The 72,089-nt window shown below is 40.3% G+C and overlaps 2 protein-coding genes across 2 annotated transcripts; one reads left to right on the forward strand and one right to left on the reverse strand.

Annotated features, from left to right (window-relative positions):
* Window positions 1–394: 394 nt before the first annotated feature.
* LOC119047310 (ferritin, heavy subunit-like) lies at window positions 395–17,723 on the reverse strand. The gene is made up of 5 exons (XM_053663024.1): window positions 17,631–17,723; window positions 16,805–16,948; window positions 15,718–15,843; window positions 14,246–14,390; window positions 395–426 (listed from the first exon to the last, which is right to left on the reverse strand). The coding sequence occupies exons 1-5, from the start codon at window positions 17,721–17,723 to the stop codon at window positions 395–397; spliced, it is 540 nt and encodes a 179-aa protein (XP_053518999.1).
* A 17,487-nt stretch (window positions 17,724–35,210) lies between these two features.
* On the forward strand, window positions 35,211–48,471 carry CPOX (coproporphyrinogen oxidase). Its single transcript, XM_037142717.2, has 7 exons — window positions 35,211–35,887; window positions 38,029–38,172; window positions 38,412–38,522; window positions 39,797–39,938; window positions 41,850–42,068; window positions 44,949–45,053; window positions 47,062–48,471. The coding sequence occupies exons 1-7, from the start codon at window positions 35,377–35,379 to the stop codon at window positions 47,147–47,149; spliced, it is 1,320 nt and encodes a 439-aa protein (XP_036998612.2). The 5' UTR covers window positions 35,211–35,376; the 3' UTR covers window positions 47,150–48,471.
* Window positions 48,472–72,089: the final 23,618 nt, after the last annotated feature.

Here is a 72,089-nt window from a genome sequence, read left to right on the forward strand (position 1 = left end):
ACCTTCTTGAACCATGACAGTGATATCTATAATGTGAAACCTTGCCTTCCTCCCATAGCCATAGCTGTTTTTCCTTAGGGGCAAGGGACCCTTGAGTTCTTAGACTAATTACCATATGGTACCATGTATAATGTGCACTTTTTTTGCCTCAATTTTTGAGGGAAAAATAAGGATGCACATTATACATGTGTATAATGATTACATGCCATGGGTATAATAATAGGTATAATAATCTTGCATAATGCATGCAAAAACAGGGGTGTGCATTATACATGGGAGCACATTATACATGGCAAAGTAGGGTAAGTCTCAGAGCACTTTGGAATTGGGATCCAAAGCCAGTGGTCAGTTTTTGCCAGCTACCTAAATTAAGAACATATCAAGTTGAGAGGTCTCAGTTGACCATGAGCTTACCAGACAGAGAACCTGCAAAGAGAAAAAGAAAGAAGCAGATACACAGAATCAGATGAAAGACTTACATAGCGCTAGAGAACAAAGGACCATGAGATTATCTGCCTTTGTCTCTAATTCAGATCACTGAGGATCATCATAACAGATTCTTTACCACTGAGAAGCAATTGGGGTGATGTGGTTAAGAGTGGGGGCTCTGGAGCCAGACTGCCTTATCCGTGGTACTTGACCTCTCAATTTCTTCACTGTGTTTGGGACTAGTAATGGCATACTGATCAAAGTGTTGCTCCTTGGATTATACAAGTATTCTGGATGAGTACAGGTAAATCAAGTGCATTAATGTGGAGTGCACATCCAAGGCACTGGTGGTAATCCGAAGTGCATTTTACTAAAAGGAAACAAACTAAAACCCAGGATATCCTTGGGCCCAAAGATAACTGTAGCAACTTGCAGAGAACTAAAGACTGGTCCTTCAAACACTGACATCTCTGTAAGGATAATGGGATGAACATTACTGTGCTGATGGTTACAAAGAGCTCTATGAAGGAAAGATGCAAATCTGGTAAAAAAAAAATGTAGTGTGCAAATACCAGCATTTGAAGGTTAGCAGAAATTTGCCTTTCCCTATCCTGAGTCAGATGTTAAGAAAATAATATTGCTCTGTAAAAGTAATTATTTTCTTAAAGTTATTGTTGAAGAGTAAACAGAAGAGTGTAATAAACTCTCAAGGACCCCATTACCAGTCTCAACAATAACCAATTTTTTTCATTTTTCCCCATTTCTCTCCTCTTTCTTTTTTATAAAAGAATTTATATATATTTTTAGAGAGAGGGGAAGAAAGTGAGAAAGAGGGGGAGAGAAACACTGATGTGTAAGAGAAACATCGATCAGTTGCCTCTTGCACACCCCCAACTGGGGACCTGGCCTGCAACCCAGGCGTGTGTCCTGACAAGGGTCAGACCAGGGACATTGTATAGGCCAGCCTCAGTCCACTGAGCCACACCAGCCAGGGTGCTTCTCCTCTTTTTAATTTTATAATTTCACTTATAAATGTTTTAGCCTGTATCTAGGAAAAATAATAATAATAATTTTATACATAGCCATAATATAATCATCACACCTAAAAATAATTGATAATAATTCCTTAATATAATCAAATGTTCTATCAATGTTCAAATTTCACTGGTTGTCTCGTTTGTCTTTAAAAATTTTATTAATTTGTTTTAATTGGATCAAATGAAGGGCACACTGCTCTTTCCTCCTACATTGTTCAATATTCTTTTCTCATATTTCCTGTAGGTGGCAGTGGCAAGATCTATTTAATTTTGTATTCCTAGCATCTAAGTTAAGTCCACAAAATGGAAGGTACTCAATAAATACTTGTTTAATAGAGCTAATTTAGTCTGACTGAAGAAGCGCAAAATCTTGCAATTTTCTTTTCCGATGTTTAAGAAGCTATTTCTCTGCAGTGTTTCAAGAAATTTGTTTTCTGCTAATACTCCAGTGGATGAAGATTAAACAGAGACATTGAGAAATTATTTGCAAAGGCATAATAGCTCATGTATCATTCATGATTAAGGCAAATGCATCGATAATGATGACAATAACATCTGTGAGCTCTAGCACACCTCCATGCTGTTACTCGGTGGTCACAGCTCTAATGCTAACAAGCAAGACATTGAAGGGTATTCAGTGTCTGTGTGTTGCCCTTTTAATAGTGATATTCCTCTTTTTCAGCCTCAGTTTTGCCCCCAGGGGACCAAGGCAGAGAATGAATTAAAGTTATTCTCTGATACTCTTTCCAAACAGTTTTTAAACATTTGCTTTTGAGTCATCTGGGGAGTGCTAATTAAAATTATACTAGGATGCACTATACACACACCAGAATAGCTAAAATTAAATTGTTTATTTACAGTCTGTGACCGTTCTGTGTTAGAGTGTTGCTCATACGTTGATAACTGTGGTTTACTTCTCCTCCTTCTTCTCTAGGGGCATCTATACAAGTGCTATGGCCGTTCTCCTCTCCCCTCGCCCCCCTTCTTTTGTATTTCACATTATTGTCTGAGTTGGGGATTTCAGGATCATTTATTTGCAAGAGTTTCCTGTAGGTGAGAAGGGGTTAGCATAGCAATCCCAGCTCCGTGATTTTGGTTGTTTTTTTTTAATGCAGTATCCCTTTTCTGTAGTCATGAAGTCAACTGACCTTCTCCAATTTAGAGTTTATGATCCTTTATGAAGAAGACTTACCTTTTTGCATTTATGTATCTAATGGTTCCAGAAGCACCTTCTGCCAACCCAGCCCTACTCCTGGAACCCTCTTTAGTAGACAAAGGATATGGCTTATGCGCTAAAGAGATATTGCCCCATTTAGGAAGTAAGCATTTCAGTGTGTGTGCTTTATGATATCTACTAATACTGGGTTCTCTTTCCTTCCCTCTCTTTTTTTGTGTATCTTGGATGATAACTGTGTTTTGCATCTGAAGTCAGCAGTTTTAGTTCAGGAAGCCACAACCATGCTGCAGAGTGTTCTAAGAGGAACAGGATGTACAGGAAGAGTCCTAAAAGTGCCTGGATATCAGCCATGAACAGTCAATAATCACTTGTAAAATTATGGGGTCCCCTTATCCGTGAGAACTGCTGTGGCCAGAGAGGGCACGTGCAGCCCTGACTGGTGTGACTCAGTTTTTGTGGTCCCACAAACCAAAAAGTCACTGGTTGGACTCCTCCCCCTTGGGGCACAGCCCTGGGTTTCAGTCAGTCCTTGGTGGGGGAGGAGGCGGGAGTAGGGGAGGTGACTCATCAATTGTTTGGGCTCACATCAGTGTCTGTCTCCCTCCCTTCCTCCCTCTTCTTCTCTCTCTTTAAAACAAATAACATCTTTTTTTAGAAAAAAGAGCGCAGATGCACATGGAAAGCTTCAAGATAGGTTTAGAAGACTGCGTTTGGGTGAGAAGTCACACAGAGGTGACGGATTGAGGAAAAAAGCACATGTAAAGGAGAGGAAGGAGCACTAGAAAGTGGAGAACTGGAGCAGGAGCTCAACTCTCTCTGGTGAAGGTGGCTTCCTCACAAGAGGTGGTGAAGGATCCCAGGAGTTTGGAATCGATAGGAGCCTTTCTGAAGCATGTAAAGATCTGAAACTTAGGTGAGATTTGGTATCAGAAGTGGCCTGTATTATAGCAATAGAAGAGGGAGCTCTTGAGGTGAGAAAATGGGAAACCAACCCCTTCCCTTCAAAAGATCCTTCTTCTGGAGAATTTGAGATCTTACTCCCTGGAATATGTGGTCGGTTTGCCTCAACTAAACTCAAAAATAATTTTAAAAATTCTCCTTCTAATTGAGACAAATCTAACTCATTGAAATATGATTAGCAGAGTAATTACATAGCTAAAACAGCCAAATAATGTCACTCTAGGAATACAAAAGAGCAACTAAAGAACTAAAAATAGATATAAAACCTCCCTGTAGACTAAGAACACTCAATAGAAAAAAATTGCTCCAAAGCATAAGAAAACTGCAACACAACATTCTAACATGAATGAAAGGGAATAAAAGAATGATGCAATTGCAGCCAGGAAGGAAACCGATAAAAATAATCAGTACAAAAACTCAGGGGAGACGTGGCCAAAAAAGGGAAGGCGAGCAAGAGTCAGCCAGAAGGGGGTGTGACATGGTGACTAGTGAAACTTAGGAAAGAAATAGAAGGAACAGACGATTATTTTGTAAGGAAAACTAAGTTATAAATAAACTCATTTTATAAATAAAGGCTAGGTTAAGAGGAGCAAAAAGGGAAATAAATAATATAGAAGGCAGAGCAAGACATAGAGCATACACCCAGGATAAGTGAAGAAAGTGAAGAGGAATGAACATAAATATATATATTTTTAATAGAGCATGAAAGATGAAAAAGATAGAAAAAATAATTCAAAATATGAATAATTAGAGTTTTTCCAATTGGAAGAAAACTAGAAGAATGGAGGAAAGCAAAATTTTAAGAAGTTCTAAAAAAGACTTTAATTTTATATTAAAAGGCATTCAAAAATATCAGAGAACTGTTCCAGGATGATCAGTACTAAGATATATCCTATTAATGCATATTTTACAACTACCAGAGGTATATAACTAACATTAATAGCAAACCTTGGGCATCTGGGCAAAGCCAGTGTCATTCTTAAGGAAGAGAAAGCCATATTGGCACAGCTACAGTTAATGCTAGCAATACCTGCCAGTTATATAAATTTGAGCCAAATATTTTATTTTATTTATTTTATTATTTTTTTTAATTTTATTTATTTATCTTTAGAGGGGAAGGAAGGAAAGAGGGAGAGAGAAACATCAATGTATGGTTGCCTTTCACGCACCCCCTGCTGGGAACTGGCCTGCAGGGAACTGGCCTGCAACCCAGGAATGTGCCCTGACTGGGAATCGAACTGCGATTGTCTGGTTCGCAAGCCCGCGCTCAATCTACTGAGCTATACTAGCCAGGTGAGCCAAATATTTTAAACTTAATCTGTCCCTCAAGTGTCAAAGCTACAGGTAAAAGTTCTGGAAATCCAAGGACTTGGAATACTGTCCACATCGGGCCTCAAGCATATCCTAGAGAACAAAATTCACTCAACCAAAAGATAAGGGAATCTTCAGCAAAAATTCTAGAACGCTAAATGTATTTAACAACAGAACTAGGACTAAAACAAGGCCTAACAAAAGGGTTACAAGATAAAATGTAAATATGAACATTATATTTATATAAACTTTCACTATGATGGCTCTTATTCTAAAAATTATAGTCTTAATTTTACTCTATTGATTGCCTTTATACTTAGACTTTTATACAATAACCTTAGAACCCTCTTTCTTCAGACAGCATCTATTGATTCTCACTATAAGCATCAAGTGAATTAGCTAGAAACTTCCTCTTTTTTCTGCTCAGTTTTAGTGAACAATAACATCAGTTGTCATGGGCTGAATTGTGTCCTTCCGAAATTCATGAGGTAGGTATCTGCATAGTTTTACAGAACAACTCCCCATGAGTCACACCTTTTTCTGAGGTGGTTATACTAATTCGCATTCTCACCAACAAATGTATGAGAGCTTTTATTGTTTCACCTCCTTGTGAGTACATTGTGCTGACGGTTATTTTCATTTCATTCTCCTGAATTTGTAGTGAACAGTTTCTCATTGTGGTTTCATTTGTGTTTTCCAATGACTAATGGTGTTAAGTGAGTTTCATGTGTGTTCCCATATTTAGCCCATGATTAAAACAGTTCTTGAGTACTAAATTGTCTGAGCCCTCAAAATCCTGTTGGGATTATAACAAAAATTGCTTTCGTCCTACACATTCATTTGAGGGGTGTCACAATTTTCATATTTAGCCTTTCTTTCCTTTTTTTGTTATTCAAAGATTTTATCTCTTTCAGGAGGCACTTTTATTTCATATAGTTTCCAAGCTAGTTGTTAGAATTATTCCGAGATATTTTATGTATTTGTATTATAATCAAGTTATATTATCTAAAATGTTTTTGTTTATGCAAAAGTTTCATTTGTACATATTTATCCTGTATGCAGCAACATATCAAACTTCCCTTTAAGTTCTAATAGTATTTCAGTTCTATTTATAATCATATCACATTCATAAGTCTTTTGAAAATAGATATGTCTTCTTTTTCTTTACTTTTTACTGCATTGTCTAGAATAGTTGTTCTTAAGCATGGTGATTTTTCCTCTCAAGAGACATTTGGCAAATGTGGAAACAGTTGTGATTGTCATTGCTGGAGGAGGTACTTCCTAGTAGAGGCAGGGATGCTGCTACACATCTTAGAGTGAGTGCATGGGACAACTCCCCATGGGTCATCTGGCTCAAAAATGTCAGTAGTGTTGAGCTTGAGAAAAATAACTTTCAGAAAAACACTAAGTGGTGTTGAAGATAAAGCAATCTTGTGTTATTCTCAGTTCGAATGTGAATATCTGACATTCACTAAAACATATAAAACTAAATACAAATTAGTTAATAGTTATGAAAATGGGAATTTATTCAAGAATGCTTTGTGAACTAGTAATTCTGCAGGGGTCAACATGACAATGATTTTCAAGAAGGTGTGGAGGTAAAGAAGTCCACTTGTGACTACTGGGGCATCCCCTCCCCCATCAGAAAACTAAAGTACTGTACAAGGTTAGTTAATATCAGGTAGGTGGCATTGGACCTGCATGTAGAAAACCTTATGTTTTACTACTAAAACAATGTATTGTTCAGTGAAAGTCATCTTTGGGTTAAAAGTTTCTGTGAGCTTAATATTTTTATGTTCAAATTGGGTTTTTTTGCCCTAACTCCTAATTTTTTGCCTATCAGCATTTTGAAGATTTTTTCCATTTTCTCCTTGCATCTAGGATTGTTGAAAAAGCTGTTAGTAATATGGCAGTTTTCATTCTTTGTAAGTAATATCTTTTATGGTAAGCTTTTTCCATCCTTGATGCTTTAAAATTTTGCTACCATGGAACTTTTTCAATTTCTCTTTTCTCCTGGAGCTCTAAATTAGATCTTTCTTTGGAACTCTGTGTCTTAAAATTTTAAATACCATTTTCTATTCATTTGGCTGAGAATTTCTTTAGCTTACTTCACCAGCACTTGATTAGCTGTGTCTATTGGAATATTCAATCCATTTGTTCACTTGAATTTTTAAAAGATATATCTAATTGGATTTTTCTATGACTCCTTACTCTCCTTTCAAAAAAAGATACTTAAACATTTTCTTTATTCTTGACACTTCACAGATGTCTCCATTCTGCCCCTCTTTGACTCCCTCCACCCAGCCCCACACCTCCTTCCCTCTGGCCATCACCACACTAATGTGTGTGTTTTTTGGCTAATCCCTTTACCTCTAAGAGATACTTCTAAGATTAAATGTTCTGAGTGCCTTTTCCAAGGTTTGAGTCAGAGAGAGACTTGTAGGCACAGCCACTGAGGCTCAGCCAGCTCAGCCACCTCCTTCCAGGATTGGAACCCAGGGACCCTTGAGCCCTGACCCCTCTCAGCAACCAGGCCAACAATGAGAACACTGAGGCTTCAAAGAGTTAAGTAACATTCCCAAGGACAGACAGGATGAACTAAAGATACCTTAATGCTATCACCCAGCTAGAAATCAGAAAATAGGCTCCTTGGCTAAGTTTGGGGGATCCATGATGGTGGAGGAGTAAGTGGAAGTGACGCTAACCTCCTCCCAGGACCAATCTGGAATTATGACTAAGTTGTAGAGAAATCATCTTGAATAATCAACTGAACACTAGCTGGAGAGATGCCTTACGACTGACTATAGACAGACAGAAGAAAACACTTCATCACAGTGTGACTGGTAAGGAGTACAGAGGAGACACTAGATGGCTGACTGGGCTCTCATGGGCAGCAACTGAAGTTCTGGAGGAATATTTCAGTGGCCAGGGGCTTACCCTGAAGAGTGTGTGGTCTAAACCCCAAACTGGGTTCACCAGCCTTCAGCACCAGAGCTGGAAAGGAACCCAGATAACATCCAGCTGTGAAAACCAGCAGGGTTTCTATCTACCAGAGAGAGATGGTTGGAGACACACGGAACCTCTTAAAGGGATAAAGCACACAATTTGGTTTGCAGCCATTTATCAGGGGTGCTAGCAAAGGGAGAGCAGAATAGACTACAGATGCTTGAGGAGAATATGGGTTGGTAGCTCTGGGGAGAAAACTGAGGAAATAGCCACCAGGATCCCTGTACTGAGTCATTCTCCATACTGTGGGAGTCATCTCTCTCAGGCAGAGTGCTTCTCTCTGTTTCACACCCTTAAACCGGCAAGCCTGACTCTCTTAAAGAGTGATTAGATTAACAGCTGATCAGTTTAATAGCTGAGTAGTTTAACATCTAAGAAAGAAAATATAAAGAAACAACCAAAACTGGAAGAAAAAGAAATAGACCACAAAAGAACAAGAAAATTTTGCAGAAGAGCTAGCTGAAATGGAAGTAAGCAATTTATCAGATAGAGTATTTAGAGTAATGATTATAAGGATACTCAACTGTTGGGAACCTTACACCTGGCTTCTAGCTAAAAACATTGCATTGATTACAGGAACCTGTGCGCTCCACAAAGCCAATCGGCTACAGGTACATGAGGTGTGCATGCGCTCCCCAAGCCAATCAGCTACAGGCACATGAGGTGTCCACGAGTACCAGTTGCACCCAAGTAATCAATAAGCGGGCCCTTCTTTGTCTCAAGCTAGCCAATAGCAAGCAACCTAATCTCCTTCCTCTCCCTCCCCCCATATATATACCCAGTTCGGAAAAATAAAGTTTGCAGCTTGATCAGAATCTTTTGTCTTGCTGCCATTCTTTGCGCCTCTTGTCCCCCCAACTCATTTGTTCTAGGTAGGTGGTCGAGCCCCAGTTGATTGCTCCGCGGGCCGGAGCACTCAACAGCAGGAAAAATAGAAACCATAAAAAAAGGATCAGTTCAGAAACAAAAATGCAATATCTGAGATAAATACTACACTGGAAGGAATAGGTTAGATGAAGCAGAGAATCAACCCAGTGTTTTGAAAGACAAGGTAGAAAAAACCAGTCGAGCATAGCAGCAAAAATAAACAGTAATTTCAAAAAATGAGGAGAGCTTAAGAAATACCTTGGACAACATGAAGTATAACAATATCCACATCATGGGAACACCAGAAGGAGAAGAAAGTGAACAAGGGAATGAGAATCTATTTTAAAAAGTAATGACTAAAAACTTTCCTAATTTGGTAGAAGGAAAAATTCACACAAGTCATGGAAGCTCAGAGAGTGCCAAAGATGTTGGTCCCAAAGAGGTCTACACCAAGACACATCATAATTAAAATGACAAGGCTTAAAGACAAGGAGAGAATCCTAACAGCCACAAGAGAAAAGCAGGTAGTTACCCACAAAGGACCATCAGTTAGACTGTCATCTGATTACTCATCAGAAACATTTCAGGTCAGAAGGGAGTGGCATGAAATATTCAAGGTGATGAAAAGCAAGAACTTACAACCAAGGCTACTTTACCCATCGAGGCTGTCATTTAAAATCAAAGGAGAACTAAGGAGCTTCCCAGACAAGAACAAGCTAAAGGAGTTTATTAACACCAAACCAGTACAGCAACAAATGTTAAAGGGCTTGCTTTAAGAAGAAAAAGAGAAAGGAAAAAAATAAAAGGAAAAGAGTTTAGTCCCATTAAAATGGGACTACATATATATCTATCAATAATCACCTTAAATATAAATGGGTTAAATGCCCTGACCAACAGACAGAGGGTAGTCGAATGGATAAGAAGAAAGACCCATATACATATGCTGCTTCCAAGAGACCCATCACAGATTAAAACATAAACACAGACAAAAAGGGTCAGAAAAAGATATTATATGCAAATGGAAAAAAACAAACAAAAACCCTGAAGTAACAGTGCTTATAGCTGACAACATAGACTTTAAAACAAAGGCGGTAATAAGAGACAAAGAAGGACATGACATAATGATAAAAGGGACAATCCAACAAGAGGATGTAACCCTAGTAAACATTGATACACCCAACATAGGAGCAACTACATATGTAGAGCAACTCTTGATGGACGTGAAAGAAGAGAACGACAGAAGAACACTCATAGTTGAGGATTTTAACACCCCATTGACTTCAATGGATAGGTCTTTCAGACAGAAAATCAACAAGGAGAAAGCTGCCTAAATGACCCACTAGATTAAATAGATTTAATTGGTATCTTCAGTGCATTTCACCCAAAGGAGCAGAATATACATACTTTTCAAGTGCACATGGAATGTTTCCTAGGATAACCATATGCTAGGGCACAAAACGAGTCTCAATAAATTTAAGAAGATTGAAATCATATCAAGCATCTTCTCTGACCACAATGCTATGGAACTAGAAATCACAAGAACAACACTGAAAAGCATGCAAAGACACAGAAGCTAAATAATATGTTATTAAACAATGAATAAAACAATGAATAAGTCAATGAGGTCAAGAAAGAAATCAAAAGATACCTTGAAACAAATGAAAATGAGGGCACGGCAATCTAAAATCTGTGGGATACTGGGAAAGTCCTAGGAGGTAAATTCATATAATTTTAGGCCTATCTCAAAAACAAGAAAAAGCTCAAACAAACAATCTAATTTCACACTTAAGGGAACTTGAAAAGGAACAACAAACAAAGCCCAAAGTGAATAGAAGGAAGGAAATTATTTCATTCATTTCTGCTCTGATTTTAATTGAGTTTAAAAAAATGATACAAAAGATCAATGATTACAAGAGTTGGTACTTTGAAAAGATAAACAAGATTGACAAACCTTTAGCCAGATTCAAAGAAAAAGAGAGGACCCAAATAAAATCAGAAATAACAGCTGACACCAAAGAAATACATAGAATTGTAAAAAAATATTATGAACACTTATATGCCAACAAACTGGACAACCTGAACAAAATGGTTTAATTCCTAGAAATATACAGTCTTCCAAAACTAAACCAGAAGAATCAGAAAATCTGAACAGACAGATTAAACAAAAAACAAAAGCCCTGGACTGGATGGCTTCACAGATGAATTTTATCAAACATTCTGAGAAAAAAGCACCTCTCCTTCTCAAACTATTTTATAAAATTCAAGAGAAGGGAAGGCTCCCAAGCTCATTTTATGAGGCAGCATTACTCTAATTCCAAAATCAGATAAAAACACTACAAAGAAAATTATAGGCTAACATCCTTGATGAACATAGATGCTAAAATCTTCAACAAAATATTAGCAAACTGAATACAGCATTGCATCAAAAAGTTCCTAGCCTCAGCAATCAGACAAGAAGAAATAAAAGGCATCCAAATTAGAAGGGGAGAAGTATAACTGTATTTGCAGTTGACATGAAAATGTACATATAGAACCCAAAGATTCCACCAAAAATACTAGAACTGATAAATGAATTCATCAAGTAGCAGGATACAAAATTAATATTCAGAAATCAGTTGCATTTTCACATGCCAACAACAAACTACAGAAAGGGAAATTAAGAGAACAATCCAATTCACAATTGCTACAAAAAGAGTAAAATACCTAGGAATAAATCTAACCGAAGATGTAAAAGATCTGTACTTAAAATTTAGACACTGAAGAAAAAAATTGAATATACAAATAAGTGTAAGCACACACCATGTTCATGAATAGAAGGAATTAATATAAAAAATGTCCATACTATCCAAAGTAATCTATAGATTCAATGCAAGTTCTATCAAGATTCCAATGACATATTTCACAGAACTAGAATAAATATTTCAAAAATTTATATGGAACCACAAAAGGCCCCACATAGCAACAGCAATCCTGAGAAAGAAGAATAAAGTAGAAGGAGTCATGCTACCTAATATCAAACTATACTACAAGGCCATAGTAATCAAAACAGCATGGTACTGGCATAAAAAACCAACACATAGATCAATGGAACAGAATATAGAGGCCAGAAATAAACCCACACATTTACAGTCAATTAATGTTCAACAGAGGAAGCAAGCACATACAATGGGCTAAAGATAGTTTATTCAATAAATAATGTTAGAAAAATTGAATAGATATGTGCAGAAAAATGAAACTAGATCACTTTCTTACACTGTACACACAAATAAATTAAAAATGTATCAAAGACTTGAATATTAGCCCAGAATAAACATTAAAATCCCAGAAGAAAATATAGGCAGCAAAATCTCAGACATTGCTTGTATAAATTTTATATCAGATATACCTTCCAGGCGAGGGAAGCAAAAGAAAAAATAAACATATGGGACTTTAAACAAAAAAGTTTTTTGAACAGCAAAGGAAATCATCAACAAAATAAAAGGACAACCCACAGTATGGGGGAACATATTTACCAATACATCTTATAAAGAGTTAATATCCAAAACTTATGAAGTGCTTTAAAAATTCAGTGTAAAACAACCCAATTAAAAAATGGGCAATGGGCCTGAATAAACACTTCTTCAAAGAAGACATACGGATGATCAATAGACATATGAAAACACATTCCATGTCCTTATTCATCAGAGAAACTCAAATTAAAACCACAATGAGATACCATCTCATACCTGTCAGAATGGCTCTCATCAATAAATCCACAAACAACAAGTGCTGGTGAGGATGTGGAGAAAGGGGAATCCTTTGTGCACTGTTGGTGGGAATGCAGGCTGGTACAGCCACTGCAGAAAGCAGCATGGAGATGCCTCAAAAAATTAAAAGTTCCGCCTTTTGACCCAGCAATCCCACTTCTGGGAATATACTTGAAGGAACCCAAAACACTAATTCAAAAGAGCATAAGCAACCCTATGTTCATTGTAGCATTTACAATCACCAAGATATGGAAGCAGCCCAAGTGTCCGTCAATAGATGAGTGCATAAAACAACTACGGGACATTTACACAATGGAATTCCACTTGGCTGTAAAAAAGAAAATTTTACCTTTTGCCATAGTATGGGTGGATCTGGAGAACATTATGCTAAGTGAAATAAGCTGGTCAGACAAGAACAAATACCACATTATTTCACTCATATATGGTATCTAATGAACAAACTGAACTAACAAGCAAAACAGAGACTCATAGATGGAGAGCAGATGGCAGCTAGTGGCAGGGAGGAGGTCAGAGGGTAGAGGAATTGAACAAAAAGGAAAAAGGACTTGTGGACAAGAAGAACAGTGTGGTGATTGCTGGGGATAGGGGGGTTTAAGGGACCTATACAGTAATGGAAACAATATAACAATAATATAACAATAATTTTAAAAGATTAAATGTTTTAAGATTCAGTCTCAATTTCAGTTATCTATGGTCTTAATGCAAATTCCATGTATTGGCTTTGCTCAAGTTTAAGAAGTGGCACTATTATATAAACTATAATACATAATCTGAACAGATACTGTTCTAGATACTTTACATATTCATTTACTTAATCCTTTTCTTAATGTTATGTACTAAGTACTATTAAGTGCAGTTTAAGGATGACTAAACTGAGTCAGTCAATGAGTGAGGTAGAAACTTTGTGAAGGCCATGGAGCTAGTGAGTTTTGCAGCCAGGACACAATCCTATAGAGCTCCTTTCTTCCCAAGTGGTATTAGCCACCCATGTTTGTGCGCTCCTTTCTTGCCCCTGAAAGCAATGACCCCAGGAGCTGCTAGTTCGCCCACAGTGGAGGGCAGGTACATCCACACACATGTTCGCTGTCTTAGGTGCCTGTCTACCCTGCTGTTCCCTATGCATCCCGTGGGCTATGAAAGGGCACCTGGGTTGCAGCTACTTATTCACTGTAAATCTTCGAGGTGAATCACCAGTTCTAGACCAAGATACCTTGTTTTCAAGTTTAGCTTTACACTAAATAGAAGAAAGTCCTACTATTTTGTAAACTTAATATATGTAGTACATAAGTCGAGGGGGCAGAAAGCATTAGTGAGACCCAAGGTTTCACTAGTTAATTTCCTCTGTATCTACCTGGACTGGTTGAAATTCCCAAATCCTGACCCTGCATATGAGTGTTGGGATCATGGGAAGGGGGCGGGGGGCTTTGTTTTTTTTAAAGTCTAATGTACCTACTGTCCTCAGGAAGCTTTCATCAAACCCCCATTGATGGAATTAACCCTTTTTGGTGTGTGCTCCAATAGCAATCTCTTTACACATAGTTATAATGCAAAAACAGATTTATTTGTATAAATAACAATGAAGAAAAGCAGTCTTCTGTCACAAGGAGAAGATTAAGATTTTTAAGTTGCTGATTTTGGGATCTACTAGAGTGGGAAGACTTGCTCCCTTGCCTTCAGATGTTAGTCTTTACCTGACGCTTCTTCAGCAGGCTTTTTAAACTGCTCTTCCTCCTGGGCCTGCTTTTCTTCTAAATTCTTGTGATACGCAATCTGATGTTCCAGGTAGCTTGTGTTCCTCTTCTGTTTCTCCAGGTACCTTCCCAGGAGGCGCACGAGCTACAGAAGTGAAATAGGGAAGGACTCTTAAGAACATTGTCTGCAGCAGGAAGCAATCTAAAATCTTGCTACCCTTTCCCTGGCTAGTGTGGCTCAGCGGGTTGGAGGCTGGAGCATTGTCCCATATGCCGAAAGGTCGTAGTATGCCTAAACTGCAGGTTCGGTCCCTGGTCAGGGTGGGTGCTAGAGGCAACCAACCAATGTTTCTCTCTCCATCCCTTCCCCTCTTTCTAAAATCAATAAGCATGTTCTCAGGTGAGGATAAAACAATTAAAATAAAATCTTGCTATGCAAATGATAGCTCATGGGCCCACAGTCCTGGGAGCTTGTCAGAAGAACAGAATCTCATCTTCCATTCCAGAACTTCTAAATCAGAACCTGCATTTTAAGAAGGGACTAGGCAGTTCATACACACCTAGACATTCAGAGAGCACTGATCTAAGACATTCATAACCTCCAGGTAAATACAAATATCCCTTTTCAATGAGTATGAGTGTTAGGGCAGTTCATCAAAAGCATAGATTAATTTAAACAGGCTACTACTGAAGTGGTTTTCCACCTTGTTTGTTTGTTTGTTTGTTTGTTTTAATCACATTGAGCTTTCAAGTAAGGTCCCCAACCCAGTTCCCAGAGATTAAGTTTTAAGTAACCTGGCATAAGGCTCAGGCATTTGAACCTCTTCACAGCTCCTAAAGAAGTCCAATATGCATCGTAACTTGTACATAGATGCTAGGGGATTAGTGAGAAAGACATTATCATTGCAAGGTAGAACGTTCACTGTTAATCAAGGAGACTTCAGAGAAGTCTATAAGATAGTAAGTCACCATGAACATTCACTTTCGCAGGGGCCATCTAGGATGGTGGTTCTCAAAATGTGGCCCTTGGCCAGCAGCAACATAACCTGGAAACTTGTTAGAAATGCAAGTTTTTGCATGCCACATGAAACTAGTTGAATCAGAAACTGGGGGTGAGGCCTGGTTTGTTTTAGTAAGCCCTCCAGGTGATTCTGGCACCATTAAAATTTAAGCACTTCTTGTCTAGGAGATTTAAAAGCCAGCAACAGGAGTTATTTTGTTAAGTCGTTTAATTATCCAGAGTGCATTTTTCCTGGGATGTCTCCCCCCATCTTGTGTGGAGTTGCATTCCTTTTAACCAGGGCATCTACGCCTCCCACCTCCAATCTACTCCCAGAAGTAAATTCATATGCTTCCTTGGGGGAAAACAAGCACATGTTGGATGGCACACTGCCTTGGACCCACTTCTCAGAAGCAAATCCTAATCCAGAAGTGAAAGATAATGTTGTGCTCAGAGCCACTTAACTACTTACATCCTTTTCACTCTTCTCATAAGATGCGATCTTCAGGTCTTGCAAAAGCTTACTTAACTCTTTCTCCATCTCCAGAGCAGACTCTAGAGCCTTTACGCCAGTTGCCCAGTTATCTATATCAGGCCTCTGTTGAAGTGAAACAGGGAAGTCACCTCAGGCACATCCTTATTACATCCTACACCCTGGGTAGGCTTTTGACTAGGTTTCTATGGCCCAATAGTTTCTAAACTTTGTGGCAAAATGGAATGATCAGCATCTTAAATACTGATGTCTGCATTTCCACTGCAGATATTAGGACTCAACTGACATGCAGTGTAACCTCAGCATCAAATTTTTTAAAAGCTCCCCATGTAACTTTAAGGTGCTTACATGGCATAGGTGCCACCAGCACAATTATCTGCACTACTCCACTAGCTTTGGAATTCCCTGAGGGAGCTTTACTTCAGTTACTACCGGACATTCACTAGTTCTCTCTATAAAGCTGGAGTTCAAAGAACCCCTCAGATAAGTAGGGCTATTTCTAGATGTAATACACCCAACTAAGGTTTAGATTAGTTCTTCTAAGTGTCCGTCCCAGCAAATAAAAGTTTGTTTCACTACAATGAAGAGATAGCCACTTTAAATACCTGAACGAGCACCCGAATTAGATCTAAAGAGCGGATGTAGGGTGCTAATTGTTTTAGGAAAAGGCCATTACGGTCGTGCTTCTCAGGCTATGCAGAGCATGAGAATCACCTGGGGAGCTTGTTAAACTACAGCTCCTTGGACCCCATGCTTACAGAATCTGATTCGGTTTGACGTGAATCTGCGTTTCTAATGAGTTTCTAGGTGATGCTGATGCTGCTGGGTCCAGGGACGACACTATGTGTAGCTCACTGAGAAAAGATAAATGAGCATTTAGTGGCTACAACTTACTCTAAATGATACGAAGAGGCTACAGAAAAGACAAGCGCTTGCCCTCAAAGTCGGTTAGTATAATCCCACGTATACTACGAGTGACCTCACAAGTTCTATAGCAACTAATGACTTAGTTCTCTGGACCTGGCAAAGGCCCCATAGAAATTGTTATGACAAATTACATAGTCACCTTAATCACCGGAAGGCAGATTTTACACCCGCGTTTTCTTAGATATTTTAGGAACTGCCTCCCATGTTCCCTCTTCACCTCAGCTTGGTCTTCAAAGAATGAGGCAAAGAGAGGTGCTCCTGTGTCTTCATTGTAATAGCAGGCCTGGAACAGGGGCGAGAATGTGGACAAACTGGAAGTGAGACACACTGACGTTTAAGACTAGAAATCTTATACAAACTCACTTTATTGTCTCTGTGCTTGTCCGAGATAGGCCTTTGTTCAGCCTGGGGTCCTTGGTTCATCCTTTGACTTCAAGAAGGCCCCAGCTGTCTTTCAAACCTAGGATACCTCAAAGAGAAGCCACCCTGATTTTAAAATGCTGAGGCCTAATCTGCGGCTCAGAGTCGTAAGCCCAAATACTAGCACTTATATCCAGTCGTTATGTAGGCACAGCAGAAGTCCAGCATAAACTGACCTTTTAAAGCCAATCTATTGTACCAATCCTAGCATATATATATATATATATATATATATATATATATATATACTCTAAAATGGGTGAAAAATTATTCATTCTACCATCAGTGTCTGATGCCCATATAGTTTTGGGAACCCACTGGAAGTAACTGTAATTCTTCCTATCTTCACCCCTAGTTTGTAATCACAGCTCAAAATCATTAGGTCACAAAGCAGCAAAATCCTAGCCACCAAGCTGCTGTTATATCTAGTGTTATAACACAAACATGGCCAAAATCACCACTACTAAGGATGTACAAGATATGTATATCATCCCCCAGACCAGAGCTGAAACCTCCCTCACAGTAGCCGAAGAACCCATACTAACCATGGATAAATAAGCATCACTCATGTGTAGCTGATAAGATGCCACACGATTAACAGCAAGCTGAGATGCTTCAGAGAGTTGGTGCTGGGACATCTCAGCCCTAGAGAAAACCAAGCCTAAACAGTGCTACCCAGCAACCTATAGAACTTCTTAAATACTAGTGGGTAGCCAGCCCACTTTCATACAGCTGAAAACTAGATGAAATTCCATACAGCTGAGGTTAACCACTACTGACCTACTAATGAGGACATTGTTGCTGCATGAATGAACCAATCTGACCAGAGAAAAACGTGGAAAAAGAAGTTAATTCTCCTAAATATCCCAGCCAGTGTGGAGTACTCTCTCATGTTTTCTCTGTGATTTGGCAAGGCCGATCCACTTTCTGAATAGAGAGGCAGTAACAGAGTAGATGCATTAGCTTTAATTCATTCCTTTCTTCAAAAACTTTTTTGGCACATCATGCTGGGTCCTGTGGGGAATCTAAGACTAAAATACATTCTTTGCCCAGAGGGACATATCTCCCACCCCATAAAGCTACAACACACATACTTAATCTTAACACAGGATATGATGGGCGTTCTGAAGTGTCAAAGCATAGTTAGCTGAGGGGATTATGGCAGATTTTATTGGTAAACTGGCATTTGAAATTGGCCTTGGGAGGAGGGGGAGAAGGTAGGTAAACAGAAATGGAAGAAGGGAGTTCCACCTGGAGAACAACGCACACAGGCTGCGGGGAAGACCTAGTAACGGTTTCTCCACGCTGCAGTGCGGCTGCTCCGTCTGGGAACCTTCGGGCTCCTCCCTCAGTCGGCCTCCCAAAAGTTCTTAGTGGACGGGCACCTTCTTTATTAGCCTCCTTTGAGAGTAGAGATTGTATTACTTATCTTGGTAGTCCCACAGCTAGGTGCGGACTCAACATTTATTATATAAAAATACAGGTTCCATGTATGGCAGTGTGATTGCCCACAGCCTGGTGGGTTCTTACACTGAGGCTAAGCCATGTCTGGCTGACCTGAAACAGAAGTGGCACGTGGCCAAGGGTGCATCCCTCAGAGGCGGTGAGGAGTGGGGGGGTTCCTGAGGCCCAGCTCTTCCTGAGAGAAGGAGCCACTCGTTCTAACTTTGGCCCAGTCACAAATTAAGGTCATCAAAAGGAAGAGATAATTACAAAAAGTCCTATTATTTGTCACTTTTGTGTCTTGGCCCAACCCTGCCATTGTCCCTAATTGAATGCATGTTTTTTAGTCCCTGAAGGTGCGTTAAGTAGGTGCTTCCCAAACTGTAATTTGTATGTAAATCCCCTGCAGCTCTTGTTAAGACATAGATTCTGAGTCACCGGCCTGAGAGTTTGCATTTCTAACAATTCTGCCAAATGGTGCTGGTCCAGGGACCAAATTTTGAGTAGTAAGGGTTTAAGTATGGTCCTAAAAAGTTATTTGAATAAAAGTTTGGTGAGACATGGGACACAAATGGTGCCACTGGGGACCCGCCTGCTGCCTCTCCACAGCCCGCTGCACCGCTTGGCACTCAGGGGCTGGCAGATCACCCTCCACACTTCTTAGCACCTCATATAATTACTTGCAGCTCATCCCGGTAATTCAGAATAATTTCCCTGTCCTCAAGTTAGCAGATCATTAACCTTGATTCCATCTTTTCATATTACCTAGCATGTCAGTTGTCTGGGGTTTGAGACGTGGACACCCTTTACTGACTGCACCTCCTAAAAATGGCCCGGTTCTCTTCCTGCTTTAGTTTTCGTGCCAGGGACCCCTTATGTAAACTTGCTTTGTTTCACAGGGGATTGTTAAATCCTCAGTTTTCAAGAGGACAAACAAAACTCCTCCACACATTTAGTTATACTCATGGATGGAGTCTTTCATATTGGAAAACATGAAAATATAGATAAACAAAATATAAAATTTGATGAATAGCAAATAAACCTGTGTAAAATATAAGATAGGTGAAATTTATTCTTTAGTTTTCTGAATACTTTTCCCTAAATTGTTTCCTACAGGCTGAAACTTTATTACATACAGTTCTGGTAAGTGTATGTAAAACTATAGCTTTTAAAATGAATACAGTTTTTGTGACTGAATCAAAGATTGTTACCGAACAAGAGGTCTGAGGGAGGGGCAATACAATATTCGGCCCACCTAGGGATGCCAAAAACTGCTACACAACAGGGGCCCCTCCCAAGAACAGAATACTAAAATCTACTGGGCTCTTCTGTCCGCCGCCAGTTGGAAAGATATCTCTTAAAGCCAGAGATTTGTGAAAAGGAAACAAAATGTTTATTTAATGCTATTTAGGCTTAATGCCACTACTAAAATATCAAAATCCTTTAGGGTATATACCTAGACCCACACAGCGTTCCCTTCTTTCACTGTCCCAACTCCGGGTACCGTAAATCAGGAAAAGAGCACACGTCTGTATTGCAGGCCGCTGGCACCGTCAGCTGTGTCACCTTGCAGGCAGGATCTCTCTCTAGTTAATCCAAAGTACTGTGGTACCCTCTCATGTCCACTGGCAAGAGTCCTTTGTACCCAGTTCCACTCTGGGTCTCTGTTGCTTTTCAGGCCATGCAGCCAAAGGGGGCACCCCAAAGCCGCGTGGGCCTCTTCTACCAAAGCTGCAGGAGTCCGCACTCCACCAAAAGCATGTGGCTTTCTTCTTTACCTGGCTGCAGGGACCTCCATTTTGGCAAAGCTGCATGGTTTTCCCTTTCACCTGGGCAGTTCTCACCTCATGTCCTGGAGCCAGTCTTTTCCCAAGCTCTCACACAGGCCTTCTCACTCAGGGGCGCAGCCCCTAGTTCCCATCTTGGATCCAAAACCACTCCCTTCTCCCAGGCTCCAAACTTGGCCACGGCTATTTAACATATCTATGAAACCAGTTACAGGTTAGAGATATGTTAAATAACCATTCCAGAGGTTAGCTGCAAAACTGTTGCTATGCAAAACAGCTCTCAATGGCCTGGCTCCATTCATTTCTTCCCCCTGGGGGGAGGTGTGAGGACATCTTATATGTCTCTCCAATATTCCTATACACTTTGAATTCTGGACACCATTCCAAATCTTTTTTTGGGTTCCCCCCCCCCGCCAGCTGCACCCTGTATCAAGATCACTATAAAAACTTAGTGTATCCTACAGAAATTATAAAGCATCTACTTTCAATAGGCTCAAGAAAATAGCAATAAGCAGGCATTGCGATTTGACACTATAATGGATATATATATAAATATACTTCATTGGAAATGAAATGCAGAAGGGATAGGAATATATTAGTATTTGAGACTGCATTGTTTCTCCGGAGACATAATCACAAGTGCCAAAAAACTTGTATCTGAAGTCACTACAACAGGCCCTGGCTGGTTAGTGCAGTTGCTCAGAGCACTGTCCCCACACGCCAAGGTTCAGTCCTTGCTCGGGGCCCAGACGGGAGTCAAGCAGTGAATGCACGGGTAAGTGGAGCAACGAACTGACATTTTCTCACTCTCTGTCTCTCAAATCAATAAATAAAATTTAAAAAAATAAAGTCACCATAATAGCCATTTCTATTATCTCAATTGGCAAATCTGTGGTCCTTAATTTAAATGCATATTTCAATGAAAAATAGAAAAAATACTTTTTAATATTCCCCTCACCCACCAAAAACAACCTGGCCACTTTCCAACAAAAGGACAAGTGTGATTTCTTAAAAGAGACTTTAGTGTCTTTATTACATGCAATTGTACTGTAATCATTTTTGTTAAAATGAGAGCATACTCATTGCATAAACTTTTCCACATGGGTTTTTTTAAATATATTTTTATATTTTTTTATATTTTAGAAAGATTTTATTTATTTATTTTTAGAGAGGGGGGAAGGGAAGGAGAAAGAGAGGGAGAGAAACATCTGTGTGTGATTGCCCCTCACGTGCCCCCAACTGGGGACCTGGCCCACCACCCAGGCACATGCCTGTGGGGGCGACTTTGCCCGCAAAGTCCCCCGGTCCACCACGGATGAAAGTAAACACTACCAAGACATGATCTGCTTGGGGAGGAGAGGTGGCCTACCCCTCAAAGGGGAAGGGCCTCTACATGGGCTTTAAAGACACTCACCATCAATCACCATCATCATCAGCTCACCACCACCACCACTAGCACTACGACTACCAAGAGCAACAAAAAAACCTTCTAGACAATGATCTCTAGTCTGGACAATGCATTTGTTGGTCGGCATCCCTGCACTGTGAGAGCTCCTGGCCTGCGGAGACATGATGCTGAGTATTGAGTATGAAAGCCCGGCTGTCTGTTTCTTAGAGAAATGTATGTTTGCTTTTGATTTCAGCTTAATATGACTCAGCGCTTGGAAATACAGCTGCTGATCTTACAGCCAACACAACCCGTCTTTCAGCTGGGAGAGGGTCATGCAGGGATTAGGCATGGGTGCTGGGAGAAGGGTTATGAGGTGGGTTTCTGTAATCTATAAAGTCCATTGGCAAGGGCTAAAGTGTTCACTGTCAATGGCAGAGATATGATTTTACACAAACCTAGTGGGGAAGAGAAGAATTTTAAAACATTCTTCAGGCCTTTGGTTCCTCCATCCCCTTTTACTCTAGAAAATATAGATTAATTAATGAATAAAAATTTTAAATTAATTTTCCTTTTCCTACACTTTTATTAGCTTTATTCTTTTTTAAAGAAGATTTTGTTTATTTATTTTTAAAGAGAAGTGAAGGGAGCGAGAAAGAAAGAGAAGAGAAACATCAATGTGTGGTTGCTTCTCACACACCACCTGCCAGGGACCTGGCCTGCAACCCAGGCATGTGCCCTGACTGGAATACGACTGGAGACACCTTGGTTTGCAGACTGGCACTCAATCCACTGAACACACCAGCCAGGGTTATTATCTTTATTCTTATAGCCTGGACCTGAATATAGGATTGGAAATTAATGAGTGGCATTGAGAGCAATAATAATAATAATAATAATAATAGGCCTTGGTTAAGAAAGCAGGCTTTACTAGAGAGAGTGTGAGTTTGAATCCTGTCTTTGTCACTTTATTCAGATATGAGGTACTTTTCTAGGCACTGGGAATGTAGCAGTAAACAAAACAGACAAAAATTCCTCCCTTCATGAGCAATACTTAGTAGCATTAGGGTATTAACTACTCTGTAACTCAACTTCCTCCTCAGTGGGGATACTGTGATAATTTAAGGATGGATAATGTGATCACCAGCATACCATTTTAGAAAAGCGAAGAAATATAGCTAAAAATACAGTTGGAAAATTAGAATATTAAATTTTTTATTAATTCAAAAGAAAAAAACAAAATTTTCAGTTCTAGCATTCCCACTTCATAAAATGGTATGAAGAACATAAAATGTTCTTTTAGGGAAAGCAATTTTTTAAATTTTATCACTAAAGGCAAACTATGGTATTGAATATGGGTATCTGATTTATATTCCACTTTTATTCTTCTCTTTATGAGTTAACTTCCATATTAATGAAAGTTGATCATAGTAATTTCAGAATGAAAAGAAAGGAAGGGGGGAGGGAAAAAATAAAATATAACAGAGCCCAGAAATTAGAGTGGATTCTAAAAAAAAATATGGAAAGACATCTAAAGAGAAATTTAACTTCTTTCAAATTCTTACAGATTTGACATGGTCTATTAGAGATCCATGCCAGAAAAGAAACTAATAGTTTTGAAATAATTGCTATGTATCAGGCACTGTGCTAAACTCTTGATATCTTATTTCCTCTCATTCATAAAAAAACACTTAAAAAAATCTTTCTTCTTACCTGTACTTTACAGGTAAGGGGCAGAGGTTCAGGGAGGTAAGTGAAGAATAGAAGTTGCTAAGCACAATAATGAACTGAGTCAGGTGGGTAGACATTAACTGGACCAGGTAAGTTTTGAGTTTGATTTTGATCACAGAAAGGAAAGTAAGAAAGTTTGGACCTGAACAGTGTTTCTCCCATGAGTCACTGGGAAGTTGCCATGTTGTTGTCTGCCTAAACTATTGATTTGCATAACTGGTATCTGGGGTTGGAAAGCCCCTGTGTGTTTAACTTGTAAAGTCCTTTAATCAATGAGTCTGGCAATGCCAAGGATAATGATGACTAATGGCTGAAGGGTTGAAGGTCTTCACCTCAGGGCAGCCTTGAAATTAAAAGCTAGCTTTGATTGTAGACAAATAACCAGCTTGCTGCATTGAACAGATTCCAGGCCACAGACTTTGAAGCTCCAACATTTGCATCCATTTCTATTGGATCTATGTTAAACCTTCTTCTTACCCCCACACATTCCAATTTCAGAATAAAAAGAAAGGAAGGGGGAGGGAAGAAATAAATGAGTGTTCTTCACTCATGGATCTAACTCCAAAGCATGAAGAAAATCCGTTCCCAACTCTATTCACTCCCATCGCTTGGAACTGTAACCTTCAATTTAATTACTATGCATCTCCCAATTGCTTTTATACTGTACTCAAATAACTATTAACTCTGGGACTCATTTTTGTCCCCCCCCAAAATGGAAGAATTGATTTAATCATACCTTTCAGACTTTGCCCCTCTAGGTATTCATAGACGGATTCACTTGGTATCAGAGGCAAGACAGACAGGGGAGGTATTGCCCGGTCAGAAACATCCATGAATGGAGGCAAGTCTGCTTTCTGTTCCCATGTTAATTGGACTTCTTCGCACGATTTTGTTTGAAGGGATTTGATAATAAAACAAATTGGCAAACCATTGGACTAGGTTCTTTGTATCTCATACAGTCTAAAATAGTGATCCCCTACGATTCTGCAACCTTAACAACTCTAACAGAGGCAAGAGCTCTTCCATCTATTTACATTTTGCCTGCATTCAGAGACTTAGAAACAGGTGGGTTCTTAGTGACTTAGAGACGTAGAGACTAGATCTGTGGGTGATATGTAACCCTCGGCTGCATGCACGCACAGGAACTGAATCTGGTAGAGGGACCTCAAGGGATAAATTCCTCTGTCATGAAATCATTCATAGGCACTTCTCAGGTACTAGGGAAAACAAAACAAAACAAAACAAACAAAAAAACTCATGTACCTATTTTCCCTGGCACTGTTGACCCTGCTAATTTGATATTGCAGAACAGTGTTAGTGAATTCTAGGCAGAGCCCAAGAGCAGCAGATAACCTTAGCTCACCCCCCCCTCAGGCCCTCCCCTGCTCCCTTGGCCGCCCCTCCCGTTCCGCCTGAGGACTTGAGAGGGCAGAAGTTTATTTCAATAGGTCTTAGGTCAGACACTCAAAGTTACCAAGGTTACTGGAATTCAACTCCAACATCTGCAGGATCACCGGATGAGACAGAGTGTGCCCCCTCCCCGCTTCCAGGGCTGTGGAGAGCAGCTGGGTGTTTGCTTGGTGACTGTGTAGCTCAACAGAGGCCTCCCTACTGCCTGACACCTAGGGAGGGTGCCTGCTGGGGACCTGTGTATAGATCAGGGTGGAGTGGGGCAGAGCGTTCTATTACAAACTTGACTCCACTTTGAGCTCCTGAAAAAAAAAGAATTTAGAAGGTTCAAATTGCTATTAGAGTCACTAATGTGAATAATTGTAATGCTTTCTGGAGACGCTCAGAGGATGGAGAAGGTGTGACAGTGTATCTACCCGAGCTCCTCTATCCGTCTGCTTCCAGCCTCACCGTTCATATTCCATGCCCTGCTTACAAAGTGATCTACCTCCGAGGTGAACCTGATCACGCCATCTTCTGCCTCAGTGCCTTCCATGGCAATGAACCATGGCATTGACTCCTGAATACAGTTCGAGGTCTAGGGCACAACATACGAAAGAGCAGCCTCATCCTGCTTTATTCACTCTGCACCTTTGGTTCCTGCTGACCCATTACCACCCCAGCCGAGGGTCAGGACTCAAAATCTTAGCCTGGCTGGGTAGAGGACCGTGATAGAACCTTCTTTTTTTCTTTTAAAAACAGTCTGTGTTTCTCAAGTCTCCCTGCAGCAACATCAACGAATGTCTCTATTAAAAATAATGCTTGTAATAACACAGTGAATATTTATAGGCACTACTGTGTTCTCAGTGAACTCATTTAATCATTACAATAACCCTAAGTGATAGGTACTATTTCTAACTTAATTGGTTGGATGAAGAAACCGAGGCACAGAAGGGTTCCATAGTTGCCCAAGTTCACAAGTCCCAAAGCCAGCCGTCAGACCCTGGCAGTCAGGTTCCAAGCTGCGTACAACCTCTCATTAAAAATGCAGATTCACGGGCCCCTCCACAGCCTAAGGGTACACATTTTAGACAGGACCCCAAGGTGAGTCTTCTACACAGGAGTTTGAAAACTACTATTGTAAAATGTGCTCAAATAGAAAATGGTGGAAGGTGAGTGCCCTCTACTGTATACACATGAGTGCCACATTTATTCATTGATGTTGAATCAGATCTTTTATTTATTTTTAATAGTTTATTTTTATTGTATTTTTTCTATCACCAATCACCCCCCTTACACCCTCTTACACCTCCCCCCGCTTCTACACGAGTCAGTTCTTTCACTTGCAAACAAGCCAGATTTCATGCTGTACAAATTGTAAGGGCTGTGTCATGTCCATGGCTTAACTGATGAATACTAACTTAAGTTTATTTTTGTCACAAAAGCATTATATGAACTGAGCCAGGTAACCATCATTCTTCACACCTCAGCAACCGCTGGAGATTCAGTTTGACTATCGGAAGGGTCCACCCCAACAAGTCTGGTATTAGGAATGCAGGCTCGTATCCTTCATGTACAATAACCGCTAAGTGGGAAACACCAAATCCACCCTGTGCGGGTGGCAGACTTTGGTCATCTTACCTGTGATGGCTGCCTTACGTTGTTAATTGTCTTTGGTAGCTGCTGCTTAATTTATCGCCTCAGAAAGGAATTAGACTTTTGGCCTTCTGTTCTCTTTAAATGAAAGTTGGAGGGGAGGAGAATCCTTTAACTATTTAGTATGACAGGTATAAATCCTCTGTGCGACTATGTTAGGCTATTATTTATTCCCAAACAGCGAAATATATATATATATATATATATATATATATATATATATATATATATATATATATATATTGTTTAGGTTGCAGTTAAGTGTCTATGACAAAAAGACCCCAGAACATAGTGGATAAAACAAGATTGAAAAGTATTTTCTCTGATATAAATGTCCAGAGACAATAAGTAGTCCACAGAGTAGAGCTCTTACATCCGCACTCAACACACGGAGTCCATTTCTGGGTTCAAAGTGGCTGCTCCACAGCCTGCTATCACATCTGTATCCCAGCCAGAGGAGAAAAGGCTAGGGAAGAGCATGTCCATTCCTTTTAAGGACAAACTCAAAAGTGGCATGCAACAGTGTTGTTCACATTCCACTGGCCAGAATTTGGTGGTGTGCTTCAAGAGAGGGTGGATATGTCTTTAGTGAGACAGCTATACACCCCACTGAAAACTGGAGTACCACGATTAAAGGGAAAATGGATTTTTAGTGGGCTGGCTATCTCTGCCATAATCCATTTTATATATTTGGACGTTAAATGTGATTCTCTAGGCAGCCAGTACTTCACAGAAAATAGACAAGAAAATAAGTATCAGATAATTTCAAGAATGCCAACTAATGAAATGATAGAACTTTTATAGAGATGCTGCTGATTCAGTTGAGAAAGTTGTTTTCTTTCCTTTAAGGACCTTCATGGTAGGAACTTCTGAATTATGGATCTAGACAATTGGTTCAAAATGAAGTATGGGCAGTCCTTGCACTGCATGGTTTCAATATTCACAAAGTTTAGTGTTACCATTGTCTAGTTAAATACCACCAGTTCCCCAACACCACAGTTCACATCTCGGCGACCACGTTATGTGACCGTGGGTACAGACTGCAGAAGGTACAAACTTTGTGCTAGCTCTTCAATCCACAAATCACCACAGAAGTAACAGGAGCATTTAATGGTCACTGACCCCTCGTGTTACTGTTTTCAAAGTCTGTCAGTGGCTGATGGCTGCACATCCGTTATTCAGTTCACGCACAGAGAGCGCTGTGCAGCTATGTTGCTTCCTTGTTTATCAGTGAGTAAGCCCATGTGATATTTTTAGAAAAGTGAATAACTGAAAGAATCAGGCAACAAAGATGAAAGTGCAGCCAGGAAAAGAGGGCTAACATTGGAAGTGAAATTCTAATAAAATATAAATGGAATTATAGAAGAAATAGCTGACCACAGAAATATCAGCACTGTCGTCTCCTGAGGCACTTAAATCTTCAGTCAGAGGAACTGTATTTGTCGGGGTTCTCCAGAGAAATAGAACCACCAGGGTGTGTGTGTAGAGAGAGGGAGGGAGGGAGAGGGAGAAAGAGAGAGAGAGGGACGGAAACAGGGAGAGAGGCACACACACACAGGGAGAGAGTTGTGTTAAGGAATTGATGCTCATATGTTTATGGATGTTCTCAAGTTCAAAATCTGCAAAGTGGTCAAGCAGGCTGATAAACCAGGGAACAGCTGATGTTACAGTTCAAGTTTTGACCAGAATTCTAGGCCCCATGGTCCAACCAAGTTGATACATAAAATTAAGCATCACAGGAACTCAGCGAAGGAGAAGTTATTGACGTAAATGAAGAAAGTGGTTATGACAAGCCAGATAAAGATGTCCCAAAGGAGGTGATGGTGGTAGAAACAACAAAATTCACATTAAAGGAACTTTGGGGATGTTTCACAACATTTAAACCCCAAAGGACAAAATATTGGAAGCTAAGACAGTTCACCAAGGCATAGACGAGATGCTGTCTCCATGTCATAAGCTGTACAATAGTAAGAGGAAGGCAAGCGCTGTTCAAACTATTTTGACAAGGAAAAAGAAATAAAACACCCTAATTCTGAAGGTTTCTAATCCTTTAAATTTCAGTATACTTAACTAGTATTAGATCTGATATTTTTTCATTTTGGACAGAAATTTTAAAGATCACAGAACAATCATAATTATTTAATATTGATTATTAAGGTTAATTTGTCAGCCCTGGCTGCTGGGGCTCGGTCATTGGAGCATCGTCCTGTAACCAAAAGATTGTGGGTTCAATTCTTAACCAGAGCACAGGCCTGGGTTGTGGGTTTATCCCTGGTCCAGACGTGTACGGTGCCCAGTTCCCACGTGGATGCCTGGTCTGGGCATGATGCCTCTCTTACATCAATGTTTCTCACCCTCCCTTCCCCTCACCCCTCTTCTCTCTCTAAAAAAAAAGCAAATGCAAATGTCCTCAGGTGAGTATAAAAATAAAATTAGAAAAAAAGATCAATTTGTCTGACTTCAGTTTGCACAGTCATTTTTACGGTCCCTAAGTATCATGCAAAGTGGGACAACTTGTGCATTTCATTTAAAGAGATTATCTGATGGCCCAAATGAAAACTCTGTTTGTAGGAGAATGGGAGAAGGGTGGTAACTTCTTTGTGTACCCTAAATTCCTAGTAAGGTGTTGGTGTTTAGAAAATGCTGGTCTCATTTTTTTTTGGTGGACAATGACTCTGGGTTAGATGAAGAACAGGGGAGTACTGTTAAGAGAACATTAGAAACAAGGTCTATACTTGGTCTATGCCTAAACCCCTAACCCTAAGCTTCAGTTTCCTGGTCCATCACATGAGAGTAATACTAGTGGTCCTATCTATGATAGGGTTGTTATGGACACAGCCCATAGGAAGTGCTAAATAAGTGTCCGTTTGACCAAGAGGAGTTAGTCCCCAAAAGTTCTCATAACCCATCAATTACAGTTGAGGCTAGGACGTTAAGGCTGCCTAGGTGCTGGCTAGGGTGAGGCTGAGGGTGGGGGCCAATATTTGGAGCAAGAAAGCCAGGTCCCTCAAAGGTAGGTACATATATACATTCAGACTAAACATATTTAATACTTTGCGCCAGTTCTCATTCCCATTCTCCTTGTCCTTTGTGCTCTCTAAGTGGAGGCTGAGTGGTTCAGGGTGGGAAGAGAAATAAAGAGACAAATCTTAAGTCTGGTAATGGCGTTTCCTAGTGGTGCATTGCATATTCTTTTTTTAAAATATATTTTATTGATTATGCCATTACAGTTGTTCCATTCCCCCCCTTTATTCCCCTCCACCCTGCACACCCCCTCCCCCACCATTCCCCCCTTTTGTTTATGACCACATATCTCAAGTTCTTTAGATTCTATATTTCCCATACTATTCTTGCCCTCCCTCCTATCTATTTTCTATCTACCATCTATGCTACTTATTTTCTATACCTTCTCCCCCCTTCTCCTTCTCCCACTCCCCTGTTGCTAACCCTCCATGTGATCTTCTTCATTTCTATGGTTCTGCTCCTGATCTAGCTGTCCTCTTAGTTTGATTTTGTTTTAGGTGTGGTTCTTAATAACTGTGAGTTTGCTGTCCTTTCACTGTTCATCTTTTTTATCTTCTTTTTCTTAGATAAGTCCCTTTAACATTTCATATAAGGGCTTGGTGATGATGAACTCCTTGAATTTGATCTTATCTGAGAAGCACTTTATCTGTCCTTCCATTCTAAATGAAAGCTTTGCTTGGATAGAGCAATCTTGGATGTAGGTCTTTGGTTTTCATGACTTGGAATACTTCTTTCCAGCCCCTTCTTGCCTCTAAGGTCTCTTTTGAGAAATCAGCTGACAGTCTGATGGGAAGTCCTTTGTAGGTGACTGTCCCCTTATCTCTTGCTGCTTCTAGGATTCTCTCCTTCATTTGAATCTTGGCTAATGTAATGATGATGTGCCTTGGTGTGTTCCTTCTTAGGTCCAACTTCTTTGGGACTCTCTGAGCTTCCTGGATTTCCTGGAAGCCTATTGCCTTTGCCAGATTGGGGAAGTTCTCCTTTATTATTTGTTCAAATAAGTTTTCCACTGGTGGCTGTTCCTCTTCCCCTCCTGGTACCCCTATAATTTGGATGTTGGAGTGTTTAAAGATGTCCTGGAGGTTCCTAAGCCTCTCTTCATTTTTTAAAATTTTTGTTTCTTCATATTTTTCTGTTTGGTCTTTTTTTTCTTTTTTCTGGTTCACTCCCTTGGTTTGAGTCCCAGTTTCCTTTTCATCACTATTGGTTTCCTGTGCATTTCCCTTCATTTCAATGAGTTTAGCCTTCATATGTTCCTCTAATTTGTGACTAAAATCAACCAGTTCTGTGAGCATCCTGATCACCAGTGTTTTGAACTGTGCGTCAACCAATCAGACGATAGGTTGGCAATTTCTTGGTTGCTTAGAGTTATCGGCGCTGGGGGTTTGAGTTCTTGAGCCATGTTTTGGTCTGTTCACGCATGTTACGTATGAGGAGGGGAGCCTTAGGTGTTCAATAGGGTGGGGCCACCCAGGTAGCTGGTTTGTGATGCTGTATGTGGGGGTGTGGTCAGAGAGGGAGCAATAGCAGTCCCCTCTGCTGCTTCCTGCTGCTGGGGCTGCGCGGTCCGTCTCACTGCTTGCTCCTTCGCTGGTTTATCTGCATGTGAATGTGTGACCACGGTCAGCCTGCCACCTTGTGCCTTCACTGGATCTGTCCGTGGCTACCTTATACCTGGGATCCGCCCTCAGCTGTCTGTGTGCCTGGGTCAGGGGATCTTTTTTGCCCGACCTGCTCCGCTGCTGGCTCTGCCCCTCTTACCGGTCTGGCTGAATGGGTTATTATTTTCAGACTTCCGTATAGTTCAATTTTCTGTAGTTTGGCTACGTTTTTTGTTGCTAAAACTTTATTGTTTTTAAACTTGGTTGTGCAAGAAGGTACAGTGTTTCCACCTACGCCTCCATCTTGGCGGAAGTCTCATCCATGTGTTCTTTATTGCATTGCACATTCTTGCCTTTTTAGTTTCTCTCTATTGTCTATACTCCTTACCACAAAAAATTAAATAAAATAAATAAAATAAAATAAAAACATGCTCAAGTCTTCACCTCAAACAAACAAACAAAAAAGATCAATCCTATAACTAACTGCCCACCCTGAGCCACTATTGTTCTATATATTATGTCAATTTCAATTTAGCAGCCACCTCTTTCAGTTTTCTGAAGCTCTTGTTCAGAGGTAACCAGTAACTTCCTAGTGTCCAGCATCCAGGAGTTGGCACTTGGGTTCTCTGATCAGAGAGTGCATGCAGCATTCTAGCCGCTGAGTACACTGTCCTCCTTGATCCCCTCTTCCCCCCATGCTTTTGTGACACAGCACCAAAAGTCCTAAGACTTCTTGTTTCCCTTGTCCCTAAATGTCTGTGGTGTCCGGTCTTCTGAATTTGAGCCCTTTATCATTTTGTTCTAAATTTTCTTTTACGTACTTTTCACCAGTCCAGCTGTGGGTATCTCACATATCTACCCTTCCACCCCTCATCCCTCTTGGGACCCACATTTCTATTTATAGAGTCCACCAGCATCTCAAATTTAAATGTGCTTTTCACTCAATCTCATGCATTCATTCAATCTCATCACTTTCAGAAACAAGTCCTGGTCCCAGATAAACAGTTATACATGGGGAAAAAGGTCACTCTAGATAGTTACAGAAAACAAAGGGAACTGATTTTTTACTCCTAAGTTTATAAAAATGTTGATATGGGTTTAAGTTAGAAAGTTTTAAATGTGTGTGTATATTCCCAAAGAGTATTCTAGTTTACCAGATGAGATGAATTCTCCATGACATGAGTGAAAGCAGCTTTTCATCTCTTCTGCAAATACCACTGGTTGCAAGCACCATGAAGGCATAATGGAGGCAGGTACCCAGGAGCAAAGTTGAATGTCTTTGTTATTGCTGTCTGGTGAGGATCACTCCCAACACTAGCCCAATGCTTATTGTTCCTTGATTGCATAACCGAAGGGACTCCTGCATGGATCCCAACACCTTATTCCCAACATTTTCTTAAATGACCGCCCCCCAAACCCCGCCAACCTTTTCAGGAGACCTATGACATCCTTAGGTCTCCTAGAACAGATGTTGAGAGCATAGTAGAGGGAGGGGGGCCAGGAGACTCTTGTATCCAGGCAAATGGACAACTGGAGACTTTCTGGCTGTTTGGTGGAGACAGTTTTTAATTCTCTGGATCAAATGGATTACTTCTTGTCCCCCCCCTATATTTCTAGTTCTTCTTTCTGAATTACATATTTTTGTGAATCTTAGATCCACAGGCTCAATACTCTGGAGTCATCTTCAAAACTTTCTCTCTATAGTGGCCACCTATGGAATTGCCTGCTCACCATATTTCCTTTCTTTTTTTTTTTTAAATAAATGACATTCCACACTCACCACCCACCTTCCCCAACACTGATTACAGTGGGATGTTCCTATGTTCTAACATGGTCTCATCCCTTCCCTACCCCTGGCGATTGTTGATTGGTTGTAGGGCGAGCATTTGAACCAAAATGGAATAATTAGAGTATTAGGAGGACTTAAGTTGCAAGTAGAAGAAAACCGGATGAACAGTACCTTAATTTACTTCTTTCCCCACATAACAAGAACTCCAAAGGTAGGCAGCCCAGGGCTGGCAGCTCAAGGATGTCTTCAGCACCCAGCCTCCTTCTATCTTATTTCTCTACAATTTTTTTCATTGGACTTTCATAATCTTGATTACAAAATGGTTGCTGGAACTCCAGGTACCATGTGCATATCACTGTAGGGAAGAATTTTTTTGGGGGGGGGGAGGGGGAGGCTAAAAGCAGAGAAGGTAAAAAATTTAAGGACTTGCAAAGGCTCTCTTTTATAAAATGTTTCTAGAATAATTGGGTGGTATATATACCTCTATGAAAAATTAATTTTAAAATTACTTCATTAGAATTCATCACCCTCGTTACAGTTTCTAAGAAATTGGCAGAAGTGTGCCAAGGCAAAGATATCTGTTTGGCTGGTCCTGGTGATAACATGAATCTCATCAAGAAGAAACCTCTCTGGTCCATTTTAAAGAACCCCTTTCATTATTGCTCTGATTTTATTACTACCCATAAAGTTAGTGAAAGATAAGCAGGCACAGGCCATTCTGAACATTTGCCTCGTCAGATAGGCTGGTATTGAGCCAACTGTGCGCTAGTCTCAAGGTTTCCATCCCTTCCCATCTTTAGCCTCTCTATGCACAGGGCCTCTCTCACTTCCTCCCCTGGCTTCCAGCACTCTCCCTCCCTTCACAGGCATAAGGAAGAGGCAAAACAACTCTCCTAGAGTGATAGTTCTTATCTTTCCTTCCCTCCCCCAATTCAGCCTCTTAGTGAGCTACACCATGGTGAAAAGCTTCCTCCAAGGTAGTTTATTCACCTCACAGTCCAGACCTTTGCTTTTCACTAAGAGTCAGCTGTGCCCACCCAGCTAACATCAAGTCCACTCACATGTGAGAGCTGTCAGGTGCAGTTGTGGACAGATAAACTATACTGCCTCGAACAACTGGTCTGCATATAGCTGTTGAAGTTCCACCACTGCATCTAGCCATTAAGAAAAACCTGTAGAAACCACTACCAGTGGCTTAAATATCTACTAGTAGAAATTAAAATCAGCCCTGACCAGTGTGGCTCAGTTGGTTGGGCATTGTCCACAAAGTGGAAGGTCACCAGTTGGATCCCCACCAAGGCACATGCCCTGTCTGGGTGCATAAGACCAAATGGATGTTTCTCTCCCTCTCTGTCTTCTTCCCTTCCCCTCTTTCTAAAAATAAATTAATAAATAAAATCTTAAAACGAAAAAGAAATAAAAAACATTAAGGGGCAAATTAGCTCAGGACAGTCACTTCTACACTTTTATGTTCAGACAACATGGAACTGTGATATGGTTACAGGAACAAAAAAATCTGTCCATCAGATCTACATTAGCTTTTCTCATTTTTTAAAGTGTGTGTATGTGTGTTTGGGAGTGGGGGTAAAAGGAGTGTAAATGTTTCTCCTGCCTAGTGTACAGGAATTGTTGGAAGTACTAAACTTGAGAAATAGTTGGCAGCATCCTACAACTGCAGGATGATGATAAATACATTTAAATTTCTTATTCCTCGACCACCCAAACACACCAGGTCATGAACTTTATGCTGGTCTAGTAAAAGTTACTTCACTTTTCCTGTCTCTAATCCTAAGAAAAGGAAGGCCTGAGAATATTTTAATGATAGAACTGTGATATCAAGTTGATCGCAGAATTTTCCTAGGAATTCTTAGGAACCTTTCACAGTCTTTTTCAGACTTCCTTTAGAAACTCGCCCACCCCCACCAATCCTACAAGTTCCACAAACTGTGCGGAACTAGAACCAGGTACCCAGAAACGAAGCGGCCTTCTATAGAGGAGTCGGGATTTGCAACCCAGTTGGAAAGTGTAGGTCGGGCGCTGGGGTCTCAGGCCGTATTTCTGGCCCAGTCACTCCCCGCTGGCCAGCCCTACTTTGTCTTCTGCCCAAGGCTGATCGAACGGCGTACCAGGGCTGTAATTTACAGGAAAGCCGCTTTTATCTCTGCTTACGCTCCCGCAGTAATCTGGCACCTTCCGCGCCCCAGCTCTCTTTCCCGTGGCGCACACCCCGGTGCGGAAGGCAGATTCTTTATCTCTCCCGAGCGCGCTCGGCCGGCGGCGATAGCGGCCGCACTACAGCTCCCAGGATCCCCTGCTCGCCGGGCACCGCCCACCGCCGCCGCCCGCCGCCCCGGAACCCAACCTGGTGGAAGGACTTGGCTGAAAGTTCGCTGTCCCCGCGCTGATTGTTGGCTTGGGATTCCTGGGGACCCTCAGGGCCGATCTCCGGGAAGCGGGCACGGCCCCGGGTGACAGCGCGGGAGCATGGCTTTGCACCTGGGCCGGCTGGGCGCGGGCCCCTCCTGGCGCTGGTCGAGTGGCGCCTGCGGGGAGCTGCGTGAATGGTCCCGACGCTGCGCGGCCGGACCAGTCTGCCGGCCCCCCGGCGCGTCCCGCGTGGAACAGAGCCGCGGGCTGAGAAGTGGCGTGACGGCCGGAGGCGGCTCCCGGCTGGGGACCGGGCTTGCGGTGGCCCTGGCGGGGCTAGGCGCCGCCGCCTTTGGTCACGTAGAGAGGGCGGAGATGGTGCCCAAGAGCTCGGGGACCCGCGGCCCCTCGCCCGGGAGGCCGGAGGAGGACGACGAGCTTGCCCGCCGTTGCAGCTTTTTCATGGCCTTGCCTGTGACCGATCTGCGCGAGCTGCGGAGGAGGCCGGGCGACATGAAGACCAAGATGGAGCTACTGATCCTGGAGACCCAGGCCCAGGTGTGCCAGGCGCTGGCACAGGTCGATGGGGGCGCCAGCTTTTCGGTGGACCGGTGGGAGAGGAAGGAAGGTGAAGACGGGCGAAAGAAGTCGGGCTTTAGGTTGAGGGCAGAAAATGACTCAGAAAAGTGGGTGGGAGTAGATTAAAAGGGACACCGTTAGATTGACACTGAAAGTGGCTTCAACCTTTTTCTTGCAAATCTAAGAACCAGATCTGCTGTCCCTCTAGAGTACTGGACATTTCAAAAACATTGCATTTGTATAATGGGTTTTTTTTTGGTAGAAGTTTTACGGTTATTTTAGCCTACAGCGTGGATGTTCACTTTTGTAACTGAGCGCAGATTTCCCCCATATTTTGTCTCTTTCTCTTGGTGCCTTTATACCTTCCCTTCCTTTGGAGATGGAAAGAGAAACTTGGCTGCTCTTTGCTAAGTGTCAGCAGAGTCCTCCAGCCAACGGTGTAATTGTGCTGCTTTCCCAAATTGCATAAGGTGTATTTCATCAGTTTGTTAGTAGTTCTACAAAATGCACCAGTCCGTTTCCTGCTAGGGTAATCTTTCCTTCCAGTGGCAAATACCTCATATTACAGCCCAGTTCTTATATATTCATGACCATTTTATTACCTGTACAGTGAAACCTTACATCTTGGTCCTAAACTTGAAGGATTTCTGGCTTTGCTCTCATCAGCTGGTCTTGGGCTTTGATACAGCCATGTTCATATTAAGTATAGTTTAACCTGGTTTTCCATCTTACAGTGTTTTCAAGTGAAGACCATTGAACCAGGACACGGAATCTCAAGTACTAGACTAGCATGTAATCTTAAGAAGTTAACTTTTTTTGTGCTTCTGTTTCTTCAGCTATGAAACAAGATTAGAAATAACATATGAAGGTATTATAAAGATTAAATGAGAGAAGTAAATGTCAAGTGTTTAAAATAGTGTCTGGTGCATATTGGATTGGCCAAAAAGCATGTTACATTTTTTCCATATGATGGCTTTAGGAACAATTTTGTTAGATTGTATTGTGACAGCTGTCACATCAACATGTATTTTAAAAAACTTATCAAATTTGGTGAATATTTGTGCAGCGATTTTAATATTGAAGATGGAAGAAAGTACACAACATTTTCAATGTATTATGCTTTATCATTTCAAGAAAAGTAAAAACACAACTAAAACACACAAAAAACTTTTGTGCAGTATATGGAGAAGGTGCTGTGACTGATTGAATGTGTCAAAAGTGGTTTGTGAAATTTCTTGGTCCTGTCGACATTCTGGCCAAATAATTCTTTGCTGTGGGGCTGTCTTATGCGTTGGAAGATGTTCCTGGCCTCTACCCACTAGAAGCCGATAGTGGAAGAGAGCTGATACACTCAAAATATTCAAATCAATAAAGTCATTGGTGAAAGTAAAAGATATGTCTTTTATTTTACGGAAAAAATTTAACAGACTTTTTGGCCAACCCAATAGAAAGCACTGAGGCAAATTGGGCTACTTGTCAGTTATGTGTTCTTGGGTAACATGTTGGCCTTTCTGTGTATCAGTTTCCTCATTTGAAATATACGGGAGTTGTATTGGATCATCTTATGTCTTATCCAGCTCGAAAAAGCCTTAGAAATAAAACAAGCCAAACATGAACCTTCATGAAACACTTGCTCATGTGGTACCTCTAGTGTCTTAAAAAACTAGGAGACCCGCTACTAGTAGTAAAGCTTATGTCACTGTGTCATAAAGCTTATGTCACCTAAATGTCACTGTGTCTCACCAATTTAAGGTTCCAAATCCTGTAAGTGATCGGATATTTACTGTTTTTCAGTTGCCTGTAAACAAAATTAAAAGGCAAATAGCACAGTGAGAAAAAAACAGTTGAAACAATATGGGACTCTTTAATTCTGTAATAATACAACAATTTTCAAGTAGTATTTGAAGAGAAGAGATTCTGGTGATTTTAGATGACAGCATAAAAATGTAGAAGAAATATTCAGTTTGGTGACTTGGGGAGATAACATTTGCCTGTGATCAGTAGCAGATGTTATAAAGCTAAGCTTGTTTAATTTTATTACACCCGGAAATCACAAATATACACAGAAATTACAGAAAATACAGAAGGAAAATAACTCCGAATCCTACCTCCCCAGGCAAGGGTGGTTTTCAGTTTTGCATTTCGTTTTCAGTTTTTCATTCTCTCCTCATTTCACATCTCTGTAAACAGGAGGTGGTGGCATCAGCTGTGTACTTCAAGATGGGCTTGTTTTTGAGAAGGCCGGGGTGAGCATTTCTGTCGTTCATGGAAATCTTTCTGAGGAAGCAGCAAAGCAAATGAAAAGCAGAGGAAAGACTCTGAAGAGTAAAGATGGTAAACCAGTCTCCACAGCCTTTAATAGTTGCTGCAAACCATTTCCCCCAACTTTTATTTGTAAAATAAATATTGCTTCAGTAAAAAGCCATTTGGGTGCATATGCTTGATAAGCATGTTCATACTTACTTTTCTAAAATTATATTTTAAGAGAAAAATTAAAAAAGCAGCTTTTGAAAATTGATCAGGAAACCAGGTGGCTTGGATTGATACAAAACCCTCTGTGTTTTACTTTACAGGTAAATTGCCATTTTCCGCTATGGGGGTGAGCTCCGTTATCCACCCCAAGAATCCTCATGCCCCTACTATCCATTTCAACTACAGATACTTCGAAGTTGAAGAAGCTGATGGTAAGTGTGCCTGGAGCTGTGCAAAGTATTACTGTACTAAATATGTATTTTAAAACAGGTTAGAACCCTGGCTGGTGTAGCTCAGTGGATTGAGCGCAGGCTGCAAACTGAATGGTTGCCAGTTCGATTCCCAGTCAGGGCACATGCCTGGGTTGCGGGCCAAGTACCCAGTGGGGGCCACATGAGAGGCAACCACACACTAATGTTTCTCTCTCTTTCTCCCTCCCTTCCCTTCTCTCTAAAAATAAATAAAGTCTTTAAAAAAAAAAGGTTAGAGGGCATAATACCTAATAACGTGAAAGAATAATTACAATTTTAACTAGGTTTTCAGGCTTATTCCTTGGCAGGGGTGATGGATTATGCACTGGCCATGAAAAGTGAAAATGATACTGGCTGGGCTCTGACCTCCTCCATATTTCCTCCAACACAGAAGGAATGAGTTAATGAACCTCAACGTCAAGTGCATGCACACAGGGTTCTTTGCAAATATAAACTCATTGCACTCGAAGGACAACCTCATGTGCAAGGTTAAGCTGAAATTGAGAACTTGCTTTTGAAACATCTTCCACATGCACAGCCTTGTGAGTCACCAGTGCATTATGAGATGGGGTGCAGGCGATCCTGCTTGGTTATGTACAGGTAGTTCCAGCCTAGGTCCCCCATCAGCTGGGCCAGCTCTTGCCACCTGTCAGAGCATCTGTGCAGTGCCATGCTGCACCTGTTGGTGTCTCTGCAGGTAAGGCATTTAGTCAATGTTTTTAGCTTTTCATTTTGAAGCCACTTAGTTTGGTTCAACCTTTTAATGTTTAAAAATTGATAGCTGATACTGACAACCCTAACTGAGCACATGAAGTAGTTATTCTCAGGTGATAAGTTGTCTCCCTCAGCAAGTGTTTTTACCCTTTCCAGGGGAAGAGGGAGAAGGTGGCAATGGCTCTTAGTATAGGGAAATAATCTCCTGGGCTGTTTTATTTTATTTTTTTAATTGTGACCTAGCAGAGGCATTTTAAGCTTGTCGTGTGATTTTAATATGCAGCCAGGTTTGAAAGCCACTGCCTGGTCCACTCTCTCACTGTTTAATTTTCTATTTCCTCTTTTTCCTGTCTAGGCCTTACTGGCCCTTCAGAGCCAAATTCAGAGGGTTTTGTTTTTATTATTACCCACTTCATGTTTAGTAAAATAAGCTGATAAATTAAGTTTGCTAGCACAGTGAACAGTGTGCCGCATCTCAGAGTCCAGAGTGCAGATCACATTTACATGTCTTGATTTGGTAGGTAACAAGCAGTGGTGGTTTGGTGGTGGATGTGACCTTACTCCGACATACCTGAACCTCGAGGATGCTGTCCATTTTCACAGAACTCTAAAGGAGGCTTGTGACCGGCACGGCCCAGATCTCTACCCTAAGTTTAAAAAATGGTAGGTAAAGGGACTGAACTTGTCATGATTCTTAAAGTATATTTCGTTTCTCACTAAATAACTTTTTCAGCCAACAAAGGTAAAACTGTTTCCTTTGCCCACCAGAATTGGGGTACCAGTTTTATGTGGTTTTCGTATGTTATTTACTTAGGAATATTTGAATGTCTGCAATAAAAATTGGGTAGTAGTATCTTGTTTGATATCAGATCATTTAGAATATAAGCTTTAAGTTGATTTATGACTGTGAATCAAGGCTTTTTAATACTATGATGGGGTATTCCCATCCTTGATGAGAATTGTTGTTTTGTTGCCCTGGGAATGTATGAGGGCATAGGAAGGGTTGGAGCACTGCTAGGGACAGATGCAAATGTACCAGAGACTTTGGACAAGGACAAAGGTAGAATTGGATACTTTGTGAAAGAAACTTGTATAAAGAAAAGAAAAACAAACGAGCTGTGAGGAGACCCGGGGTGTTTGGTGGATGTGAAATGGAGTCTAGGTATAAATGGTTTGGAATGAAATCGCTCAAACTGCTTAGAGCTAATTGGCATTCTTGAAAAAGGAAGAACAGAAAGGTTTTGTTTTTTTTTTCCTTTGCTTTTATAGCTATTAATGTCCTTTACATAAGAGCATGGAGTTCAACTTTAAAATCCCCAGAAAGATAAGGCATTTGAATATTCTTTTCATCTGATGAAAAGATGCCCAGATGTGAGATGAAGGGCATTTTTTTCTCCCACAAATCAGCATCCTTCCAGGAGGAGGGCTGGTTGGATAGACAGTCCCTGGTTTGGGTTTTCTCTTTTTTGTCATTTTAACTGGGTAATATTAATATCTAGGATGCAGGCTAGTTAAAAAGAACTTTTTAGTGTAAGTACGTAGCAAATTTTTTAATTTCATAATTTCATAGAGAAGTTTTAAAATGTGATTTGGTTAAAGCTGACTTCACACGCTTGCTGGGGATGTCCCTTAACTATGTTAACACAATGTGCGGGGGAGGGGAAAACCAACAAGTCACAGTTGAGGTGACTATAGCAATGCAGCAGTTCTGGGCATTTATATCTGTTGCCTATTTTTGTTTAAGCTATTACAGCTATTTTTAAGAGACTTGTACATGGCTTTTAGTTTTTTTCTTGTACAGGTTTTTCCACTTAAGAGACCTCTATTCTATAAAAATTATCAAAAGAACCATTTCCCCAATGTAAACTTGTCTACAAATTTAACGTTGAGGAAATGGCTTCTCAGGAAAGGTTCTCTAGGAGCCGCAGACAGGGAAAGACATGAGGACAAATGGATAGTTTCGCATGTGGGCTCATAGGGATAACCTTTAGTATGATGGAAGACTCTATGCCCTGAACGTTTCCTTCCAACACCGCTTCTCTCAGTCATGCATGCCATTAAGCCAGCAAATTTTATTGCTAAAAGAGACCGTAGAGAGTATCTACTGTACCTCCCTTTGGTGAATAAAGAACTTGATTCGGAGAACTCAGGGTTGGTGCCCAGTCAGGGGCCCGGTTCTGGCCTTGTCAGTACAGGAGCCCTGTCCTGTCTCCTTCAGAAGCAGCAGTGCTTCTGAGGGCATCAGCATCTCTTGTTTCAGAAATACGGCATTAATACTGGGCTGTTTTTTTCTCTTTCACTAAAGGTCTTAGAGCGAGTGCCATAGGTTTTAGATAGACATGTATTAAATTGCCTACTTGCTTTGCAGATAAAAGTAAAACCATCTTCACTACTGGCACTAACTGCAGAAATCTGTCTAAAGCCCTAGTTTCGTTTTCATGGTTGGACAAAGGGTAAGGACACGGTGCTAGCATTAGTCAAGGATAGTGCTCTGAGTCGAAACACTCACGTTGATTTTCATGCCTTCAGTTTTTTTTGCTTTGATCCCTGATTTGGCCTTGCTGTGTTTTCCAGGTGTGATGATTACTTTTTTATAGCCCATCGTGGGGAGCGGAGGGGCATCGGGGGTATCTTTTTCGATGACCTGGACTCTCCATCTAAGGAGGAGGTGTTTCGCTTTGTGCAGAGCTGTGCCCAGGCTGTCATTCCTTCTTACATTCCCCTTGTGAAAAAGCACTATGACGACTCATTCACCCCCCAGGAGAAGCTGTGGCAGCAGCTCCGGAGAGGACGGTGAGTGAGCGGAAGGAGAACAAACCATCTCATTGTGTAACTGTGGGGGAGGTGAGCAGCTGTGCTAATAGTGGGTGGTGTGTTATCTTGGGCAGACACTTTGCCAGCATTGTGTTCATACTCTTCTTAATTTCTTTTCATAACCAGATGAATAGTAAATGAATAGAAAAATGTTGTATAAAATAGTATTATAAAAAGAACAAAGTGTATTTCATTTGTCTGTATGAACGAGGAGACTCACAGTAGGCATGTAGTAAGTGCTTGCCTGAATTTAATCCAGCTGATTTCTTTTAGTTTTCTAGCAGTACCCTGTAGCCATATGCCCAAAAAATGGGTATCACTTAAGGTTTTTTCTACTTTTTAAATTGGAATCACACCTTTTTTCATTCATTACTAAGGTTTCATGGAAGTTGTTTTAATGCAAATAGTCATTTTAGAAATTACACTTAATATTTACTAATTATGGAGTCCTTACTATGTGCCAGCCAACATATGAGTGAGTTTGCATCTAATTTTTTCCACAAACCAATCATTTTCTAGATGAAAAACTTGTCATCTAGAAAGGCAAGTTCCTTGCCCAAGATTACACAGCTGGTAAATAAAAGATCCCAGGCACGGAGCCAGGTTATCATGACTTCAAAACTTGCAGTCTTTCCTATTCATGAATGAAGTGGTTGAAGTAGGTTTGTGTTTTTTCCCCTGATACTCAGCTGAGCTTCCCTGCTCTGTGCACTGGGCTTGGCGAGCTCACTCTGGTGATGGAGAAATTATCTTCACTGGGGTATGCTTGTGACTCAGCTCTAAATTATCAGCTCTCTGCCGGCTTGCATGTTTCTTGGTGCCGTCTTAATTGCATATATACTACTGGTCTGCAGCTATAAAATGGATTATCTCATTTAAGCTCATCTCATTTAAGCTCATTCTGTCTCAGGCACATGATACTTTGGGTTCTTAAGGAGGTAAGGCTAGTGGCTGGAAAAGGTCAACTTAAATAATGTCCCAAGTCTAAAGACAAATGTTAGTGTTCTTCCTCACGACTGCCTGTGCTTTCTGGGTCCCTATTTATAAACTTGCGAAAATGAGGGCTGATTAACTTTTCTTCTTAGAAACTTCTTAAATAGTGCATCTGTTTTGGAACCTGTTTGTTGTTGTTCCTGTGATTTCTCAACTGCACCTTTACTTCACCTTCCTTTTTTCACTTGACATTTCTCATGTGCCCCCCAGGGCGTGCTACAAAGGTGAGCAGAACATGCACCTGTGAAAACAAGCTCACAGTTTAGTGGCGAGGGTACACCTGAGAGGATAACTGAAAAAGAAAAAAACAAAGCTGTGGATGTTCTAGTTTTGAATAAGATTTTATGCAAAATGGCAGGTTTTATGAACACTAATGAAGTGAAGCCTTTAACACCTCTTGGACATAGGAATAACGTATTTTTGTGAGTTTTTTCATCATTGAATGACAAGACATTTTGAAGTTCCATTTGTAACTATCGTCACATGTTGTCTGTTTTTTGAATTAGAAGTGTGGGGTGTTAGATTAGCTTTCTGTGGTGTAGTGGTGATTGTTCACCCCTCCTTCTACCACCCTTATCTCTGGGCCTTAAGCTGCCAGTAAACTCTGGGGCTAAAGATTACCCCAGCTCTTCACTACACTTACCAGCACTGTCTGCGCCTGCTCACTAGGCATTTACAGCCCCATCTGCTCCTTCAGAGCTACTCTTCCCCACCTCCTCCCACTCCAAAAAGAGTTTCCCCTGCAGTGGTCAGACCGCGTCCCTCTGACTTCACAGTTTTTACTTGCAAACTCATTTAGTCTCTTGCCCTCAGTTACTATTATTCTCTCCCTAGACCATGAACTTCAGGTAAAGTGTTACAGTCTTTTTTTTTTCATAGGAGAGCAGAAACTAAAGCTCTTTAATTTACTGTTGTTTTGTTATTTTGGGAAAGGGAAGTGGGATAAAATTGCGGCATTAGTTAAATCGAAGGGAATGGTTAAAGTCCATAGTCCACAGGTACCTCAGAGAGGATTCCAATATGGAAAGAATCAGAAAGATCAGCTGTAAGTGAAATCTAGTAGGAGTCAGGCTAATGTACGGAACCACAGCCATTCTGTAAATACCATGTTTCAGAAAGGTAGTATCAGGCAGGGGCAGAAAAGGGCTGAGAGGCGGAAATTCTTTTCTATGGTCTTAGAGAGGAAGAAGTTAAGAAGATTCACTTAAATTATATTTTGCATACTGATAACTTTAATTTCTTTTAAAAATTTGAGCACTGCAACTCAGTCATTACTTTTTATTATGATTGCCACAATTCCACAGGCAGACTGAAATATATTACCATTTATTAATGCTATTTAACTACTTAAATAGAAGGAAATACCTAGAATATGTTGGTAAATGTTAATAGATTGCTGTTATCTGCATGGCCTTTTAATTACAAGATTTTTACCTGGCAGTAGGACATGTGAGTTACAGGCAGTAGAATGAAGTTCTTGACTGAAGTGCCCACACCGTGGGGGGCTGGAGGGGCTGCACTGACCTCATCTAGGGCGCCATTTCTTTTTCATGACCCTTGGGCCTTAAAGTTCTCAGCTTTGTGTTCATGCCTTTTATTCGTTGGAAAACAACCTTCTTATTTTATAACTGCCCTGTGTTGGGACCAAATCTGTATGCTACTGTTTGTTGAATAGAATACCCTTTTATTTCTGCCTGTCCAGATGGAGAAAACTCAACTGCCTGTAGACGGGTGTTCCCTGGACCAGTTCCATCTGACAGGGGGGCGGGCAGGAAGAAGCCCCTCCTTTAAGAATTCAGTGTGGATTACCTTTTAGAAAGATTTTATTCAGCTGACCCTAAATACTGTTTGCTATCTTTATGTCAGGTATGTCGAATTTAACCTGCTGTATGATCGGGGTACAAAGTTTGGCCTCTTCACCCCAGGATCCAGGATCGAAAGCATCTTGATGTCTTTACCTCTAACTGCCCGGTAAGAACAACTGATCATAATCATTATTCCTCCCACCCCCAATCCCATCCCACCAAACGGGCATGTTTACACTGCAGCTGTCTTACCTAAAGACTTCATTGGTTTTATAAGAAAATCATAGTCAGATAATTAAGGAAAATCAAATTGGGTGTTTTTCAGCAGTGGGGGGATGAGTGATACAGCTTTGTGTGCGAGAGCGGGGGGGGGGGGACCGAGGGAGTGAAAGGACAGGGGGTGATGGTGTGTGAGGGGCCAGGTCAGCCTTCCCCACTTGTTTTCTAGGAAGAGCTATTTGTTTGAACATGTCAGCTTTTTAAACTTAATTTCATTAGAAATTATTGTACTTGTGAGGAAATGTCGTACTCTCCAGTATGAACTGTTAAGCTTGTTTGGAAGTGTGAGAGATCATTTTGGGTGCTTCTCAGTCTTTCTTTGGTTTACATGCTGCCGTGAGCTTCCTGGAGGTTAATTATTTTTTATTTTTTAATTTATTTTATTTTAAATCCTATTTCTATCTTCACCTGAGGACATGCTTACTGATTTTAGAGAGGGGGGAGAGGGGAAGAGAGATAGAGAAACATTGATGTGAGAGAGAAACATCAATTGGTTGCCTCTTGTATGTGCCCCAACTGGGGACGAACCCACAACCTGAACGTGTGCCCTGAATGGGAATCAAAACCGTGGTTTTACTAGATGATGCTCCAGCCAACTGAGCCACACTGGCCAGGCAGGGCTCTGTGGGGAATTTTAAAGATATATGTTTACACTGGTGCTATTAGGTTAATAAAGGTCTACAATGAACTTTGTCGCCCTTAAGAAAATGAGAATCATGTGTGTCCAGAATGAAATAGAAAAGATCAGGAAAACAGCAAAATTACCATTGTTTGCTTTACAAGAGCTAGAATCTTCTTTTCTTCGCGAGTTTATATGTCCAAATAAGAATGAACTACTGGATGACATTGGTAGTCTGCATTGTGTCATTCTGCCATCCAGATCGAGCCTTGGGAGATCAGTGCCCTCTGTGGTTGTCACTGCCTTCACAACGGCATTGGCTCTGCCCTTGTTTAATCATTGTTTGGGGGATCTTATGTCCTTGGCTAAAAGCTCACATACATCCATGTGAGGCTGTTCTGCCAGGGTGGAGAGGAGGTGTGATTAAAAGTAGAGATGAGTTCTTAAGGCCACTGGTACTCAGCCTCCTGCCTCTGGCTCCTAATTATAGCACATTCCAAGCAGATACGGAGGGATTAGAAGTCACTCCCTTGCTCAATTGAACAGCATTAACACAACAGGTTCCCTTTAGCTTCTTGTAGTCTGTACCAAGGGGTCTGCAAATTTAAGCCTGCAGGATAAATCCAAGGCCACTTGTGATCTGCCTTTGTACCACCCTTGAGCTAGGAATGGATTTTACATTTTTAAAGGATTTATTAAAAACAAAAGAATATGCAAGAAAACCATGTGTAGCCCCCCAAAGCCTGAAGTATTTATTACGTGGCCCTTTACAGGAAGAGTGCCAGCCACTGTTCGCCAGAGTTCATACTACAGTTTAGCCATTTCGATCCTATTGATATGCTTTCTGATGTATTATTTACTTTAATTTTATACTCTTATTTTTTTCTGAGAGAGAATTTATTTAAAAAGGCAAACCAATATTTTAATAAATAGAAAGTAACACAAAATAAATGTGTAAGTGTGAAGCTAAAAAGAGTTTGCCCACGGGTCATCTCAGGTTCTACACTTTGTAAGACCATGGCTTAGAGTAAAGTGCATTTTGGGGGAAGTGGATATTAGTATTAGCCAAAGTATGCTCAGGAATTAGGAAACTGTTTGTTTAGCAATAAATAGTTTTTAGAAGTCTACTGTGTAAAAGGCATGTTAGGCACAGGGGCTATAAAACATTTTTTACTCATTTAGAAGGTTAGTTTTCATTTATCTTAAGTAAAAGGTATGTGTGTCATTTATTGTATTTTTCTTACTACATTTTCTGCTTCTGTTTTGGATGTCCTAGCTGGGAGTACATGCATTCACCCTCGGAGAACTCCAAAGAAGCTGAGATTCTGGAAGTTCTGCGCCATCCACGGGACTGGGTGCACTGATGCAGGCAGAGCAGCCTTTGTGGGGGGTGAGGGCTCAGAACACCCGCCCCACTCCGCTGGCCGGCACCCTTGCCACCGTGTGGCAGTTACCTGAGTCTTGAGCTCCAGCCTTCACTCTGGAGTCTGCCTCCTTGGCAGGTGGAGGGCTGTGTTTTAAGCCCCACAGGTTTCCACTGGATGTTGTCAGGGTAGAGAGATGGCAGCTTGTCAGAGTCCATAGGTGGATATAAGTCTCATTTGTGCTTTTAGAATCACTTTATGTGACTGGTTTACAAAGTATGACATGGGGTTCCTGTACTGAGTTAAGGGAATCCAACTAACTACTACAGTTTGTATCAGGGAACTTCTCACATTATTTTCATTTTATATGTATTTTTAAAGTTTTAGTTTCGGCCACAAAAATCTGCCTTGGGATAAATTTATTTTCCTTAACTCAATGAAATTGAGCTTATTAGTAATTTTAGAAAGCAACTTGAAATGAAGGTAAAAGTTTTACTTTGTTATTACTGAAGTTTCTTTAGTCATAATGTTTGTATTCATGTGTCTTGCTGTAAAAATTATAATATTGTACCGTACTCACTTTTCTACAATGATAGATATTCGGGAACATTTGAAATCTTCTTAGTCTCTGCACGGGTTACAATTCAGTGGTTACCTGTAGTTGTTAATTCTATGTCACTGTTATTTAAATAAGGAAGATCTAAGCTCTAACTGATTTTCTTAGAACTCTGATTTGTTAATCTTAGGATTTTCTGCACTTTTAAATGTGGAAGCTTATAACCATAGATTCTGCTGTTTAAAATATTCTATTCCAGACATTTCCATGTGGAAATTTAAACAATCCTGGAGATGTTACGCATATAGGAAATGTTTCTCTATTGGTGATAAACATTTTCCTTCTTTAATTAAAGCAAACATAATGTAAATGTTATAAGTGTGAGAAGCATGTAGGCATTTTATAAATACATTTTTCTAATACATGAGTAGTGGTTAAATTTCTCTAACCACTACTAATCAGTGCACTCTGCCTACCCACCTATTGAACTGAATGTTTGAAAATCACAACAAAATTCTTAATATGGCTTCTTTGTTTACACCATATTAGGAATGTTTGGTTTTGGTTGGTGCTTGTTTTTGTTTTTGGTTTTTTCGAATCCACAATATATTGAAATTTGTAAGGAATAGTGTCTTCCTACCTGGTGTGAAGCATCATCGCAGAACATGTTGAATGTGTGTAACTGCGTGTGACTCTTTAGGGCTGGAAAAATGATGACGTCTTCATCTGTCCTCCACCTGGTCTGCTGATTAAATTTATTATGGAATGTGTTTGTATTTTTCACTTTTTTTTAGGATAATCGACAAAGGGAAGACAAGTATTTCTTAGTTCTAAAACCCTAGTTCCTCATCCCTAAGTGTTTTACCACCCAAAATAAAACTTGTACACTCGGATTTTCATGGCAGCTGTTTTCACAATAGCCAAAAATTAGAAATAACACAAATGCCCATCAGCAGGTGAATGGATAAAGAAATTGTGATACATCCTTATGTTAAAATACTCAGTAGTGAAAGGAGCGACGTGGATGAGCATTACAAGAGCATAGTGCTGAGTGAAGCAGCCAGACACGGGAGCTGTCCCTGCGTAAGGGCACTGCATGCAAACCCAGAAAAGTCAAGACTCTAACAACGGACAGCAGGTCAGTGGGTATGAGGGGCTGGTGCTGGGAAATTGAGTGTGAAAGGGAACAGAGGAGTATTTTGAGGTGTTGGGAATGCCCCATATATTGATTGTGGCAGTGGTTATCAAACTGTATACATTTATCAAAACTCACTGAACATCACACTTAAAATCATGGAATTTTATTGAGCATATAATTTATACTTCAACAATGCTGACTGAATTCAAAACCTATCATACAGGCATATGAATGCGTGAATAAACGTTCAGAAAAACCTCAGTTTGTCTTTTACAATAAAAAGTCCTTTATCATAAATGTGCTAGCATATTTAGTTGTGTTTTGGGCTTTTGGGTCTGGGCATTAGACTAAGATAAAATTTTAAATATTTTCTGTACTTACCAGTTTTTCATGCCCTTCAATGTATTTCTGTCACAGATGAGACTAGGGGAGAAAAAACATAATTGCAAAACTATTAGAAAAAGGATCTTTTTTGAATATGCTGTTTTTCGATTGCATAATTTGGGAAAAAAGATCGTTCTGTTATTCAAAGTAAATTTCTCTAACTACTAATTAGCGCACTCTGCCTACCCACCTATTGAACTGAATGTTTGAAACAGAACTTCAGCATGCTACAGAGCGTGGTTTTAGAAGGCCAGATAATCTTCCTTTATGACTACTTTTCCTTCCACATGTATTTTCCTGTTACAGTTCATTGAGGCTGGAGTCATCTGCAGATTTTTGCTCATATACGTCAGTGCTCTGGCTAGGACCACTTGAAGGCCAGGCTCAGTGTGGGTTGGAGACCGTAGGGTCCACAGGCTCCTCCGAACTCACATTTCACCAACGTGGTTGCCTTCCGACCTGGCCCCGGAGGCTGTGTAGTGTCACTTCCACATTCCATTAGTTATGTGAGTCACTAAGCCACCTACAGATTCCAGGGGAAGGGAACAGATGTTAATTGGGAGGACTGTCCAGGAATTTGTGGTTGCCTTGGAAACCATCACATGGCCTTTCACACCCAAAACCACAAAACTGACTCTCCCTCATTGTCCTAATCCAATCCTGTTGAGACTGACTTTGACATGTTTCTGATTTCCTTCCTCTGTTCACTGCCCCACATTCCCTCCTATTGAATTTCTGCAATACTATCAGTGTAAGAAATGGCCAAGTCTGTAAGAATTCTTACGACTTTGTTTAAGCCAAACTGATGACAGTTGCCCAAAAGCAAAACCTTGATGGGTTAAAAAAATGGCAGTTTTGCTCTTTGTTTTATGCATCGCAATCAGAAGATGTAAGAGGGTTACATGAAGTCCACCGGTGATAGATAAGGAGGTGGGAGGAAGCAAAATGAGGTGATGGGGAAGAACCTCGGATTGGATAAAAAGTAGTGATAGACACAGTAGGTGGGTACAGAATAGTTAACAGTGAACACAATACCAATAACGAGGGATTTGTGGTCTCCCTCTGGTGTGTCTGTGCTTTGAGGGATCTGGATCCGGAAAAAGGAAAGATGAGGTTTCAAAGGTATGTTAATGATAAAAAGGCTCAGTTAAGGTAAAGAGTGCAGCCTAGGACGTGACTGCCTGCCATGACCTGCTCTTAGTGAGGAAGTTTTTAATTAATACTGGGTCTCTGAGTTTGTAAGGCCACCATCCAGGCCTCCCCTGAGCGTGTCAGTTTTAGTACATGGCCCTTTTTCATCCACACATTCCCCTCTTGGTCATCAGTCAATCCAAAGGGTGCATTTGATGGCCAGTCTTTTGATTGGTTAAAAAGTCCCACGGTGCCCAGGATGTCTCATTGTCAGTGTTTGTCTTGCTGAACAATGGACCACTAGGGATAGGGCAAGACCGTAACCTTGGTTGGAAGTCTAGGCTGAATTTTTCTTAAAAGTGAAAAGTAGGTAAATGGGAGGCAGTCAGGTCCTATGGGCCTTCATTAAGGAAAACCCGGATTATTTCTAACCTATGAGCTCTCATGACTCAAGTTCTGTTGCCTGTCTTTTCTGTGTTTTTTCATCTAGTATAATATTTACTTACAGCTTGAGGGCGCACCATACATACACCTTTCCAGTTTTTACAATATGACCATGAAATATGTTCCTTTTCACTATGGCTTATCTACTTCTTACTGAAGCACTCAAGTGCTGTTATTAATCTGATACCTGATAGTTGTGCAATTAGAAGCTGCAACCATAAATTTTAATCTGGGCGAAGGCAATAAGAACACAATGCTGTAAATTACAGTTATCATCAGGAGGGAGGTAAGAATTTCATAAGTGAATTTCCTGTGCCTCAGCAGCAGTTACAGAGGGCCTTGTTTTTATAGCCATTTCATGCCAGGGTCCAGCCTCAGCAGGTCTCAGGGTCCCCAAAGGATGGACAGCGCAGGCGACAAATGAAGAGTCAGACACCCGGTTGGATTCCGGAGAACAGCCAGCCTCTAAGAGTCTGACCAAACTCACTGAGTTTGATTTAAGCTTTATTTTTTATAGGGATTGTTACCTATCATTAAAGAAACAGGTGCATGGCATGATTAGTTAAGTAGAAAAAGTCAATACAGAGGTAACTAGGGAAAATACAGGAAATTCCACAGACTCAGTCATGTTACACAAAAGTCATTTTGACCAGGAGAGCTATCAGTCAGATAATTAGAAATAGTTGTATGTACAGTTTTAAATGTCTCATTGATGAATACATGTTAATTTAGAATTTGGCATGGGTCAAAAGGATACGCTAGACTGGATGGTGGTTATGGGAAATTCACTACAAGGCCTCTGTGGTGTCTAACAACTATCTTTCTGTCTAACGTTCTTTGTGTACTATGGACTCTGACTGTTTGGTAATGGTTTCTTCGTGCTTAGTTGGTAATAGCTAACCAGCTTCTCCTGTTTCTTTGTCTAATTCTAATGAATATATATTTCTGTCCAAGGTCAAGGAGGGGCTGTTACTCATCAACTTTTAGACATTCAGGGGCTGTTTCATTAGGGGGGACTTTTTTCTCTGGCCAAGAACTCATTTTGTCCAACTTCATTGGAATTATGTGGATCATTGGGCCTGAAACACAGGTGTCTAAAAATCCCGCCACCTATTAATCACCAAAACAAACATGCAAGGAGAGATAGACAGGAAATCCAGCCACAGTTGCCTCTGCTGTGTGGATGCATCTCATCCCGACTGTGTCAAAGGATGAGTGCTGGTTGGGTCCCGACAATTTCAGCTTCTATCAGAGTTAATATAGTTGTCTCTGTTGGGTTAGGGGGTAAGCATATTTCCATAATTGGGTTCTAGTGTTCATACATAAAATTCCTTACTTCATAGTTCTTTCCCACTAACTTTCTACAATTTCTCTTGTTCATAGTTTGTCTTTTTCTCATTTAGAAGTGTCCACCTTATTAGAAAAAACTACTTTTAACTTTTCTCAAAAATATATACATCACACCATAGCTGGTGTGGCTCTGTTGGAGTGTCGTACCATAAACCAAAAGGTCACAGGTTTAATTCCTGGTCAGGGCACACGCCTAGGTTGTGAGTTCCATCCCTGTGAGAGGCAAGTGATCAATGTTTCTCTCTCACATCGAAGTTTCTCTTCCTCTCTCCATCCCTGTCTCCATCCTTCCCTTACCCTCTCTCTAAAATCAATAATCATGTCCTTGGATGAGGATGTAAAAACAAAAGAAATATACATGCATTCCACCCTGGATGGTGTGACTCAGTGAATTGAGTGCTGGCCTGTGAACCAAGAGGTTGCCATTAAGATTCCCAGTCAGGTCACATGCCTGGGTTGCAGGCCAGGTCCCTAACTGGGGGCCGGCCAGAGGCAACTGATTAATATATCTCTTTTACATCAATGTTTCTTTCCCACTTTTTCTCCCTCTCATCCCCTCTCTCTAAAAATAAATAAATAAAAATCTTTAAAATATATATACATTTCTTGTCTTCCTTTTGTAATAAAATTTTTCTAAACTTCAAAAAGCAACCACAAAAAGAGTATTATTCTCAACAATCTAGATTCATAGGGCAGCTGGTGACTTTCATTAGGAGAAAGTCTGTGTTTGTCATAGATTTCAGGTTGAGGAGCACTGTAAGGAGAGCTTTTGGCCAAGGGAGATTAAAGGCTGAAAATTTACCTAGTTGAGTTTTAATTGTACATTTACATGTTCTACCTATCCAGAGAAATGGGGGTAATAGGCACAAAAAATTCTGTAGGATAGGCCAAATATTACATATAATTGCATTATTTGAATCACTGTAATTAAGAGGGGATTCCCCAATTGGGAATCATTTTTTCCTTTTTAAAAAATTATATTTTATTGTTCATGTTATTAGAGTTGTCCCAGTTTGTCCCCCTTTGCCCTCCCTCCACCCAGCACCCCCCACTACGTCAGACAATCTTTGCTCATGTAGATGGCTCATACATAGGTTCTTTGGCTACTCCATATGGCACTTTACATTCCCATGACTATTCTGTACCTTGCTATTAGTGCATCTTAAATCACCTCACCTCTTCACCCATTCCTCTACACCCCTCTCCCATCTGGCAACTATGAAAACATTCACCATATGTATGATTCTGTCTCTGTTCTTGTTTGCCTAGTTTGTTTTTTAGATTCAATTGTAGATAGATATATATCTTTTTGCCATTTTATTGTTTATAATTTTGATTTTTTTCTTAAATAAGCCCCTTTAATATTTCATATAATAATGGTTTGGTGATGATGAACTCCTTTAGTTTTTTCTTGTTTGGGAAGCTCTTTATCTGCCCTTCAATTCAAAATGAGCTTTGCTGGATAGAGCAAATTTGGCTGTAGGTCCCTGCTTTTCATGACTTTGAATATTTCATGCCAATTCCTTCTAGCCTGCAAAGTTTCTTTTGAGAAGTCAGCTGACAATCTTATGGGAACTCCTTTGTAGGTAACTCTGCTTTTCTCTTGCTGCTTTTAAGATTCTCTCTTTATCTTTAACCCTTGGCATTTTAGTTATGATGTGTCTTGGCATGGTCCTCTTTGGGCCCAACTTATTTGGGACTCACTGTGCTTCCTGGACTTGCATATCTATTTCCTTCACCAAATTAAGGAATTTCTTTAAACTATTTTTTCAAATAGTTTTCCAACTTCTTGCTCTTTCTCTTCTCTTTCTGGTACTCCTATGAGGCAAATGTTGGACCCCTTGACATTGTCCCAGAGGCTGCTTATACTACCCTCACTTTTTAAGATTCTTTTTTCTTCTTGTTCTTCTGATTGGTTGTTTTTTGGTTCCTTATGTCTCAAATCATTGATTTGATTGTAGGTTTCATCTGCTCTACTGTTTTCTCCTTGTAAATTATTCATTATTTCAGTTAGTGAATCCTTTGTTTCTGAATGGATCTTTCTTACACTGCTGAGGTTTTCACTAAGTTCCTTGAGCATCCTTATAACTAGTGATTTGAACTCTGCATCTGATAGTTTGCTTATCTCCATTTTGTTTAGCTCTTTTTCTGGAGTTTTGACCTGTTCTTTCACTTGGGCCATGCTTCTTTGTTTCCTAATTTTGGCAGCCTCCCTGTATTTGTTTCTATGTTTAGGTAGAGCTGCTATGGATTCCTTAACTTGGCAGCATGACCTAATGTAGTAGGTGTTCTGCAGGGTCCAGTGGCACAACATCCCCTATCACCCAAGTTATGTACTCAAGGTGTGCCCTTGTGTGGGCTGAGTACATCCTCCTTTTGTAGCTGAGCCTTGATTGTTGTGGGTAGGTCAACGGGAGGCATTTACCCAGGGAAGTCAGCTACAAGGACTGGCTGTGACCACTGACCACCAATCTCTACCCTTGTGGAGGATCGTCATCTGGGAGTCCAGTGGTGGTGTTTCACTGTGGTCTGTAGCTGCCCAATAAGTGTACAGGCTCTGGGATTTCCTGGATGGTGCAAGCCAAGCTCAGGCCCCCACCTGTGGTTTGCCCAGGGCCACATTTCCTAAGCTATAAAGCAATCTGAGATGGCTGCTACTTGTGCTGGGCTTGGAGATTCCCAGGTCAAGCCAAGCTGTGAATCTAGGCTGATTGCTGCTAGTGCCAGGCCTGGGGCAACTTAGCAAGAGGTGCAAGGGCTGGGAGCTCACTGAGGCTTACTGTCGCTTGTTTCATAGGATTTATAAAGTTGTGAAGCATGAGAGAAGACCAGGCATTAATATAGAAAACCAGCTTGGGTGGGCCTGTAAGTTGGTTAGGACAGAGTCACTAGGGATCTCCAGGGCAGGGCAAACAGTGTTAGCTAAGTTGATGGAGTCTCAGATATGACATCAACCTGCCATCTCTGTGGGTCTGTTGGGAGATGGTTCAAAAAAGGGCCAATCATCTCTGCCCATCTTTCTGTCTGGGAGAAAGCTGTTCCCCAGCTCTCATCTTAATGCCAGATACTTCAGTTTCTCTCTGCATACCACTGGTGCCTTTCAAGCTGCTACTCCAACTGGAGCTCAGAGAGAATGAGTCTGAGTTAAGTCTATATGTGGGTTCTTTAAGAGGAATTGCTTGACACTCCAGAAGTTTCTTCCAACAACCCCAGCCCCACTGGTGTTTCCAGCCAGAAATTATGAAGACTTATCTTGCTGGCATTGGAACCCTCAGTTGGGGGGCCTGGTGTGGGTCTGGAACTCCTTGCTCCCAAGATATCCTTCTCAGAGTTTTATCCACCACACATGGTTGTAGAACCAGCCCTTTCCATGCCTCTTCCCTTCCTACCAGTCTGGATGGATGTGGTTTCTTTTATTCCATAGTTGTCATACTTCCATTCAGGTTGATTTATGACAGTTTTGAGTAATGGTTGTTCCATAGTTTAGTTGTAATTTTGATGTGGCTGTGTGAGGAGGTGAGCTATGTTTGCCTACGGTGCCATATTGACCAGAGGTCTCAATTTATTTTTCTTCTAATAATTTACCTACCATTAAGGCTGTTGCTCTCCTGTAAGGGAATGCCTCAACCCAAACAAAATTATAACTAACACATATTTGTATTCTTGAGATGGTGGCACTTAGATAAAAATCCCATTACTATACCTTGATCTAAAGGAAGTGGGAAATGTCTCTGGGACCCCTGGAACAATTTTCCAGGGTCATATTCAAGAGATAGAACATGTGTTATACACCGTGTGAGCCACACTAGCAATAATATCATTTACTCCATGAAATCATCTTTTAGGACTTTAATGTTTCAGCTCATGTACCTGTTAAAATATAGTTAATTAAGCCTTTACAGGTAGGATTGGTTTTTGATTGGGTCCAAGCTGTATCTGTTTGCCTGGGACAAAGATTTCCCCTCTTGTTGCCATATTCTTTTTCCTCTGCAGCTGTACATCAGAACTATAAAAGTCTTCTATTGATTTAATAAGAAGCAAGGAGCATTCTTTGCTGAATGCATAAATTGGCTGTTTAATGCTGTCTATCTAACTACAACATCAACTAAATAATTTCCTTTCCTTTTAGATAGCTCTGAAATTTTGATAATTGCTGATTGTTTCTATTCCTGTACGACATCTAATAATTTTGCAATCTAATCTCCATCCTTTATGGGTTGCCCTTGTCACCAAAATCAAAATGCAGGTCCAGCTGCCTGCCACTACAAAATCCAGTACTTGAGAGATAGGTGCTGATATAAAGGAAAGTGGTTTATTTTCAGGTGCCAGCCTCCTGGAAGATAGGGGGCTCATGTCTCATGCCCATCTCCTGAGAAGATGGGGGGCTCACATCTCAAAGCCCATCTCCACCTCTCAGTGGAGGCAGAGGTTTTTATAAGGACAGAGAGAGGAACAGGACAAAGAAATCAAGGGATATGTTGAAAAATTCCCTATGTGAAGACTAGCACAGTCCATTCTGATAAGGCAAGTGATGCTCTGGTATCATCATCTTGATTAAGTCATCCTGGCTTCATATCATCCCAGCTTCAGGTCATCCTGAATGATTGGTTCCATGGTTGAAGGTCAGCAAATCTCCTGAATCTGGGATGCTTGAAGGTCAGAGTCTTCATCTTTTGAAGTTAGTTCCTAGGATTCTTATATAGACATCCTGTTTATCTACAAGCTATATATTAGTTGGAGTCAGCACTTACTGAAACAATGTCCAAAGAATTGTTTCAGGGTTACAATTGGGTTACAATTTCCCACAGTTACAATTTTCCTCTGTTACAAATCCCCACAGTCAATTTTTCTTCCATTTCTGTGGAAGTTAGATGGTTGTAGTCAAAACATTTCAGAAAACTAGGAAATTAAGGATCCAGTTTAATTCAAAGGTGAAAAATAAAATTTTACAGAGAATTCACTGAATTAGAGTCTAATTTCCATAATTATGTGTAATAGATTTTATCGAAACACAATTTTTGTCCTCAGTCACCCTCATTGTTATCAAAGGGCAACATTCAGACCACCAATTCATTACATGCATTAAGGCCAGTTTCAATTTGGCCTGATTACGTGCATGAACACAACAGGAATAACAACCGATTGTGGGGGCTATCTTACATCTACGTCGCTGGAATGTTACCAGGTATTTTCAGACTGAGCTTTAATTAGCTTCATAGGGTGGAAAAGCCAAGCCATACTGTTACTATCAGGATTTGCCTATGATACCTAGATTTGGGTAAATGCCTCCAGTTCTCAAGGTCCCCAAGGGACGCTTGAGCTTCTTCCTTGTCATCTGCCAGGAAAGCTACCTTTGCTCTTTACCTTCAAAGACTGCCACAAACCATATGAATCAGCAAGGTACTAGGCCATTTCTCCAACGGGCTTTTATCAGTTTCAGCCAGTCTATTCTTTAACACTTTTTGCTGACATCCAGAGTCTAGGCACGACTGTGAATCTTATTTAGCAATTCTGTTGCTTTTGCTGCCAGGAACCAGTAGGTATATTCATTGGAATAGGTCAGAATAGTCAGGTTTACATATTCTAACAGTTAAGTTAAATGTCTTTGTGAACCCATCAGGATACCAGAGAAAATAGGAGAAATTTTAAAGAAGATTGCTTAATTCCGTTCTAGTCCAAGAAACGTATACAATTGCTGGTTCCCCTCTGCCAGAGACCAGCTTTTCTCCAAAAGCAGCTGCTGAAATTCCTGGATCATCCTTGTCTGAATTCCTGTTTTCTTTTCCCCCCGAGGTCAGTAGGGAGTGGGAAGTGGAGGAGATATAGAAGAGATAAGAGGGGAAGGAGAAAGGGAGGGGGAGGGCACGTCTCGACAAGGAAGCTCAGAGAGCAAATCTAGTGGAGGAACTATAGAAGGGCAAGTAATGAGGAGTTTGCATTTATCAGCTTCAGAAGCCTCCTTTATTTCAGAGACAGTTTCTAAAATTTCTTTTTAACTTCTTTTAAAAAAAAATTTATCTGTACTCCTCCTAGAAGCTTTTAATTTCCTAATCAATATATGCTTCCCGTTTATTCAGTTTAGTTTTAGAGCTGGCACTTTCTCATTCTGTATGCAAAAATTTAAATTAGGTGCTAAAAGAAAACTGCATTTTGGCCATTCTAAGTTATAATCATTTCCAGTTGCATCTTCCCATTTCTGTAAAGTACTTGTAACTCAAGGCTTCCTACCAGGAGTGTTAATGAGGGCTGAGGTCTGGGAAGTTTCTGGCCATGGAGGTACAGTTTCTCATGTTAATTTTACTTTTATGTTGGGATCTATAGAGGTTGCACTTCCGAGTCTCAGAAAGCAATTTCAACTGAAAAGCCAAAATTAAAAACCAGCCACCCATTTTTTTCCTGCAGTCACGCCTTAGCCTGGGGTTTTTCAACCCTTACTTAGTTCTATTTTGAGGGTTTTAAAAAGACAACTCAAGTAGAATCATGGCAGGTTTGATTACCGGTCAGGGCACATGCCTGGGTAGCTTGCACATGCCTGGATTGATGTTTCTCTCCCTCTCTTTCTGCCTCCCTTCTCCTTTCTCAAATACATAAATAAATACATATAAAAATTTGGTCCTTCTCAAAGAACCACACACATAAAATTCCAATTTCATAATAAACCTAAATTACCACATTTAAGTTAGTGAAGCTTAAACAGTTACAAATGTCTTGACTGAATCCTGACTTTAGTATTGTTACCTGAAACCAAATCACAGGTCACACAATAGAGAACCTCACAGACCTGTTCCTGCATGTGGTTTAGCACCAGTTGCCCGTCAGCATATACGAGCAGAGCAAGGTAGTGAAACTGCATTCCATCTTCCAATCATCGTACTTGGTTTTGATTCTGGAAGTTAAACTCATTCACCAGTATTTTAAAGGACCCTTCATTTATTAATTCCCATTCATATTTCAACACACACTTGAACATAAACTTGTCATAATCTAGCACAGTTTCAGTGAGTTTAATGAGTTTCAATGAGTTGACACAAATACAGTCATTTGGCTACGTAGTCATTTAAAGTTGCAACATTGACTATGACTCTGTCACGGATTCATTTGCTTATGAAATGGTTGGGGAAAGATCAAGTTGAAGTTTACAATAAAGTTGTATCAGTTGAATGCATCTATTGCTTAACAGCAAGTGAATAATGCATTACTAAATAAAAGTCTTCATAGCAATCCACACTCAGGTCTGTCAAAGTGGTTCCCATTTTCTGATTTGGTGAGGCAGCCTGAAGCTTTTAGAATGTTCTGTGCCTGCTGCTGACATGCTTCTAGCCATAGAAATAATATGCAAACTTTCCACCCAACTTATTAATTTTCTATAGTTCAAGTTATAACTTAAAAATAATTCAGTAAATATTTTCAAAGAAATAATAATATTATTTAAACTTTTAAATAATATCTACATCAATATAAATAAACTTACTAACTTCTGCTGAAAGTTTTAATTCAAGTGCATTTGATCTTACATACTATTCAACATGAGTAATGTGAATATTTCTAGAAAACAACAAGGTCTTCCTTTTCATCTTCACCTCCCTCTCCCCAATCATTTTAGTGAGGTGAGGGAGATATTGTATCTCCCTTGTAACAGCAAAAGTCTTCTCACTGACACTCTGAGCAAAGACAGAGCCATCCCTGCTGTGCCGACCAGAATTCCAACATACGGAGTTTGTGAGCACCATAAGGCGATTGCGGTTTTGTGTCAGTAAATTGGGCTGGGTTGTTAAGTAGCAGTAGATGATTGGAACAAGTGAGAGACCTTTCACAAAAAAAAAAAAAAAAAAAAGAGGAGGGAAGTTTTGACAAGCATTATATGCCTGCTAGCTGTCTATGCCAGTATTGAGAGATGTGAGGCTAAGGGTCCAGGGAGAAGTTAGGTCTAGGAACATGTATTTACCAATTATTTGTGGAAAGGTGATCATTGAAAAAATAAGAGGTGAACCACCCGATGCGGTTCATACATTTTAATGAAAAGAAAGTCTTCCCTGGCTGCTTGGTTGGTTGCTTAGTTGCTTGGGGCGCTGTCCCCGTACACCCAAAAGGTTGCGTGTTTGACTCCTGGTCAGGACACGTACATAGGTTGCAGGTTCAGTCCCCAGTTGTGAGTGGGTATGAAGGCAACTGATTGATGTTTCTCACGTCGATATTTCTTTCTCTTCTTCCCTTTGTCACTCTCTAAAATCAATAAAGATATCCTTGGGTAAAAATTTAAAAACAAAACAAAACAAAAATGAAAGGAGAGTCAAAGACTAAACTTGGGGCAGAGAAATGAGCACGGGAAAAGGTGTCAGGGAAGGAGGCTAAGAAGCAGCTCATTGAATAAATGGAATAGAAAAGAATGAAATTAAAAGAGACAAGTTGGATGCGATTGTAATAAGGATTAAAGCATTGCAATAGCTTTGCTTCTACAGACAGGAGAAGATACATGCTATATATAATATATGCTATATATTAAATAACACATACTATATATAATATGGTGGATAGATTAGGCATTCATTTTGTATTTTAAAGATATTTATTTATTTACTTATTTTTAGAGAGAGGAGAAGGGAGGGAGAACGAGAGGGAGAGAAACATCAATTGTTTGCCTCTCCCACACCCCGAGTTGGCGACCTGGCCCACTACCCAGGCATGCGCCCTGACTGAGACCCAAATCAGCAAGCTTTTGATTTGCAGGCCGGCACTCAAGCCACTGAACCACACCAGCCAGGGCAAGTTCATATTTTAGAAATAACCTTAGTCTTTAAATTACCAAGGTCTTCTCTGGCACTAAAATTTAGGTAATAAAATTATTTCCACTAATAAATCAGGTAGGGTCTCTAGTTTCTCAAATTGTATTTAAATGTGAAATTCTTTAAATAGCCAGCAGGTGGAGCACATTTACTCAAGAAAATCTAATTCTGGGTTGTTGGGTTTTGTTTTCTATGGAGGGCGGGGTGGGTGTGGAGGAAGAGAAAGTGAATGGGAAGTAGGGAGCGGGAGAAGGAAGAGGGTGAGGGAGAAAAATCCAGGAAACGAGGGAGGCAGGAAGGAGAGAAGATGAGAGAGAACTGTTTGAGGTCTCTCCTTCATTGAATCATGGTATTGTTGGAGAGATTATCTAAAGGAATTATCATGTATTTAATCAAGCACTATTAACGTGAATATGATATTTAAATCTTGTCAAATGGCTTATGTTTCATATCTCTTTATTTCAGAGACACTCTGAAGCTGGTAATGTTTATAACCCCAATAATGTTGAATGTCTAAAGCAAGGGTCTTCATTTGAGTTCCTAGGCAGTTGCTGAATGGGGGGGGGGGCTCCACCTGCAGCCCTCCCCATCCCCTGGCCACCACGGATGAGAATAAGTCTACCAAGACATGATCTGCTTGGGGAGGAAAGGTGGCCAATCTCTCAAAGGAGAAGGGCCAAGAGCCTTTTCCTCAGTGTGCTTTTACTGGGTTTGTTTTGCACAGGAATACAGGTAAAGCTCATTAATCATTGTCCGACAATAAGGATCAAACAATAGATAACAAATAACTCTGAGGGCCTATTTTAGGTCAGGGTCTGATAGCTAAAGAGCTATAAAGCTTTGAGGAACAAACTCACTTCTTGCTTGGACCCTTATTTAATTGAGAGCATTCGAAACAAAGCAGGTTTCACAGGATTTTACATATTCTTTCTTAGGCCTGATTGCCCTAGGGAACCTACCCTTTCCAGACAGGGTGGTACCCACCATCAGCATTGTTTCAGGCTTAAATCAGGCAGCCAAGAGATTAGGAGACAGAATGAGGACTCCAGCTCTGTCATAGCAGAGGGGCAGGGATCCGTCACCCCCTTTTGCTGTAGCCCCCCAAGTCCTTCCCTGGGGCCTCCATGTGATCATGCCTGTCTTAGGTCATTTCTCCCTTGGGAAATCTTACCCATCGTTGGCTAACTGATCAAGCACTGGGGGCCAGTTATGGATGAAGTAAAAGCAAAAGCAGCGCTCCTGCCAGGGAGATAAACTTTGTCTCCTTAGTGGCTTCTGGTTTGAAGGTCACTCACTCAGCCTTAGCCATGGGGGGCAGTTACAGCTCCTGAAATCAGGCTGGATGGTTCCCAACAGCTGAACTGTGAATTAGTTGCCTGAAATCATTAGAAAGCATGTGAATTTTTCATAGAGCCCATAATGTTAATTTGACTGTCACATGGACGAATGATGATGAAAAATTGAGGACTGCTATGCAAATGGCAAAGATGCCCATACCCCGGGGGCAGCATGTGATGGCTCAGTGAGGAAAGGTAAGGAAATATTTTTATCCTTTCAAAGGTTCTATTTTTGTGCATAACTTAATTATTTGTCCACAATCAGTTAATACATTAAGGCCTATATTTAATTCACAAATTAGCAAGGGTCCTTGGGGGTAAAAATTAGCAGTATAATAGAAAAAACTTCAAAACTTGATTATCCAAATAAATATTGTATGTTCGTATACTTATAAGGACTAAAAATGAAAGCAGAGAAGTCAGAAAAGAGAATATCTTGATAAAGCAGAGAAAGGAAACATAATGAAGCTGGAATTTCTTACCTTTGGTTAAAGTTACAGAGGAAGAGATGAAAATAAGCTAATTTCTCATCAGTTTTAGGGGGAACTAATGGATTCTGCCTAAAGAAATGGAGGACAAGATGTTAAATAAATATGTGATAATACAGGCATTCACTAGAATAGAAATAGAAACCAGAATTATTCACAAAACTAACAAACATGGAGTGAAGAAAAGCAACCCCTTGAGTAGTATATATAGCATGATTCCATCCGTATTAAATTCAAAGGATGCAAGACTAGGGTATAAACTGTTTTTATTTCTTATTTTTTACATTTTTAGAAAAGTTTAATTTTTTATTTTTAGAAAGAGAGGAAGAGAAGCATGGATGTGGCAGAGAAACACCAATTGGTTGCCTTTCATATGTGTTCCAACTGGGGACCGAACCTGCAACCCAGTCATGTGCCCTGACGGGGAATCAAACCAGTGACCTCTCCACTTTGTGGGACAATGCCCAACCGAGCCACATGGGGCAGGATATACAGACTATTTTTAGGTAATGAAATTCTAATGAAAAACCAATGACAAACACAAATTCAGGTGAGTGGGGAAAAGGGTTGAGGTAGGGTTTACAGTTCTTAATGCTTTTTTCTGAAGCTGGATTCTGGGGTACAAGTGGCGTTTTCAACATATCAATATATCAATAAAATAGTACTTAATATCCTACTCATATTTTCTAAATGTTAATATGTTAAGTACTTAATTATAAACCTTTTAACCGTGGAGCAGAAAAACTCTTTGTCATCTACATGCACTTCTGGGCTTCCTTGTTGCCGTCCTAATGTGTGTGTCTTTAAAAATCAAGTATTTTTCCCTATTATTAAGTTAACGCCTATACTTTGTGGAAATTTTGGAGAACAAGCAAAACTATCAAAAAGAAGGTAACCATCACATTTTATACCCCACTCATAAATAACCATAACCACTCAATATTTTGGTGAATTTCTTTGAAGCTCCTTCATGCATATTTGAATACAGATGAATCATACCGTATATATAATTTTGTAGGCTGATTCCCCCCACCCTGAAGTTATATATTAAGCATTTCCTCTTTTGTTTAAAACTTTCAAATGCAGAGGACAGGCTGGGATTGAAAATAGGGTGTTTCTTGAAAGTGAGCTACAAACTGGTGGATCTATACACCATTGCCCACCCTCCTCCTCCAGGGGAATTTGGCTTCCAGATCAGCAGGAGATTCAAGGGCTCTTTCCTAGAAAACTGTTTCCAGAATGATTCTAGAGAAAAAACAAACAAAGTTACCACTGGAAGTTTTGGTGTTTGCAACAGGAAACGATTCGCTCTTTACTTTGCTCCCTTCTCATTCCACCCCCAGAGCTTTCAATCTAATGTTTAGTGCCTTTTTAAAGGAACAGATTATCAGATATTTATGGGAAAATCTCAAAATATAAGAGAAAAGCGGGAGGCGAGGGGGAGAGAGAAATAGCAAAGAGACACCAGGAATACCTTTAGTTAATATCCTTAGAGAAACAACAGATTAAACTTATTTAGAAATACAGAGGTAAACAGAAGATAGACTAACAGATTTTAAAATGGTTGTTTTTGGAGAGTAGAACTCGGGAGTGGATACAAATGGGACAGAGAATTGCTGGTTTTCTTTATAAGTCTTTACTACTGATTGATTTTTTAAAAATTGTAAACATTTAGCCCTGGCTGGTGTAGCTCAGTGGATTGAGCTCGGGCCTGTGAACCAAACAAACAACCACGGTTCGATTCCCAGTGAGGGCACATGCCTGAGTTTTGGGCCAATTCCCAGTGGGGGACACATGAGAGGCAACCACACTTTGATATTTCTCTCTCTCTCTCCTTCCCTTCCCCTCTAAAGATAAGTAAACCTTAAAAAAAAAGCAACCTGTAAACATTTATTAGATTAATAAAATATTAAAATGTAAAGGCCATGGATTTTTTTTTAAGATTTCAAAACATTGTTTTGATCATGCATATTTTCCCATCACATTGGTTTTTATTTAATCAGAAAGAACTTTCCATTCAGTTACATTATTTTTTTATCATGCATTGCCATTACTTTATCACCTTCTGAAAACCTCTTCCTGTTTTTAACTTTATTGTTAAGATTAATAAATGCAGAATCTAACTAGTTCTAACTTGAAGACGTCACATATGCTTAGAGAACTACTTAACAGATTCTAATAATTATTCAAAATTCATAGAACTTTATGTGTGGAACTCAAGTATCTTTTTTTTATCTATGCTAATAAGTAAAATTATTGTTCCCCAAATTCAAGCTATATAGTCACAGATTTCATACACATTTAGCTCATGGGGAAGGGATTTCAGAGGGTGGGTGCTGGACAAAGTCCCATGTGTGTCACCTCTCAAATTTCCTGTTTAGCAGTTTAGAAGTTACATTTATCACTGACTATCTAACAACTTGACCACTGTTCCTGGGGTTAAAAAGCAGCCCTCTAGCTCAACCACAGAGGCATCTCATGAGTTATAAAGGAACTTGAGCATATTTGTGCTGGTGAAGAACCTGTAAAAAAAAAAACAAAAACAGTTTTATAGCTCTATTTTATCTTTTCTTCAAATGGTATTTGCTATCAGTGGCTGAAAAACCTCATTGTGGCTTGGAAATCACTAGAATAGGGAAATGAAAGGAGAGTTACCCAATTAAAGTACAAAACCCCACACCCCCTCACTGTTTTCCCTCGATCCCCACCAAATTAGAGGAAGTTCGGTGGAAGGATGAGCCAGTCGGATGCCTGGAGGAACTGTCTGGCCTCCTCCACAAGCTACTCGCTGCCACTGCAATGTCAACATTGCTTTGTGGTCAGATGGCAAAGATACAGCACAGGTGAGCAAAGAGATGAGATTAAAGGACACCTTTGGTTCAGGTCCTTTGCCCATTTTTTAATTGGATTGTTTGTCTTCCTGGTGTGGAGTTGAAGGAACACGAGCAAAGGACCCATGGACAAAGACAATGCGGGGGTGGCGCAGGGGAAGACTGAGGTGGGGGCGAGTAGGTCAAGGAAGAGTAAAGGGAGAAATATGGGGTCACCTGTAATTGAACAACACTAAAAAAAATTTAAAACAAAACAAAAACTAAAGGATACTTTCTGTTTAGCAAAAATGAGTTACCAGATGAAGAATGCTTCTTCTTCAATGCTGAGAAATGGTTTGGTTTTCAACTGGCCAAGTTCTTATGTGGGGAAATAGGGTGAAATCCTTTCATTTTTGCTCTACTTTTGGGGTGTAACTTTCTGTGTTCACTGTTGTTTGTTCCTCAAATTTTTTAGTGCCTTGGGATAACCTTAAAGTCAGAAATGGATTAACTCCTCTTAAGGCTATAGCATGAAATTATACCTGAATTTTTACTATTTCAAAATAACTTAGAGGTATACACATTTTGAAAATTATATGTACAAAGATCACAGAGCATCATGTTTTCATTACTTATATGTTTTATCTTTGAACCCTTTAATTTTCTCCCATCAGAAAATATTTTAATTATATAATTCTCATACTACTACAAAATTCCTTTTTCCTCTTTTTCAGTGTCCAGTTTTCGTCTCACACCCTGCGGTTTGGTGTTTTGTCCTCTGGGTTAACTTTAACACTTCCTGTTCTGTCACTAAAACACATTCCTCTGCACAAACACTTGGACATCTATTGCATAGCTTTAAAAATGTCAAGTCATTTACTACCTAAATCCCCTTATCATTTTATTGGTAGCTTTGGATAATTCATGTGTTCTTTTCTCATATGTGGAAATCTAAATCTAGTCTTACATAATTGCTTCAAATGATGAGAAGCTATTTATTTATTTGTACTTCTAACATATCCTTAAACAGGAATTAAGGTGATTTATAATAACTCATACAATATAATGGGATGAATGCAGTTAAAGTGAAAAAAGTTAGAAAAGGGAAACTACTATTGAGAACTGAAAAGAAATCATGAGTGAGTTCAGTAGTCAAACACTTTTCAAATAAAGCCACAGTTTGGTCTGGCACTGTATTCCTGGTTTTTGTTTACCAGTTTCAAGTCCCCTCACTGTAGCCTGAAGGCTACATTTCCCTTGTATCAGCCAGGGTTCCCAGAGAAACTGAACAAATAGGTTATCTATCATTGATCTATCTATCTATCTATCTATCTATCATCATCATCATCATCATCTATCTATTTATATTGAGGAATTAGATCATACAGTTATTGAGGCTGGCAAGTCTAAAACCAGCAGCTCAAGACCTGAGGCCGAGAGGGGCTGGAGACCTAGGGAACAGCCCTGGCTGCAGTTCAAGTTCTAAGGAAGGGCCTGTACTGCAGAATTTCCTCTTGCTCAGGGGAGATCTGTCTTTTGTCCTTTAGCCCTTTAGCTGGTTGGAGGAGGCCTACCCACATTGTGCAGGGCAATCTGCTTTACTCAAAGTCTATTGATTTAAGCATTAATGTCCTTAAAAACCATCCTCACGGAAACATCCAAAATAATTTTTGCCCACGTGTCTGGGAACTGAGACACAGCCAGTTTCACACATAAAATTAACCATTATACCACTGAAGCCTGCTCTTTGCCTTCACCCTCCACTGACCTGATTTTTGTTTTTGTTTTTGTTTTGTTTTTTGAACATGCCCCTTTTCCAATTTTCCCTATTCCATGAAGCTTCTCTTGATCCTTTTTTCTCAGGCTGAAGAAACAGAATTCCAAAGAGGCCATTAGTCCACAAGTTTGTATTTCAGGATTGGGTGAAGTTCTCTACTTTGTGGGTGGTCAACAACTGCTTGCGAGTAGGCACATGGGTTATCTGGGGCTTCTTTCTAACCTCTCTTTCAAAGACCCTGCCCCCATCGCTTAGCCCTTTGTAAAAATTCTTTACATTGTTAAAGGCTGTCATGAACCATTACTTCTGCTAAAGGGTTCTACAGTAGCCAATAGCTTTAGTAGCCCAGCCCACATTTTCTGGGTGCTAATGATGCCAGTACATAGGGCTGTGGCTTTAACAATTTGCTTTAATCCCTAATGAGCATGACACAATAGGAGGGGACCTGGGAAAAGTCTCCCAGGACCTAGCAGTCCAGTGTGTCTCTGCTACTAGAAAGGATCATCTTCCATTTCTTCACCTCTTGTTCCTCCGAAGAATAGAGTCAGACTACAGTCAGGGGCTCAGGGAATCAGCCACTCTTTCTGGCAAGATTTCGAAGCTTGTGAAGAAAAATAACTCTCTAGCTCTCTTTCAACAAGGAACACAAAAACAAAAATGAGGTAAAAACATAACGCAAATAAGCGACAACATAAAAATATTATAGACAGAGACTCATATATGTCTCCTTATTTAACCAGGCATCAGAGAACACGTAAATGCATAACATCCAGTTCTGAAACCTTTTAGAAAATTTCCACGTGATCCAAGCCCAGATCTTGAACCAGTCACACCTGTGTGATTTAGGGGACACCATAGAGACTCTACTCTTAAGTTACCTCATTGTAAAATCAGAAAGGAGAATAGACATGCTTACTCAGAAAGAAGAATTTAGTCATTTGCACATTATGCTTGTTCCCTTTCTGGTGGAAAATATAAATGTGCATGTATGTTTATATTGTATATATAGGTATATCAGTAAATTGTTTTCCACTTTCTTTGGTCAACATCAAAAATAATAATAATTTTTAAGCTAAGAAATGTGAATATTGTAATGGAGGAATTTGGCTGGAAAATTATTGAGTGATAGGTATTTACATATACGTAAAAATATTAAGCCACATAATTGTATACGTATATATGTTGTATTTGCAAAGGAAATAAAATGTTACCATCTGTGTATTTTAATTCTTTTATTTACCATTGACTGCCTATCTATTGTTCAACTTTTTGATTCTCTTCCTTTTTTTCCTTTGTGGTTAAGTATACATCATCTACCACCTCAGCTTAGCTGAGAACCTCATACTTGTGACAGCATTTTAAAGTACCTACACCACATCAAAAGTGGGCAGATTTCTTTCCTGGCCTTGCTGAAGTCTGCTCACCCTGAAAGTCTGCCCCAGTGGCCCCAGCTGCTCCCACCCATGACCATCTCGGCCCACTTTGAACCCAGCCATGTTTGCTATCCGTAACTCTATCTCTTTGTAAGTTTAGATTACCATGAATATGCTCCATTTTCCTTCACACTAGCTAATGGTAATAGCTGATGTTGATCACGAGTTTAGTATGTCCTGGGCAGTGTTCTAAAATTACATGAGTTAACTTACTCAATAGTTGAAATAATCCCATAAGAAAGGTACTGCTATCCCCACTGCACATGTGACAAGAACTGAGTCATAGATGGATGAAGCATTTGCTTGACACCACAGAGCCAAGCGTCCAGTCACAAGGAGCCTGGCTCTGAGACCACACACTATACTACTGCTGAGTTATGAAAGCTCAATAAGAGTTGAGGTTGCCTCACAGCTAGGAACCTCCAGCACCTAACCATGACTTGCATTCAGTAAGGAACCTGTAAATGTCTTATGCTTGTTGCTCTGTGAAAACAAATCCTATTGTTATGGAAAAAATACAGAAAAAATCTAGGGAACTCTTATTTTACTAATGCTATTTTTACTTCTTCTTCTTCTTCTTTTTTTACAAATCCTGCCTCAGGTTTATTTGTACAAAGAGCACAGGAAACACTAGCCCCATGCAGACAGCAGCCCAGTGGGTCACACCGGTCCTTCCATCCTCCCATCAGCAGACAGAGGCCTCTATTGTGGAGCTTTGGTGGGGTCATGGGCACCTGTGAGAACCTGAGCCCGGGCTGCAGCTGCACCCGGGGGCTTGGTTTAAGCCTTGGCCTTGGCCTTTGGCTGGCAGAGGCTGAGACCCTTGATGATGCAGGCATGAACACATTTCTGAGCTTGAGGTGAGCAAAGTAGGCAAGTAGACTGAGCTTGCATCTGCCACTGTTTGAGGTCGTGAGCTTGACCTCTTTCGGCTTTAAGAGGACCTTGGCAGGCTTGGGACGTGCACTCTCATGGCCTTGACATTGTTGGCCTGCATCTTTTTCAGGCCCTTCTTGTTGTGCTTCTTGACAAAGCACATTTTCTTCAGGAACTTGGAGTCTACTACTTAAGAGATTTGTGTGTTTGTGATCTAGATTTCTTAATGCCATTTCTGTGCCATTTTCAGGACTTGTCGTGCATGGTGTGATTGTCAGACTTGGCCGTGTCTGCACCAAAGCCTGCAGATTCCAAAGCCTCTTTTTTCCTACACCAAATTAAATTTTAGACTAAACTGACTTGTAATGAGTTCAGACTCAAGGAATGTTAATGGTATCAAGGTTTTTCTGCCACTGATTTTTTGTTCTAAGGATCAACCTGTGGTTTGCTGACTTAACTATAGAAACATGGATAGAAACTCCCTGTTATGCAACAAACCACTTCCTTTATCTGTTTGTTTATTTACCTACTGTGCTTTAGCTAAACTTTTCTCCACTTGCAGTGTCATGTGATTGTGACTGTCTCACTACATGGAGCATAAATGCCTCAGGTACGGACTTGGTAGCCAGATTTAGAGGTTAGAATCCTCTGTAAATAATACTTCATTAGGGTGGCAGAAAAAATTACCTATATAAATATGTGTAAAGCACTTAAAACAGTTCCAAGGATTTAACAACTGCTTTAAATAAAGTATTATTAGTATTATTATTATTAATCAAACTGCTACAATCTTAACAAATAACTTAGTCCAGCTTTCTGCATTCAGAAGCTTCAACCAGTTCAACCTAGAGGATAAGAAAGTGAAGCCTCTAGTTTCATAAGAACAGAAGATCTTAGATTTGGAGGGAAACCCAGTGGCATTCTGCTCACACTTCTCTACAGTACATGGAACAAGTGGTAACTGTGATTCTGTTTGAACATTTCCAGTGATGGAAGCTTACTGCCTCTCAGGAAATTTTATCTCATGATCAGACAGCTTAATTTTGAAGGATTTGTTCTGTACATTGAACAGAAATTTGCCCTGCTGTAAATTCCATATCGTGGTTCCAGTTGTGGGTCTATAAAGCAGTGCTTCAGGGTCACCAAAGTATTTGATTCAAATTTTAATTTTTTAAATACATTTTTGAGTTATTTGTTAAAACTGAAATTCTTAAAAAAGGAGTGTGTAATATCCTTGGGAAGATGCTTAGCTTTTCTAATTCTCAGCTTTTTAATCTATAAAATGGATAATTAATAGAAGAATTATAGGCACTGAATAAATATTAGCTGCATCTTTAAAATCATTATCATTGTGTTATTGACATTTTGATAGAGCTTCCTTACATCTCTGTGATTCTAATTTATTTTTGCTGCAGACAGTTCTCAGCTATTTTCTTCCTTAACCTAGTGAAGGACTCCTTTCAAACTTGGCCTTGTCATGAACTAAGCACGAGCTTCCTGGGTCCACATCCTCTTCAAGGTAATCCATCAAAACTGGTCACTCAATTTCCTGCAGTTAGTCCCTGAATATCTCCCAAGACAGGTGTTCACATGCCCAGCTTTCCTTGTAGCAGGGATCCTCTGGACCTGGGTGTTGCTAACACCAGTGCTGAGAATCCTCTCATGGCTGCGTGTTCCAGGGTAACTGCTGCCCACCGCAAGCCCTGCTATTTCTGCTCTGTCTCAGCTGCCAGACTCCCCCGAGGACCTCATTACATCAGAATAGGGAAAAATCCATCACAACAGATTTCTACTTTGGGGATTATTCCTGTCATGTGTTAATTCAGCTTTGTAGAGGCTAGAGACCCTCAGACTAGGGAGACTTGGTAGCACTCAGTCCTCAATTCAGAAAACTATCTTGTGTTCCTCCTGCTTACCACACAGTTCCTCTGGGCAGAAGACAGAGTGAGGAGGAGGTCTGTCTGACCTTGGCTAAAATGATACTCCCCTTTGGCTATCTGTCCTATAAATACCTGTGGGGCATATTTTAAACCAGTTTTAAAAATTATAAATGTGATATATGCATATGTTCATAGTAACATTTTTCAAACATTACCAGTATAAGTATAGAACATAAAATAAGTTATATATCCCTAACCATTATCACACCAATTCCCCTGCCCACCGATAGATCTCCTTATACATTGTTGCAGGATTTCATGTTCTTATGCATATAATTATGTATATATGTCTATTTTTATAAGAAAACCAAGGAAATTATAAATATATAAATATGTGCCTCACATACTTTATTATGTATTTGGGGAATTTTTCCATGGCAGCACATAGAGATTGCTTTCTTCTTTTCAGTGGTTCTATAACATTTCAGTAGGTTATAAATTTTATTTAGCCAGTACCTTACTAATGCATATTAAGGTTTTTGTTGTTATTCTG

Source organism: Artibeus jamaicensis, unplaced genomic scaffold (genome assembly GCF_021234435.1).
Source record: "Artibeus jamaicensis isolate MK-2021 breed Jamaican fruit bat unplaced genomic scaffold, CSHL_Jam_final contig_3126, whole genome shotgun sequence".
In the NCBI taxonomy this organism is placed as follows: Eukaryota; Metazoa; Chordata; class Mammalia; order Chiroptera; family Phyllostomidae; genus Artibeus; species Artibeus jamaicensis.

Excerpts from the sequence above, each read along its gene's own strand:
- CPOX (XM_037142717.2), top strand. The coding sequence starts at position 35,377 with ATGGCTTTGCACCTGGGCCGGCTGGGCGCGGGCCCCTCCTGGCGCTGG. Across the intron at positions 35,888-38,028 it reads CCGGTGGGAGAGGAAGGAAG|GAGGTGGTGGCATCAGCTGT; the intron begins GTGAAGACGGGC and ends CTCTGTAAACAG. Across the intron at positions 38,173-38,411 it reads GACTCTGAAGAGTAAAGATG|GTAAATTGCCATTTTCCGCT; the intron begins GTAAACCAGTCT and ends TTTACTTTACAG.
- LOC119047310 (XM_053663024.1), bottom strand. The coding sequence starts at position 17,723 with ATGTCCCAGCACCAACTCTCTGAAGCATCTCAGCTTGCTGTTAATCGT. Across the intron at positions 15,844-16,804 it reads TCTGCCTTCCGGTGATTAAG|AGGCCTGATATAGATAACTG; the intron begins GTGACTATGTAA and ends TCACTTCAACAG. Across the intron at positions 14,391-15,717 it reads ATGAGAAGAGTGAAAAGGAT|CTCGTGCGCCTCCTGGGAAG; the intron begins GTAAGTAGTTAA and ends TCACTTCTGTAG.